General features: G+C 32.1%; 6 protein-coding genes across 12 annotated transcripts; 3 read left to right on the top strand and 3 right to left on the bottom strand.

Annotated features, from left to right (window-relative positions):
* Positions 1-14,626: 14,626 nt before the first annotated feature.
* On the top strand, positions 14,627-16,463 carry LOC129294286 (VQ motif-containing protein 9-like). The gene has a single exon (XM_054932524.1). It carries the CDS (start codon positions 15,073-15,075, stop codon positions 16,150-16,152), a length of 1,080 nt encoding a protein of 359 aa, XP_054788499.1. The 5' UTR covers positions 14,627-15,072; the 3' UTR covers positions 16,153-16,463.
* Positions 16,464-19,973: 3,510 nt separating this feature from the next.
* On the bottom strand, positions 19,974-22,262 carry LOC129294287 (14-3-3-like protein). Its single transcript, XM_054932526.1, has 4 exons — positions 21,645-22,262; positions 20,956-21,078; positions 20,360-20,476; positions 19,974-20,267 (listed from the first exon to the last, which is right to left on the bottom strand). Exons 1-4 carry the CDS (start codon positions 22,128-22,130, stop codon positions 20,208-20,210), a joined length of 786 nt encoding a protein of 261 aa, XP_054788501.1. The 5' UTR covers positions 22,131-22,262; the 3' UTR covers positions 19,974-20,207.
* Positions 22,263-27,377: 5,115 nt separating this feature from the next.
* Positions 27,378-29,325, top strand: LOC129294783 (plant cysteine oxidase 4-like). The gene is made up of 5 exons (XM_054933274.1): positions 27,378-27,542; positions 27,646-27,800; positions 27,893-28,037; positions 28,426-28,629; positions 28,715-29,325. The coding sequence occupies exons 1-5, from the start codon at positions 27,437-27,439 to the stop codon at positions 28,831-28,833; spliced, it is 729 nt and encodes a 242-aa protein (XP_054789249.1). The 5' UTR covers positions 27,378-27,436; the 3' UTR covers positions 28,834-29,325.
* A 4,448-nt stretch (positions 29,326-33,773) lies between these two features.
* On the top strand, positions 33,774-36,532 carry LOC129294433 (serine/threonine-protein kinase SAPK2). Of its 3 annotated transcripts, none has more exons than XM_054932809.1 (9): positions 33,788-34,117; positions 34,265-34,339; positions 34,738-34,839; positions 35,068-35,121; positions 35,207-35,299; positions 35,386-35,478; positions 35,619-35,723; positions 35,863-35,961; positions 36,093-36,532. In XM_054932809.1, the coding sequence occupies exons 1-9, from the start codon at positions 33,998-34,000 to the stop codon at positions 36,369-36,371; spliced, it is 1,020 nt and encodes a 339-aa protein (XP_054788784.1). In that variant the 5' UTR covers positions 33,788-33,997; the 3' UTR covers positions 36,372-36,532. The 3 variants fall into 3 exon arrangements, with proteins under 3 accessions (XP_054788785.1, XP_054788784.1, XP_054788786.1); XM_054932811.1 differs by having other exon boundaries at positions 33,991-34,117; positions 34,240-34,339; XM_054932810.1 differs by lacking the exon at positions 35,207-35,299 and having other exon boundaries at positions 33,774-34,117.
* A 992-nt stretch (positions 36,533-37,524) lies between these two features.
* On the bottom strand, positions 37,525-46,399 carry LOC129294420 (lysine-specific demethylase JMJ21). Of its 5 annotated transcripts, none has more exons than XM_054932785.1 (17): positions 46,275-46,399; positions 46,071-46,201; positions 45,434-45,544; positions 45,282-45,337; positions 45,005-45,144; positions 44,075-44,272; positions 43,753-43,952; positions 42,698-42,797; positions 42,027-42,602; positions 41,819-41,941; positions 40,892-40,972; positions 40,488-40,819; positions 40,122-40,379; positions 39,680-39,764; positions 39,361-39,574; positions 38,743-38,911; positions 37,525-37,859 (listed from the first exon to the last, which is right to left on the bottom strand). In XM_054932785.1, the coding sequence occupies exons 2-17, from the start codon at positions 46,199-46,201 to the stop codon at positions 37,721-37,723; spliced, it is 2,913 nt and encodes a 970-aa protein (XP_054788760.1). In that variant the 5' UTR covers positions 46,275-46,399; the 3' UTR covers positions 37,525-37,720. The 5 variants fall into 5 exon arrangements, with proteins under 5 accessions (XP_054788760.1, XP_054788761.1, XP_054788758.1 ...); XM_054932786.1 differs by having other exon boundaries at positions 46,355-46,373; XM_054932783.1 differs by having other exon boundaries at positions 46,071-46,348.
* Positions 46,400-54,882: 8,483 nt separating this feature from the next.
* LOC129294491 (phospho-2-dehydro-3-deoxyheptonate aldolase 1, chloroplastic-like) lies at positions 54,883-58,805 on the bottom strand. The gene is made up of 5 exons (XM_054932917.1): positions 58,074-58,805; positions 57,690-57,967; positions 56,647-56,923; positions 56,243-56,488; positions 54,883-55,448 (listed from the first exon to the last, which is right to left on the bottom strand). The coding sequence occupies exons 1-5, from the start codon at positions 58,626-58,628 to the stop codon at positions 55,188-55,190; spliced, it is 1,617 nt and encodes a 538-aa protein (XP_054788892.1). The 5' UTR covers positions 58,629-58,805; the 3' UTR covers positions 54,883-55,187.
* Between the last annotated feature and the right edge of the window lie 12,581 nt (positions 58,806-71,386).

Here is a 71,386-nt window from a genome sequence, read left to right as displayed (position 1 = left end):
TTTTATTGTGCAATATATGTATTGCCCATTTTTTCCTTTTCTACCTCTACTTCCCATAGTTTGAAACTCTCTCTCCCACTACCGACGAACCATAAAAGGTAAAAGCGAATAGAGTTGCTCCTTCATCTTTGTCCAAACACTCCTTAAAATTATATTTTAGAACCAACATCTCTCTCTCTAAACACCATGGCATTTTATTCCATGAAGAGAAAGGAGCAACGTGTTGACAAACTAACCACCATTGACCTCCTTGTAGCCAATCTCTTGCGTCATTGCCACCTCCATCGCCTTCTCATTTATGCCATCTCTGCTTGCTTCTCGGTGCTCTTTGTCATCTTCTCCCTACTCACTCTCTCTCCTGTGCACCACCTTTCTCCAGTAACTCCTTTTCCTTTCTCATGTAGAAAGCTTGTTCCAGTTTCAATGATAAGGTAATCCTCCATAGTTGGTCACCCTCCCGAGCAAAGTTGTGAGTAGAGAAGATGATACATGCAATGAGGATGGGTAAGGAGCTTGATTGAGCTTTATAACGTCCCAAAAATTCTAACTAGGGATTAATTAAGGTCAGCGGGGAAGGAGCTGGCAAATTGTGTTTAACCTAGGGGATTCAAGGTTAGCCTACAAGGTTGAAGCCCATTAAACCCTAATGGAAACTTCACATCTAAGAATATAGGATCTTTTCAGCCAAGTTAAGCCTAGTTTGGATAATTGAGTATGGGCTTCACCCATTGTACCATCTGTCGTAATGGAGGATGCGTGCTATAACGAATAATCATGAATTATATTTTAAAATTACCCTATATAATAGTAACTGAGGGAGGTGAGAATGAGAGAGCTCATAGGTAAAAGCCTTTCCTCTACTAGGGTTTATGAGTTTCAGCCTTTTCAATGCCTTTAGGAGGTATACAACTCTTGGATAAGCTCCCACACCTTTTTTGCTACTCTCCTCCTATTCTTCTTCTTTTTCTTTGGGTGTTAGTGCCAATATCCAAAAACGATAAGGGAAGCATGCTAAGTTTTTTTTATGTTTATGATTAATGGGAGCTTAGTTGAGTACCCTAAGCTCAGGTTAAGTCACTAACAAAGGTCAAGAATGAATGGTTGAGGGTTAAGTGAAGCCCTAATATGGATTAGCTAATAAATGGTGTTTTGCATGTATTTAGGCTCATTGTTGGCTATTAGAGTCTAACTAAATTGCTAGAGCTTTAATAATGGGATAAACAAGGGATATGAGTTTAATAGAGGTTTTAAAAATTTTAGACTATGGTTAAGGAAATTAACTTGATTAGTCATATTTAGTCCCTTATGGTAATTAATACACTTGAATGTTGATTTTGGCTACCTTTTGATGCTTTGGCTTGTTGAAGGCACCTTGGGTCATCAAAGTACACTCCTGGTTTGGTAATTTCCTATATATGTATTTTTTATTTGTAAGTAAAATTTTATTATGGGATTAAATCTGGTATAATAATGCATGAAATTAATGAAGAATTATGCAAGAAGTATAAGAATTGAGTACGATGCTTGATTATAAGACTAAGTTTTATATAGGCTACTGGCTAATATTATGGCACGAGTATTTAAAGAGATATGTTATTGGTGTATTCACAAGGTGGCTCCTCCGTTGTGTTTAAACGTAGTGGTTGGTGTATCTATTAAATATATATACTTTGTATTATCATTAACCTATAAATATGGCATGGGTTGGGCACGATGCTCAGCATCACCAGTTTCTATGAGAAACAGTATGGGTCAAGAAATTATGACACCCTATAATTCAAGAAGGGGGAATCGATAATCCAAGAGTAAATGTGAGTACCTTGGTTAGGTAACCTCTCATAGTTGGAAAATGGGGCTAACTCAATTGCATGGGTTGGCTCTATAATTCAATAGCTTTGGTCAAAAGATATGAGAAGGGTAATAAGGTAGAATACACTATCATGCTTGTTGTATAGAGTTCAAACACCTGCCTTAGAAATATATGATTTGAAGGTTGAAAGTATATGATATTATCTCATATACGTGCCTTAATATTTATACACTAGTCATTATAATGTCATGTCTCGTCTCCTTTTTACATATTGAATTTTTAGGGGATGGCTGCAAGAAGGGCTTGGGAGGAAAGGGAACCATGCTAAAGACATCCTGTAACATCTTACATAATTGCTAATTAGAGGTACCATTGCACATTAAGTCATTAGTGCATATGAGATGTAATGAAGTTGTGCATGTTTATGCTTGTGGTTGATATTTATGTGTTGGTTTGGTCTTGCTAGTAGATTAATATCTGGAAGGGAGACACTTTGTGTTTGTGATGAAAGTATCAAATACATGTTTTGAGACCAAGTGTTTCAAGATCCTTGTTTACTACCAGATTAAGTTAAAACTAAGGTCATTAGATAGATTATTTAATTATCTATGTCTAGGTACTTGGATCACTTTAATTGGAGGTTTGAACTAAAAATTAAATACTCCAAAAGATTGAATTTAATTGCACTTTGACAAATTAAGTAGTTGGTCATCATGAATTTTTCCTTAGGTTGGCCATAGTTGATTATGCCATTAGTTGTGACTAGTGGCCTTTGTGCTATAAGTTATGGCAAACATGCGTTTGGCTGCAGCAGATTTGCCTAAAATGCTATAATGTCAGTCTTGTTCCTTTTTAACCTATTTTAATGCTCAACTCTTTTTCCATATTTTTACAATCTTTTATACTCTGATTTTAATTGTTTTACAAAGGCCTTAACTTGTAATCTCCACCTTTAATTATTTTAGGATTTCATTTACTTAAAGGTATTTTACAAGAATATTTTAGCCAAGGTTGATTATTCAACCTTTGTTTAGTCTCTTAATTATTGATTTGGCTATTTGATTGGGTGAGAGTATGGATAATGTCAGAGGTTATTACAAGCTTTATTGAAGCGATATGGAATAAGCGATGATGCCAGCAATGAAAGTAAATCCGAGGGATCCAATTCACTGTTCAAACTTAAGATCGCCTTCTCTCTTCTTCCTCAGTTGACCTCTCCCCAACCTTGCAAAACTTGAGCAATCTGATTCACATCACATTTTGTCGTTTCACTTCTTTGCTAGATTGTTCCCTTCTCGCCTCCAAGTCTCGTCGTTTCTCAATGGATCTCCTCACCTCTCTCACTAAAGAGTCTTTGTTCATTAAAGCACAAAAGAATATTATTCTTAACATGGACCCACCAAAAAATCCTCCTATGTTTATGGCTCGTCCTAAGTGTTAGATTTATTATATTCTACCAAAATAACTTAAGGATAGTATGCTCTACCAAAATAGTTTAAGTCATTTGATTAAATACTTCTTAAACTTTATATATCATAATTCATTTTCTAATCTTTTAGATGTGAGACTTCTTTGTACACTCTAATATTCTCTCTACTACTTTTTTTGTCTCTCGGTTTTTTTTTTTCATTTTTTTCTTCTTGCTTGGGCTTGTACTTTTTTAATCTCAGAGGCCTTAGGTCTATTCAATTTCTTCTCCTTTTTTCTCCTTCTTCTCTCTTTTCTTTTCTTTTTTTTTTTAACTTTTTGTTGTATTTTTTTCATCTTTCATTTTTTTCTTTTTTTTTTCTAATCAAATGGCTCATAATACCATATTAAATTTATTATATTAAGTATATTTAAAAATAGTATACTCTACCAAAATAACTTAAGCTATTTGAATAGATACTTCCTAAGCTTTATATATCATGATTCATTTTCTAATATTTTAAATACAGGACTTTTTTTTACACTCTAATACTAAGTTAGTTGAAGCCGTCATACACGAGAAGAAAACAATGGGGAGGATGGGGTTTTTTTTTTTAAGTTTGTGCAGATTAGAGGTGATTTTTTTTTCTTTTTTAATAAGAGTACTTTGGTCAAATCACCAAAAACTTATTTACAACTAAATCTCTTAAGACTTTAGATTTATTCATTTAGTGGGACCTTTAGATATTTAGAATTATTAGGAGTTACTCTATAGTGATTTTCCCTTCTTAATATTCCCTTTAATAAAAAATATAAGTCATTTTTTCAATTAGTTTTGATGTTAAATACAAGCAACCTAGTATTTTTTCATTTTACTTATTATATTCATTAACCTAAATTTCTGTATTTATTATCAATTTACAATCTTCTTCTCAATCATTTTAAATCAAAACCAAGGATAAAAAATATGTTTTTTATAAAAATAAAATTTTATCAATATACAAATTAGTATTAAAATTTGATTACTCCATCTATTTAAAATATAAAATATTTTTTAAGAACTTAAATGTTCAAAAAATACAAGACATTTTGTAATTATTATTTTTTTTTATAAAAGTGTCTCTATTGATGAATGATTTTATATTTCTTGTAAAATATTTAATAAAATAAATATAAAAATATATATTAATTTAAAAATAAGTAATTATTTTATTAAAGATAAAATTTAATTAAAAATATTTTTATATTTTAAATAAGAAGTATATTTTAGAGTGAAAGGAACACGTGAGGACGGTTGGTGTAATCTCCACGCACATTTCACCACGCCTTTGACAGCTTGCGCGGCTGTCATGTTCAGACATGCACCTATGTTATAGCTTCACTTTTTCTAAATATAAGCTTTAATGTTAAAAAAAAACACTAGGATATCAAAATCAATATATTATTTAAAAATTATTTTTCCTTCTTGGTTTTACTCTCTTTTTTAATGTCATAGTTGCCTATAAACAAATATTTACTCTGGTCTTGTATATACCAAGTCATTTCTAACTATATTAACGAAACCAACAGAAAAAGTTAGATTAGTCATATTGTTTAAAAAAAATTAAAAAAATCTCAATTTATATTTATTAAATGTATTATCATTAAAAATATTCCCTCTCTTATATGTAACATTTTAATCCAGTCCTACAAAATTGTAAAAGAGTGCAATTTGGTAGAAAATAATTAACGATTCATCTTTTCATACAAAATGATTTATAAAAATGGATCACCGTTTCTTCATAGAGCGTGACTTTTATAGGAGGGAAATTATACTTAGAATGGGGTATTTTTGGAAACAAGCGTTAGTTATAGTTGGAAATTTATATTATTGCTTATTTAAAAATAAATATGAAAAATTAATAGTTATATTTAGAGAATTAATGTATAAAAAAAAAAAAGAGGGTAGCTGTCCTTCCAAAACCAAACTTTAAGCATGCTAGTTGGCTGTGATCGAGCGTGATGGCTGGAAAACGAGCAGTGAAGTCATTAAGAATTTAAGAAATAGTTTAAAGGGAAACATGCAGTTACGCAGTGCTTTTCATGATTGAAAGCACTGAATCATAACCCGAGTCTTACTTATCAAAATTAACTAAAAATTTATCTCAACACATCGAATCAAACTCATTCAAAACTCTTTTCCTTTTTAACATTCTTTGAGTAAGCTTGAAATAGAGATTAGGATGGTGATAAAGCAGTTCCACAAGTTAGCAACGCCTGAAATATGACAAGGCATTAAATCTCATGACAACGAGACACTACAAAAAAATATTGTTTAGAGGCACCTAATAATCTATATCCAATTAATAAAAAACCTGTTTCTAAACATGTAAAGTTTATTTTGGAGACAAATATCATTGTGTCTCAAACAGGAAAATCACTGAATAATTAGAGATGAATTTTTTAATCCACCTCTAGACATAGATGAATATATTATATTTCTAAATAAAAAATATTGTCTCTAATATTTATAAGAAATTCATTAATATAAAATAATATAAAAATTAAATGAAATAATAAAGACAAAATACAACAGTGCCAAAATCTGTATGTAAAAAATGCAAACTAAATTGTTAGGCCTTGCTACCACATCATTGCGAAGACATAGTTGCCATGTCATCTTTGGGCTCTACTAACACGTCGCCATCTGTTGGGCTCTTGTACCGTGCCATCATCAAGTCATATATTCATTTTATTTGTACCTATTTCAAGCTCAAACCTACAACTTCATGCTTCTTAATGCATTAGTGTTTACTTTTTTGTCAGCTGAATTTAAATTACTTATAATTATTATCAGTGTATTTATTAAAAAAACATATATTTGATGTTATTTTCACTTATTAACATGATAAATATTTATTTTAAATATATTTATATTATTTTTTATTTAAAAATTATTTTTATCAAGTTTATTTACTGTGGAAAACATTTAAAATTTTAAATATTATCAATATATTTTATACACACATATTATATTAATACTTTATTCTATCTATAATAAAATAAATATTATTTAATCTATATAATTTATGTTATATTATATAGCATTAAAAATAATTATTTTCTATATATTCCCGAAATTATTTTTTCTCCTTCCTATGCTGAAAAGGAACATCATTCATATATATATATATATATATATGTATATGTATATATATATATATGTATATATAAACACACACATATTATAATTAGCATTAAAAATGGTATTTATACTAAAAGAATTAATTATAATCATTTAAATATTTTACAAACAATTTCTATTCATTATTTTAATGTTTAATTTCATAGGTGCTTTGGAGTTTTGATTCTATTTTCTTATTTTAATATATTGTTATAAAATATTTTTAGTGACTTTTTCAAGATAATTTTGTCATTTGGTAAAAAAAATATTAAGCATTATAAAAGCATTCAAAAGAAAACTATGACTAATACAAAAGAAACAAAAACTTCAATCAATTATGAGTAAAGAATACATTAATGAATACTTATCATAAAAAATAATGAATTCTAAATAGAATTTTAGAAAATAAGAATATTTAAATTTATTGAAAGAAGGAGAGGAGGAGAGAGATATTTAAATGATGTACAAAACATTTTTAAATACTCTATAAATTCTAAATATAAATATTTTTGAACATAAACGTCAATTTTTTGTTGTTACGCATCGAGTGTGAAGCTTGTTAAATAACGATGGAATGTTTTCTTCAGTGGTAATGATTAAATGATTCATGCATATCCTTATATCTTTTAAACATGTATCAGAACCATTTATAATCTGATAATTAAACATTAAAAATATGAAACCATTTCTAAATATGTCTAATTCTGTCTCTAAATTAATAAAAATAAAATTATGAAATCTTTGAAAAAAAATATAGAAAAGAAATTAGATATGGTTAAATTGTTCTCTCTAAATTCATAGAAAAACTTTAGAAATGAAATTTATTTATATATAAACTTGTCTCTAACATTTTTATCTTTTAAAAATTAATTTCTTAATGAATTAAGACAGAATTTGGGACGGATTTGGCGACAATTTTTTTTAGAGATGTACGTAATCAGTCTTTATATTTTAAAATATTTTTTAAAATTAAATCCATTTATAAAAATATAATTAGTCTATGATTTTATTTCTGTTAGGTATGATAATTAGACCTTGTTTAATTTCCATATCTCCTTTCATAATTTTTTGCAGTGCAGAAGGAAATACGGGGTGGATATATGTCTTGCTCATGGTGAGGAACTGAGCTGTTCTGATAGACTTGCCCAACATGGACACGATGTGTCTGATATTCAAGATCCTTGCTGGTAAAGCTTGCATAGCTAGTTCCCACCTGACCTGAACTCTTTTGTTCTTTTACTCAGGCTTTTTCTTGTCGCTTGATCCCAATACAATCTCAATGCTTATACCTGAGAATTGCAACTGTTACGCAAAGGATTAGGTGGAGTCGTTCACGTACTTACGTGTTTGGATATAATCTTAAATACCGGACAAAACTGGGAAATAGATTTAAGAGGCTCGAAAATAGGGGGATTTATTTAATTACAGGAGCCTATGTGTCCAATAAGCGATATGCTCCTCTCTGATCCCTCACTAAGCCTTTTATTGATTATTACTATTTTATAATTTAATACTCTCTCCATTCAAAAATGTAAAATATTTTTTAAAAAGTTAGATATTAAAAAATATAAAGTATTTTAAATTTTTTAAAGTGTAATCATTAGTTTTTTTAAAACGTCCTATCAATGATAACTTTATATTTATTATAGGATATTTAATAGGGATAAATATAAAAAAAAATAAGGTTAATTTAAAAATAAATAATTATTTTATTGATAAATGAAATTTAATTAAAAATATTTTATATGTTTAAATTGAGAGAATATGCATATACCTATCTTCCCAGGACAGAAACAAAACGAGCCCCTTGCGCAGCAATATGAAAAGCAGCGTCATGCGTGTACTGGAGTTAACGCATTGTCATATAGTAAGTGGAGTATGTGGTATATGCCATGCGAATATGAAATACTCCTCTTGTCATTTTTATAAATTTTTTTATCAATGTCATTAATATTAATATAAAAAAATATAAAAATATATATAAAATTTTAAATATATTTATATATAATGAATTCAAAAAGTAATACAATATTATTTTTTATAAAAAATAATTTTAAAAATATTTTTTAAATATTACTTAAAAAAATAAGGTCAAATAAATTTTTTAAAATATATTTTATAAATAAGGCTGGAGGAAGTACGCTCCAGCAGCCTAGCCAGTTCTCGGCCGCGAATGACAAGAATCAGGTTGTTATCAACTTGATTGATTAGAATGCGACTGGCTAGCTTCCCGTCACTGTCCACAGGTTCAAGCAACTCGTCGAAGCAAAAGCCTTATACCTAAATCTAATCACTCCCTCCAAACTATTTGATCACATTCTGACGCTCTTGCCCCTTCCACGCGTTATTGTTAAAACAAAGCTTTCTTTGGTCACAGTCACAAGTTACGTCGATTATGAGTCTTGATAAACACTTTCTCTCGTGGCTGCAAAATTCACCATCCCCAATTTTAGGTTTGCTCTCTCTCTGCATCTATATGAGCACGCTACGCAGTTGGAATTTTTAATATGCCTTTTCTTAATTTTTTTTATAATGCTTTGACCTTTTCATTTCCATTTTCTTTTTCTTTAACTCATTGATTTCTTCTATATTAAAATAAAAAATATTTTTTGAAATGGTACAATTTTGTATTTTTTAATAATTGTTTAAAGAAAAATATTAAAATTACATTCTTTTATTTTTAAAAAATTATAAAAAATATAAAATTTCATTGTCTGATGATTTTAAAATATTAAAATGTTTCTTATTTTATATGCTAGTCAATAATAAAAAAAACGAAAGAAAAAAGTTAGGATATTACAAAGGTTATTATCATTAGATGAAGGTACTCCTAATCCTTTGTACTCTACATTATTGGATTATTGGTCTAGAATTAGTTAATAAAATGGTCTGCTGGAAAAAAAAAAAATAGAATGGTGGAGATTAATTGGGAGAGGGAAAGTGGGATTGGGTTTGAATCTTAAAAGCATCCCACATGCATGAGCAATAATTGCTTCTGGTTTTATTTCTTCCCGAATTTGTAACATCTCTTTGATCAACGGCGTTAACATCGACAGTGGCATCAGCCGATAATGAGAATCCTTGAAATCTATTCCTCCCTCTCCCTCTCTCCTTTGTTGGCTGAGGTGAATGAGTCGTTATATATTTATTTTAAACTATATTTAATTAAAGAAGAGAGAAGGGGAGGAGAATTTCTCCCCTCCAAATTTGGGAGGATCCATCCCTCTCCTCACCTTCTCCTCTCCTCTCCTCTCCTCCAACCAAACAACTTTTTAAATTTCCTTACTTCAAAACGTAAAGTATTGGGTGTTAGGGGAAAAAAAAAAAAACCTTTCACCCATTAAGATATAAATTAAAAAAGACAAAGTAAATTTCATGTTGTTCTTTTTCTTTAAATTTTAATATTTTTAGCGTATTTCACGTCAGTGATGGTTTTTATTATTACTGGAAAAAAAAAATCATATTTCACGTCTGCGCGATGTGGCGACCTGGTTTGACAAAAACAGCCAAACACGTTTTTAGATATCATGGCTTTAGAGTGAGTGCATATTTGGATAACCACATTAATCAATTCTAAAGACTAAAACCATAATTTTATGAAAATATGTCCAAAAACCTCTCTTACATATCAAAATCAAGTGTAAACTAAAAACCATGGTTTTTTTAAAAAATATACAAACATTTATTATGCATGAAAAAATTAATTATAAATTTAAAATTATTTCATTTTTTAAAAAATCCAGATATCTCTATACATATCAAAATCAATTATAAATTCAAAAACATAATATGTAAAATAGTTTATATGATTTTTAGATAATTTTTTAGAAAAATACAATTAAAAATATGAATTGAAAAACAAGTAACAATAACTTATGAAATAATAGTGATTTTGAAAATTCATAATTAATTCTAACATGACTTGTGGGTATTTGAATGTTTTTAATTAGGAAAACACGATTTTGAATTTATCATTAATTTTAACATACAATAAGAGTGCTTGGATATATTTTTAACAAACCATGATTTTATCTTATTTTCAATTCTACTTTTCAGCTCCGATTAAAGTTAATTTTAGTAATCAATTTTACAAGTCAATTATATACCACTTAATATAATCAATTATACTTAGGATCAGTCGTACTAATCAAAATTTTTCATAATTAATTGTTTCTAACGGATATCCAAATGAGCCCTAAGCAAATGGGAAATTTGTTTCTTAGCATGATTTTTGGTGCGAGATAATTAATCAAATCAAAAATCACGAGCCGTGACTTTTGAAACACAAAAAATGAGGATGAACTCCCGTGGAGAAGAGATAGTGACGAGTAACGGATTTTATTGGAATTTTCTGGCACCTTTAGGTAATTATTCGTGTATTTCCCCCGTACTCTAATCTTGGAAGGCAGAACAAGAAGCTGTGGTCAAAGGGAGAAAACAGTGTAATAAATGGTGATTGAAATGAGGGTGAGGCCCAGGGCACCTGACATTTAGAGTTTGAGTCTGTAATGACACAACGCTTCTTCTAAATTACATTTTGGCCCGATAATGTTTTTCCGTCAAGAATAACGAACGAGAATGTATTCATAAGTTGTTTTAAACATTTTATTCATGCGAGCAGTCTTTTTTAACACCCATACTATAATTTCCTTAGATATTTAATACTGCCTTTTCTCTTGACAAGTTAATTTGGTCAATATACATGCATACGTACATATCAGTGTACCCTGCTGCATGTCATACTATATGGCGTTCCATATACAAACTTATGCGGGTGGTACACGACACATTTTTTCATGTCAGCCATTTTTTTCATAAATAACAACTGACTAGATTAGATTCAAGCAATGCTGAACATATTAGGAAGTTGTTATTTGGGGAAAAAAATATTTTCTGCTTTTACAAGAACTTGAGACTTTGTATTAAACAGTAATAATTATTTACGCGGTGACCAACATCTTGTGTGATCAACCGTTATTTTATTTTATTTTTACTAGTACAAATAAATTGCCTTTTCATGACTTGTCACAATATAATCATTAACTCAACTTTTGAAAAATGGGTCAAAGCATCATGCCCCTTAAAAATGAGTCAAGCGTGTTATAAAAATGTGTTCTTAAAAGTGTAAGTTAGATCAGTTGATCATATGAATTCTCAAGATCTTTTACCTTAATTTTTTTGGAGTGCCAAGTGAATGTGAAAAACTACAAATATGTCGGGTGGTGCATGAAACTTGATTGTATTACTAGTGTGTTAATACAACAAGTACTTTGTGGAGACAAAAGAAAAAAGAGGAATACAAACTAATTTAAGAAGTTGAGCTTGCATAGGTGAAGTGATTCGCACTGAGCGAAGTTGGTAGGCGTAAGGTCAGAGTTTGTGTATTTGGGCTTGGCAAGTATTGGTAAGTTTTAGCGAAATATCGAGACACCTTTTGTCACACGCTCATTGCTTATTTATTAAGAAAATGGCAACGGTATGCTATTTTGAATTTGGGTTTCAGCGTTAGAAGGAGCAAATAACTGCCTGCGCCATTAAATCATCATGGGCGTCTCTCGTCGTGCAAAGTGGTGAGGGTGAGTTCGTCAGGAAACTCAAGCACTAGGCAGAGTGGGCAAGGCTCCGTCATTAGCTTCCAAAACACAACATTTCATTTACAGTTATGAGGCCAATTTGCTGTTGGGTTAAGTTCATCATCAGATCGAATTGGGCTTCAACCAATTACCCTTTTTGGCCCCAGCAAACCACTTTTTGTCCAAGCATATCATAAACTAAAAGCTAAAATCTATCGACTGCGATGCTGGTAATCAAATATTAATATATCGCCTCTTGTCTCATTTATATAGCACAAGGGGAGTTTTTTTCCCTATTTATGAGCTATATTATTAAATTTTTATTATAGATTTTCTTTTACCTTTCTTCCTCCATTAAATACTAGTAAGATAAAATATATTATTAAAGTATATATATATATATGAAAAAAGTTAAGAATTTATTAAATTTATAGATGAAGTTAATGAATGTTTAAGAATTTTTTTATTTATAGTACAATATGTTAGAAGTTATTTATAAAGAAAACTATAAGAATGCGTGTTTTTATTGTATTTTTTTACCAAGAATTGACATGCCAGATGTTAATACATCGGTTTTGGTTCAAGGCATAAAATTAAACTCTCAGGACAAATATGCTTTACCAATATTGGGAGATTTGGACTGGGGTCAGGGAAAACCTTACGCCATCAATTGCATGAAAAATGCTTGACATGTCGTTAATATATACTCATTTTATTTAAAAATATAAAATATTTTTAAAAGAGTTGAATATTAAAAAATATTAATACATTTTTAGCTTTTTAAGGTGTAATTATTACCTTTTTTTTAAGTGCCTCTATTGATAAATAATTTTATATTTAATAGGGGTAAATATAAAATGATAGAATTAATTTAAAAATAAATAACTATTTTAGTAGGGGATAAAATTTAATTAAAAATATCTTATATTTTTTAATAGAAGTAGTATATATATATTCATTTTTAGTCACCCTGTGTGATTTTGGGAGAATTGCATTCAAGAATCAAATAAGAAAAATTAATCATTTCTTCTATTTACAAGTTAAATTTGTACATTTACATGCATATTTCTAGTACTTACAAGTAGATGAAACTTATAAATGATTAATTTCTTACTTGAGAGCTATATATGACAGCAAAAATTGGCCAAATGATAACTACAGAAAAGTTTCAAATTTTTTTGTGGATCAGAAATGTCAAGTTCACTGTCGACGGAGAAGAAGAGTGAATGGATGGATAGTAAAATGTACATATTATCGAGAGAGAGAGAGAGAGAGAGAGAGAGAGAGAGAGAGAGAGAGAGAGAGAGAGAGAGTTAGGAGATTTGCGTTTCTCCTCTCTAAAACGTCTTTTTCTCTTTTGTAGGTGCCGCTTGTTTTCTATTTTTTTTAATTTAAATATCTTGAAAATAGGAAATTAGGATTGGTAAATTTAAATATAATTAATTGTATCACAACATAATTGTATTTAGATATTATTTTTATAAAATTAATTTTGATATAATTAAAAATATTTAGGTGATTAGTTAAGATCAATTTTAAGCATGTAAATTATTATACAGGACATTACTTTTACAAGTGTAAATATTAATAAAGTTGTTTTTATATATAATGTTATTAAATTTGTTGAACTTTATTTAACAAGTAAAATATATTATTTAACTTCTATAATTTAAATCATATTATAAATTATAATATTAATAATTTAATCAATTAAAAAATAAATTAATGTGTATGAGTTAAAATAATTAATAAAAGATAAAAATATAATTCAACAAGAATGGGAAAAGAAGGGTTTATCTTTGTTTTCTTTCTCTAATACTCATTTCGAAATGGAACTATTACTTTTGATAGGAAGAGGATGACATGCGCGTCAATTCAATACATATCCAAGGAGAGGAGCTCGTAGCAAGAGAATGGGTGAGGGAGAAGACTATAAAGAAGAGACAATAAGAGGCTTTTGCAAAAAACGAATAAGAGCATACCAAAATAAACAAGAAGACATCGCAACTTAAGGAGGAGGATGTTGGAAATTACAAACAGTAGCCACGGCAAATTGGAGAGTGAGGTCAAACTTGGACACTCGCTGTTGAAGGAAAGATCTGCAACTATTCAGAGTTCGAGGTTTAAAGGAAGAAGATGATGGAGGATTGGAGGTTTTGAATCTGCAAGCTACACAGTTAAGGGTATATTTGAGAAGTTAAAATCAAGAGAAATAATAATGGGTTCAATCGGGATAATCAATAATGAAAAGCTGGTAAAATGAGCTTATTTCAGAAAAAGCATTGTAGGTGCAGAAACGATTTCTTCAAAAATAAAATTAAAAAAAAATGTTTGGATATATATATATATATATATATTTAAATCTTGTTTTAAGGGGCAGAAGCGATTGATCTAGCGTATTCAAACAGGCACGTACAAAAATTTATCTATTCCAATTTTGAGGGTAATGGAGAGAACGAGAGTCTCCGGGCGGCAATCATTTTCGGGTTGAAGGGACATGATTTAAGATTCCGCGGCCAAGCCAATAACAGCCAAGGCATCTCGTCTCGTGCTTCAAGTTTGACCAGTCATCGCCGAGTTTTTAACTCGACGCGTGAATCGGCCCCACCAAAGTTTCTCTTTCCTCATCCTAAAAGAACCCAATCCCACCGACCCTTGCACACTGCGGGAACTGACGAACGTCTAATTAATGGAGCAGTGAAGTAGTAAAACCCTATTATAATTTATAAGCTCCATTCATGATGGACACGGAGTCTGAAGAAGCCTCAGAGAGATGATCTATGTATAGATCTCTTACGGCCTCCCTTCTTTTGCGCTTCGTGTCCCTCAGCCTTCTTTTAAGCCCCAAAACATTATAAGATATTAAAAGCAGTGAAAGGGAAAGACAACCAGAGGCAGAGCACAAGCAGCATAAAGAAACAGACATGTGCCCCTTTTGTTTTTCTTTTCTTTTTTTCTTTCTTTTTTTTCCCCCCACCATCATCGCACCCTCCTGAGGTAGACCTCGGGAATACTTGAGGAAAAAACATGTTAGTCTTGGAACTTGACCATATGTCCTTGAACATAAAAAGCTAAGTAATTTTCTATGTAGTCATCTCTGTCCCTACTCACAGTTTGCGATGAGGGGAAGGCCACCACATCAAACCCACCTGCATAGCTCTGCCATGCCCGGGGAGAGATTAGAGATTTTAGATCCAGAGAGAGAAAAAAGAGTGTTTTTGTTTAGTGTAGTGATGGACAAAAGCTGCCAATCTTCTACGACTACCACGGCCAGTAGTAGCGACGGCACCATCACCTCTAATAATCTCAGGCAGCTCAGCAAGCTGTCTCACAAGATCTCCAAGCCCTCTCTTAGAAAACCCTCCTTCGATTCTTCTTCGACAGAGCCCCAAGCCCGCAGGGTCGATCACTGTCAGCCCCAACCGGTGGCTCAGGCGCAAGCGCCACAGCAAAATTTGCAGCACCAGCCTCCCGTCTACAACATCAACAAGAACGATTTCAGAGATGTAGTCCAGAAGCTCACGGGATCACCTGCTCACGAACACATCTCCACTCCGCCTCCTATTCACCAACCCAAGCCCGCTAGCTCTCGCCTCCAGCGGATACGCCCTCCTCCCCTCTCGCAGATTAGCAATCGCCCGCCTCCGTTGCTAAGCGGCGGTATTCCCCGGCCGGTTAACGCCGCTTCGGCTGCTACTAGCAACCCCGTTAATACTTGTTCTGCCACTAGTTTCTCTGACTTTGTGAGACCGCTCCCGCCTTCATCTCCTCTGCCACCTTTTCCGTCCGTCCACGCAGAATCTCCTGTATCCGCGTATATGCGCTATCTCCAGAATTCCACGTCCACCACGGATTGGAATTCCAAGCACCTCTCGGGTTTTCCTCCCTTAGCTCCTTTAGTCTCACCTCGCTGGAACAATTTGGCTCCGCAACAGCCTCGGCCAGAGCCTCAATCGCAGGACACGCCGATGCAGCAAGGCGTGATTCCTTCACAAACATCATCAAATGCACAGGCGCAACCGCAGTTTCAGATACTGTCTGCTCCACCTCCTCTTGGATGCTTGAATTCGCCGAGGTCGCCGTACCCTTCACTTTCCCCAAGTTTTCTGGTTTCGCCTTCCTCGGGTCAACTGGTGTTTCCTCAGCTGCCCCTCTCGCCAACAATGCCCGTTCCAAGCCCAAGGTGGAGAGGTCTTTGAACTGGTTCAGGTAAATCTGAGTCGAATGTTGTTTGTTCCACGCTTAGGACTTGGTTTGCAGGTTTTGTACATTGTTTTAGGCAGAGGGAATCAGGTTCATTTTAATTTGCGGTGGTTGGACTGATGACGATGCTAGTCCCTTCACTACTTATTAGTTTTATTCTGTAAATGGATATCCAAGACAAGAGATGGGAACATTTTTTGCATTTGTTTTTGCTGCTTTGGTCTACCGGACTACCGGGCCATGAGAAATATTCGAAGCTATAGCAATTGCGATTATAATGGGATGCTGCTGCTCTCAGTTTGAAGATTTTTCTGGCCGTAATGTTCTTTTCTTATTCTGATATCGCTCCTATTACGTGTAAATGTTGTTGTGCTCTTTGGTTGTGAGGGGCGATACAACTAAACGTGTGAAAATATGCAAAGCCAAATGATATTTAGCAATAGAACTGGTTTAAACTTGTGAAATTTAGTCAATTTGAAAAAAAAAAATTGGCGTATCCAATTGATTCTGGTGGGCAATTATTGTTAATAAGAGCAGCTTTTAGATCGGTGATCATGGAACACTCTCACAGAGGATTCTGTTTTTATCGCAATCAAGTTCTCTTTTGGAAGGCAGCGAACCGGACTAGAAATGACGACGATATGACTGCAGGGAGATTCTGGCAAAATGTTGCTTGATGTTTTTCTGTTTATGGAATGCCTCTCAATTCAGTGCCCTTCCGATCCTACAAAGATGGTGTTCACATGCCAACCGGTACCCAGTTACGAAATAATGAAATATTCTTATGATTGGATATGGATTTAAGTTTGAATTAAATTTATTATTTAGTTTGGGTATTTAAAAATTTGTAGTTTTGTATTTGATCCAAATCTTAATCTTACCTTTAGATTCTTTATAATTTAAAATCTTTTTTAAATTTTTATTATTTCAATTTTCTATTTAAGTTTCTCTCATTCTTCATGTTCGATCACCCAGTCTTGATTGAGTTTGCCATTCAATCTTGATAAAAGGTGGCCATTTGGTTCGGATTGCATTGGCGATTTAGTCTTGATTAGTGTCTTTGGTTTAGTCTTAGTGAAAGTTGATCATTCTATCTTAATCAACATCTATGATTTGATTTGGTTGAAGTTGACAGTCTAATTTTGATCAGTGTAGGTGGCCTTGTCCCATTTGGCACCAACTGTCCTGTCCCAAATGGCACCAATGTCTGGTTGAGATTGAATCGCTGACATCCAAGTTGCATTTAAATTCAGATCAAACGTAAATTTAAAACTTAAAATTTAAAATTTTACTTAAAATTCAAACAAAATATTTTAACATTATAATTCAAATTTTTTAGAAAAAATGACAATAATTTTTTTTTAAAATATATAAATGATAATTTGATTCTTCAAAATGCAATAATTTTCTTAAAGCTCTTCAAAACTTTTATGCCAATTTATATAAATTATTAAAATATCCTTGTTAAAAATAAATAATTCACAAATTTTATTTAAATATTTATAATTTTTTTATATTCACAATAATACAATAGTAAATTGTAATTTGTTGTTGTTTTGTTACCAATATAAGAAAAAAATTTGTAAATATTTCAATAAAACTTATGAATTGTTTATTTATAACAAGGATAATTTAATAATTTATATAAATTTATTAATAATGAAAAAGTTTCTAAAAACTTTAGGAGAATTATAACATTTCGAGAATCAAATTATCATCTATATATTTTAAAAAAATTTTATTGTCATTTTTTTAATTTTTTATATCATCCTAAAAAAATTAGAATCTATAAAATTCTGATGTGAGATTTTAAATTTAAATTTTTAATCAAATTCATCCATTCAAATGCAACTTTACAAGTATTTTATAAATCACTTACAATTACCTAATCCAAAATAAAAGGAAAATTATTGATATTGTTGAAAAAGAAATTTATTTTTCAATTTATTTCTATTAATTGTTATCTTTAAAAATACTTTATTACAAGTTGAATTATTCATAAATTATATACAATCAGGTATCATTGCTTAAACTGTATATAATTTATGAATAATTCAACTTGTAATAAAGTATTTTTTGTGCAAAGTTAAAAAAAAAAAGTCTAATTATAATGGATACTGATTGACAAGAATACAAGTAAGAACCCGACATTTTGTTAGTATGTGTTTGAATTTTAGAGAAAATTGATTAATAAAACAGGATAATATTTAGACAATATTTTTAAAATTGATTTTGCAAAGTGGACTTATCCAATTGAAGAAAAATTAGTGCATGCAAAATGGAGTTTCAGGAATCAATTAGAATTTGAGAAAATTGGAAATACTTAGTTAGCTTCTACAAAGTGAAATTTCAGGATCCAAATATAATTTGAAAAAGTTTGGGATGGTTGGATAAATTTTTTCAAAAATTATAATTTTGAACAATAGGCCATTAGCTTGAGGTGTGGTTCCCTCGGTAATTTTCAGCTTGCAGAACTCACCGATGACGGTCTCTTATTGACTTTTTGCCATTTCTGCGTTGGCAGCACAAGAAAATTATTCACATTCTTTCTTGATGCCCAGTGCTGTTGTTGCCTCCTCGCAGTCTAGCACTGGTTGGAGATAGCAGTTCTCCATTTTCTGGAAAACCACGACTTCTTTTCTTGGACACTACAGACACAAGGACGAGCTGTTTGACTATGCAACTTGATTGGTTAAAATATATATTATATACTTAATAAGCATAATGATTCTAAACCATTCTAATATCTCATCAAATGGAGCCACAATGAGACCGTAAAATGGAACCTTTTTTTATGCTTTTCGGAATGCAGTAGTAGTAAATTTGAGGCATCCACCTTGCTGCCAAACATGGAAGAATCTCCAGTCGATATATTCCATTCGGCAAGGTTGTCGTTTCCCATGACAATTCAAATCGGCTCGCGAATGTGAAACAACTCTCGGAGCTCAAGACCGATGCTATAAGTGGAAGAAGCCAATCTGTTGAGCATGAGGATGCAGAGTGTCACGCAGCGTGTCAATCGTAGACGGAGTACAAAGTACAAAAAGAGAAGAAAGAGGAACCGAGTTTGAGAATTTTTTGCCGCCGATCCTCCCAAAAGAAAGTTCGTGGAGAGAAGAATTCTTTTGTCCTAAAAGAAACGAACTTTCTCAACATTTGTGTGGATTCAAGGGATTGGAAAGCACACGACTACCCGTTAATTTGAATCTTAAAACCAATGTCAAACAAAATGGGTAAGAATCTAGAAACGATTTCATCAGAAATTTTCCTCCCATAAAGAAAACAAAATAGTTCCGTTTCGAAGAGACAACCGTTCAATCGGTGGATTACTAAGTCTTAAATCCTGTAATTAAACACATGCAATTACGAAAACGGCCATTGAAAAACAACAACAACAACAACAACAACAAGCCTTTATCCCACTAGGTGGGGTCGGCTACATGGATTGCAAGACGCCATTGTGCTCTATCATTTATTAAGCTTTTAGAAATATTATTAATTAAGAGATCACGTTCAACAACTTCCAAGAGTGTTCTCTTAGGCCTTCCTCTACCTCTCTTAATCGGACTCAAAGTTATATGTTCCACTCTTCTCACTGGTGCCTCCCTTGGTCTTCTTTGTACATGCCCAAACCATCTCAACCGATTTTCTAAAAGCTTGAAAATGGCCATTGAAAATGGTAATAAAAAATAGCCGAGGTGCCGGGGAGAGAGAGAGAGATGCAACACAAGCGCTGAGAATATAATGAGACAGCATACAGATCCAAATAACAGTCTTGGCTGAAAAATCTAAGATAAATAGTACACTAGAGAGAATATAATCTTAAAATTCCAATTGCATATACGAAAAACTTCCATGTCCTCAATAGAATAGGCAAATTCAGAAACACGTAAAAATGGAAGGACAAACTAAAAGGGCCCAGTACATCCATAATTCATAACAAAGACATGAATGCCTAAAATCTCAGTAGCATCGAGATTAGAAACAAGCATCTTCTCCCTTTTAAAACATATAGAGGAGAAGTTCAATCCTAATTAAAAGTAAAATAAGTTCACTTAGCTTCTTCATCTTGTTTAGGTGCTGCTTCTTTAATTTCATCAGCACCATCATCCTGAAAGCATAGCAAAGTACAAAGATCAATAAAAATTAAGCTAATGAAGCCACGCTGAGACACGACTGTCAGGCAAGTCCCTTAGTCGATACCTGCATGTCGGAGGTCCACAGGGTAAGGTTGTCACGAAGAAGTTGCATGATCAAAGTGCTATCCTTGTATGACTCCTCTCCCAAAGTATCCAATTCAGCAATGGCTTCGTCAAAAGCCTGGTGATTATCCATGTGACGAAGATTCATAAGTATCAGATGTAGCATAAGAACAGAAGAACTCATACCATAATGAATCACTCGCAGCTTTCTATAAGAGCACTTCACAATCCCAGAGAAGAATGAAGCTATTTTTTTTTTTTTTTTTTGGTTGGGGGGGATAAAAGAAAAGGTGAAAGAAAAACAAAGTTCCCTATTTAGTTACCAGAACCTGAAAGCAACATTACTTCAACATTTACTAGTTACTACAATGAAAGGTCTTCCAATTTCAAATTCATCATATGTTTAAAAAAATGTAATGTAATATGGTGTGATAATGAAGGTCTTCCAAATTCAAATTCATGATATGTTCCATCATTTTAGCATGCAGCTTATTACGTTGCTTTTCCCTCTGGCAAACATCAGAGAATCCAATTCAAATGGCAGAACACTTCAAGACATAAAAACACAAGGGGATGTTTAGTGTCTCTATCTTCAACCTGTTTGGCAAGATTGCAAGCCCGATCTGGGGAGTTCAAAATCTCGTAGTAGAACACAGAAAAGTTCAGCGCAAGGCCAAGCCTAATTGGATGGGTGGGAGGCAGTTCGGCATTTGCAATGTCCTGCATATTGCATAAAACTATATATCTCAGACAACACGCATGGGGAATTTACATGTGAAAGAGACGCATGCTTCAAAGAAGGAAGTCGCAGTCACAATATTTCCCAAGAAAAAGAGAATTGCACAGATCAATTCTTATAATTAAAGGCAAACGACCCTATTTCTCAATAAGGTTTGATAACAACTCTATAATACACGCTGGGTATAAGCAAAAAATAAATTGGTAAAATTTAAGGAAAAACTGACCAAATGATGCGAATCTGAAAGTCTAAAAACCCGTAAAAAAAACAAAATAACCATTACGAACATAACAAACATGCACAGATGCCAGTATCCTATATCACGTTCAAAAGAAGCGGTCCGTGCAGATATTCGAACATAATTCAGCTTTCCGAAAGGACTGACGTAGTGAAATGAGACGAGATGCATGACAGTACAGGAACAAAGCAAATCTCGTCATTGCCCTGAGAGATCTGAACAGCACGATAACAGAATTACAGGAAATGGATAGGCCAGCCAACAAAACTAAAGTGATGCTTATGGCTAGAGAATAAATTAAGACGAAACCTGAGCAGATTTGTATGCAGTGAGCGTGCTCTCAGCAGCATCCTTGCGCTGGGATCCAGTCTTGAACTCAGCAAGGTACCTGTGATAATCACCCTTCATCTTGAGGTAAAAGACCTTGGAATCACCGGAAGAAGCGGAGGGGATAAGACGGGAATCAAGAAGCTTGAGGATCCCATCACAGATGTTGGAGAGCTCAGTCTCGATCTTAGATCGGTAATCACGGATCATGGAGACATGATCCTCGTTTCCGCGGCTCTCCTCCTTTTGCTCGATGGAGGAAATGATACGCCAGGAGGCACGGCGGGCGCCGATGACGTTTTTGTAGGCAACGGAGAGGAGATTCCTCTCTTCGACGGTAAGTTCTTCGTTGTCGACGGCGGCGGAGACTTTCTCCATGAACTCGACCATCTCTTCATAGCGCTCCGCCTGCTCGGCAAGCTTGGCCATGTAGACGTTCTCTTCGCGAGGCGAGGTAGTGGCCGCCATGGTCAGATCACAGAGAGGATGAGATCTGATCTGGTTAGGGATAGAGAGTTGAACTTGAGAGGGGTAGAGAGAGAAAGAGGGAGGAGAGAAGAAGAAAGAGTGGTTTTTGAGGGCCAAATGGTGCGTTAATTGCGTCCGGGGCCAGGAAGAGGGGGATTTTGGAACAGGCAACTTGGGCCGTTGGATCCCAGGGAAAAAGCAAGTCTTGTATTTATTTTGAGGGGCTGAGATATGTTGTGTCACTGAATTGATTAACTGATAACTAATAATTTGGGACAGCTGTCAAACACAGTTTTTTGATTGTGTGTCCCAGGGTGTTGTGAATTCGGATCTCACATGCAACCTCTCTCGTGGGCCTGCCAGAGTGACTGGCGGTTGGGCACTTTTTGGTTTAGGATTCTCCATACTCCTTTGACCGTGTTGATTGTTCCTGGTTCCACCTTTAAAATTCGCAACTAGGCTTGCTTAGCCCGTACTCCCTCCCCTTTTTTATTTATAAAAAAAATTATTATTTTTAATTTATTTTTTATACAAATAAAATTATATTTTTTTAATAAACATCTATTATAAATTTTTTAAATTATTTTTTATAATTTTATATAAAATTATAAAAAATAATTTATGAAAATTTAATTAACATAATTAGTAAAAGGTATTATAATTTATTTAAATTGTATGATATAATTTTTTTATAAATAAAAATGAAAGAAGTGTATTCAATCTACAAATATTTAAAAAGATCAGTCATTATATTTAAAAATTTATAATAATTTTGAATCAAAATTTTGTGCATATCATGATAATTTTGTTGAGATAAGTGCAATTTCATTATAGCAATGAATCAACATATACAACTAGACTCAAATCCTGTTACCCGAGTACTAAACAAAACAGATTGAAACATCATTTGTAATTAACCGCTTCCTTTGTTCTAAATTATAAATTTTTTTTGAAGAAGATTCAATATTTTAAAATATAAAATATTTTAAAAAAATTAATATTTTATTAAATAATTTTATTTCAATATTGTTATTTATTTCTATTTAATTTCTATCCCCTGTTTCTTTTTAATATATTAAATTAATAGTATTTTTAAAAATTTATATTTATAATTTTAAAAAAATAAAATTATTAAATATATTTGATGAGATTTATTAACATGTAAAATTTTATTTAAAAATATCTTATAATTTAAAATAAAAGAAATACATGTGAAAAATAAAGGTTACATCCAGGAATAAAAATGCAAGATTTGAGAAAATAATAATAATAATAATTTTAAATGTGGTAAAACTTTATTTCATTAACAGTTCATTCAATCAAAATTTGAGTTTACAATTAACACACAACATGTCGTGTATCATCATTTTTAGTTAAAAATTATTCTCTCTGTGTAAAAATATAAAGCATTTTGTGAGGAGTTAGATGTTAAAAAATATAAGGTATTTTTAATCTTTTAAAGTGTAATCATTGCCTTTTTTCAAAAGTACTCCTATTGATAATTACTTTATATTTATTGTAAGGTATTTAATAAAAATAAATATGAAAAAATAAGGTTAGTTGAAAGGTAAGTGACTATTTTATTGAGGGTAAAATTTAATTAAAAATATCTTATATTTTTTAACAAAAGAAGTATAAGGCTGGATAGTTAACACTTGAATAATTAACTAACACTCCCTATAGTCTTATTTGTGAAACACCTTTTAAAAATAATTCTTAATTCACAACATGTTGGCTTCAGTGCATCATATCTTGCTCACGGTGGACAACCCTATTTATTAACAATTTGACTTATAATCCTATTTTTAGGTATTTCTACTTGTAATTTGTATCTTATACTTTTAAATATTTGCAAACTTTAGATAGTGGATATTTAGTATGTATTTTGTTTAGAAGAATGAATTTCTAAACTTGAGATTCCATATTTTTACTCACTTTTGCTAAAAGATTTTACTCTGAATATTTTCTCGCTATAGCTTCTTCTAAAATATTGATTTAATTCTTTATACTGTGGTAGTGATTGTGAATTTTGATTTTAATGTTATAAATTAAATCTTATCAATCACCATAGCCTCTGGAAACTAAGACTTTTTTTTTTTTTACTATGATCAGTTATTCTCAATTATAATTGAGTCATTTCTATTGTGATATGGTATCTGGGATTAATTATTTTTAAATTATTATGGTAGAGTCTGATAATGATGGTTTCATATGTGGCTGGATTTGGTGATTTTACAATGAACATATTGCACGTTTATAGGCACATGAAGTTAACGAATCCCACACAAATTGCTATTCTAAACCACGTCCAGGCGGATAGAGAGGTTTATTCACAACTTCCCGAGAAAAACAATCCTTAATTCCATTTATTTCACGGTACTTCAATGTACTTACTCAGCCTTCGATATTTATGCATGAATGGCTGATTACTTCACCATCTGTTTGGACAGGAATTAGTTGACGACAAATCGAAGGAAAAATGACAATTAAAAACTTCTAAGATCATTAATTATATAATTAGAGATTTTAAATTATTAAAATTTTAATAATAAATCATGATCTTCACTTAAAATTTTGAAAAGAATAGTCTAAAATGCCCCATAAGTGGTCTACTTATACGTTAGTAAGTATAAAAAATTATAAGTGACTTGGTTCATATTTAGATGTGATTTTAGTAAATTTTCTCAAGCTACTATTGTATATTTACAAGTGTCCTTAATAAATTTTAAAAATAATTTTTAGTTTCATATTAAAAAATAAATCATATTATCCATCATTCTTTAGTATTCCAATCGAGATTAACATTACCCTTATTTTATGATAGTAATTTCAACAATGTTATTTCTTTAATTTTTAAGCAGGGGACAATTTTGTAAATCGCGAATTTGCTCACCTCTTCCATTTATCACGACATCAAGCAGAATCTATAGATTTAGGAATTTCAGACAATTAGTAAAGACACCCACCTAAACTTTTGCAAATCAGCCCCCTCACCCTTTTTTGCTTCGATTCTGATCACTTCAAGCCACTTTCGCTTTGCCTCCCTACGATTTCATCGTCCCCCTTCCAATAAAAAAGGCAGAATTAATTCTACCATTATTACCATTTTTTTAATAAAAATGGTAGAATTAAATCTAACCTCCATATCTTATGTGATTTGAAATTTCCATGCATATAAAACTCTTGATGTGTCCTCGCTAAGCCTTATAGATTGGTTTTTTTATTATTATTTTTCTCAAAAAAAAAAAAAGCAGGTGGTATAGATTGGTCGTTCTTCACCGTTTTCTCAATCTAGGCACTATGCGCGTCCATTTTTTCATCCTTTTTTTTTGGGGCACTGAAAATATGACTTCTAATATTTTTTCCGTTTTTTTATTCCACTAAAAAATTCCATAAAAAATTCCATCCGACTCCAATTGACCTTCTCTTTTATTTTTGGATCATTATTTCCATCCGCTGGGGTCTATTTAAAAAGGAATACGATATATATATTCCTAGACCAAAAAAGTAACATATAGTCCGTAATTTTTTACAGGCCATATTTAATCTCTGACACGACAACATGGTGTAAATTGTTTTTATTTAAACTTTTCAACTCTGTTTCTTTTCCTCATGTCGAAAGTAATTTCATTGTTTATTTTGCCGGTTGGTTTAAAAATGGGCGACTCTCTCTATAAATACAGTAGATGTTTTTTTCTAATCAATTTATAGATGATAAGTATATATGACAAAATCAATAATATATTGCATTCTTCGTGTGTCATGGACAATATAATGATTTTATTATATTCATGTGATATATGAAAGGAAGTGCTTAATTCTTCTGCAAAAAGAAGAGCAATGGATTTTTTAGGCTAGATAATTTAGATTCACATATTTTTGAACATAAACAAAACATAGTACTTCAATGTGACGAGACAAATTCATTAAGGCCCTTTTTCGGAGCCAAAAAAAAAAAATTGCGGCAGGTACTTGTAAAAATCCAACTGTATCCATCCATACAAGAGGTTAGACGTTGGTGGCATAATCCTTAATTTTCGTGGAACGAAACACCCTCTATCCTCTGTCCCTCCAAGGCCCCAGCGAAGCTGAAAAGTGTTCACTGCTTCGAGCTCTTGTGACTCACGATACTCATGGATGGGGGTCAACTTTTTGATCGATTTGGAATAAAAGCTTCTTTCGAGGCCACGGTTTAACTAAATTTCACTGTGTTGCCTCTTTAGTGGCTTCCTTACTGCCTAGGGTCCCGCCTTTTAACGCACACGGTAATGCCGTTTTCTTTTTACTCGATAGATTTAAAAATAGAATCGAACAGTTATTTTCTTCCCCCGGGGGGAATCAGATGCCCTAGCCCTTTCCTCTCTGGCATTTAACAATAATTAGTTTACGTACATGGTCTCTTCTGTGTTTCTAAGCATAAACAATAATAAGAGGAGATAGTTGCGGAACGATATTGCTTCCTTGGATCCGTATAACATTGAAAAGAAACCATTTCTCTAGATCATACCAAAAGAAGCAATATTGTATGATTAGGAAAATGTTACGAATATCAGTCCCCTTAGAGTTAAAAGAAACCATTTATTTGATAATTCATAAATACCAGACCCGTTACTGTTTAGAGTTGGAATAATATTCCAGCAAGACGTAAACTGAGATCAACATGCTGTGGTTAGAACCAGGGGACCGACTATCTTGCGTCTGCCCCCTGGCAATTTAAATCTGTTAATATTGCTGTAGGATAATTACGCTGATATCGTCATGAACACGGAATATGAACTTACACGTGTTCTCCTTTTAGGAGTTTATTAGTATCTTAATGCTTGCAGTTTTTCCCAAATAAATCTGGTTCCATGCCACAGTTATCCGTTACTTATCATTATTAGTATATTTTAATGAATACCTATGGAATATTCTGCACTCCGCAGTCACAGTCCCTCCCGGCCCATTTTTATTTATAAACAGAGGGCATAAACTGTTAAAAAATTTGTTTGACTGTTTCTAGCAGTCGCCCCCGGCTTATCCATATACTGAGAAATATTGAAACAAGCGCTCAAAAAAAAAAAAGAAAAGAAAAAAGAAAGAAAGAAAGAAAGAAATTTTGAAACGATAATTTCTCCAAAAAGGGGGAAAAGCCCACTGTAATATAATAATAGTCAGATGAGGCCCCAGGTTTGATTCGTCTATTCCTTTCGCTCACAATTCCAAGTTTTCCGTTGTCCATTCTCTTTCCATTTAAAGTCACGAGTCATGCCTCTGAATCTTCTAACCTTCGGTCTCACTGCTTATTCCTAAGTCAGACACGGACAATGGACAGGGGCAAAGTTCAAGTGCTTTATGATGCTTGCAGCGCTATATTTTCTCAGGAAGGACTTACAACTTATCAGCAAATCCAGTATCTGAAAAATCTCCTTGGTGGGTTTTTTTTTTTTTTACCCTTTTCGGTCAAGTGCTTTTGTTTCTGTTTTTCCCGGGTTCATACGTAGATAATTTGAGATGAATGAATTTCAATTTGCAGACAGAATTGAAGCTATTGATGTGGGAATTGATGAGTTTGGGATGGGCGATTCTCCGATCTCAAGCCCAGACAGTGGCAGCAGCAGGGGATTGCTTTGTGCGCAAGCTTTCTCGGAAATAACATACATTCACATCCATGAATGCGACCATTTCTCTGTGAGTACTGACTAGAGGCCAGTGTATATATCTGCGAATGATAGTAATTGAGAACTAGAAGCAGCGATTTACTTAGTTTGATGAACGTGCAGATGGGGGCGTTCTGTTTTCCAGCAGGAAAGGTATTCCCGCTTCACGATCATCCAGGAATGACAGTGTTGAGCAAAGTCCTCTATGGTTCCGTCCACGTCAAAGCCTATGACTGGATCAAGTTAGATGCCAGCGGCTGCCCAACATGTGAGTTCAATTTTAATGTGCTGGATGTTTTACTCTGAATTCTGTGGGTCCTGACGGATCCTAATGAACCAGCTTGTTCTCTACTCAAGCAAGCTTTGCGTCTCATCTCATTTGTCAACTTCATGACGTTTCCCCTGTCCCTTGTGTGGTTCATATAGGCCGTCCAGTAAGTAAACATAATCCATTAATGACAACACGTGTCATGAATTGCAATCATTAATCAGGGATTTAAGAAAAACAGAAAAAAATGCAATAAGAGTGGCCAAGTTGTAGTGATGAGTAAAAAATTTGAAGATAAGAAGAATGAAGCGGGGTGTTTGTTCGAAAATTAGTATGAAAGCGTGACATTTGAAGAATGTGACTGAGGAATAGAGCTGGGTGGGTGCAGGGGGATTGGCAAGCAAGGTGGTGGACGGAATAATGGAAGCAGCAGAAGAGCCATCCGTACTGTTTCCGAGAAGTGGAGGCAACATTCACTGTTTCACAGCGTTGACGCCTTGTGCCATCCTGGACGTGCTGTCTCCCCCGTACTCTCAGGACCTGGGAAGGCCTTCCACTTACTTCTCAGACTTCCCCATCCCTTCCCTCCCTGGTACTACCTCTTCTACTCTTATTCATCATTTCTTTAAACGAAAACCAATTTCTGCCATATATGTGATATGCATATGTACATACAGGTTATGCTTGGCTGGAGGAAAAGCCACTGCCGGATGACCTCATTGTGAAAGGAGCGCCATATCTGGGACCTCCCGTTGCAGCCGAATGCGATATTTGTCTCTGCGGTTTCACAAATTAGGTGTGACTTGTTTAGTTAGTCTTCTCAGGCTCAGGCATGTGTAGATCCCAAGTGCAGAAGCCCAACACCACCAGATAGGTGATTTGGTCAATAGCTACTGTCTGTCTGTGCGTTTGACCCTAGTAATGACGGAGCCCAAAAGTTTCACCTCCAGAGCAAGGCAATGTTTAGTGTTTTGCTGTCTCTGCTCACTGAGAAGCTTTACATCTTAATCAAGGGGCTCCTACCACGGTAAAGATTATTCAAATATAGCTGCTGCCTGCCGCCTTAGGATTTCTTGTACCCCCGCTTTAAAACTTTGTATTATATACTAACATTTCCAACTCCAACGTGTAAATGTTTTTTTTTTTTTGGGAATTAGATAGATAAGTATATTGGTTCGAGGTTATAAGTAGAATTGAATCCATAACTCTTCACTTATAAGAGAATTTATACAACACTTAGATATAATGTCATTATCTGCTGGTCCCAGCTCTTCACTTTTTTCGTTCACTGCTAATGTTCTACGCCTCCTATCTCATTATATTTGTCATTTTAAATGAACATATTGCATGCAATTATAGACTTTTAAAATGGTATCTAATAATATTTTTTTATAATATTCTCTTATTTACTTCGATAATTTCATAATGTAGCTAATATTTACATTTCTATGCATTAATTTTATTTTTTTAAATGCATGTGAAAATTATAAAAGATAAATATTTTGAAGCAAATGAAGTATGTGTTTAATTTTTAATTTACATTTAACAAAAATTTATTTAAAAATTTAACTATTTGTTAAATTTGAAAAAAAGTATATTTCAAATACAACGCAATTCTTGTGCGTAAAACGCTAAGATCGGTCGCACCACTGCCACGCGTTCATCATCCAACGGGAGTTATATTTGAGAATCTTTTCTATTTGAATCCTTCATGGGATTGGTCCACTATTTATATGCTCTGTCTATTCGATCAGAGGAAAGTTATCTTCTTTAATTAATTTTCATCTACCCTACCTATTAAAAAATATAAAAATATAAAATATTTTAATCAAATATTATCTTTTAATAAAATAATTATTTATTTTTAAATTAATCATATCTTTTCATATTTACTTTTATTAAACATTTTGTAATAAACATAAAGTCATTATCAGTAGAGACATTTAAAAAAAATATAATAATTATATTTTAAAAAATTAAAAATGTCTTACATATTTTTAATACATCACTCTTTTAAAAATGCTTTACACTTTTTAACGAGAAAGTATCTTTTTTCATTTGCAAGTTTTTAATCTTACAGCAACTCAATCCCAATCCAACAATCCCCAATTATATTTCATCCATTTTTTGAACAAGCTTGATTGTGGAGACGTTTGTTTAATACTTTCTTTATTTTAAATTATAAGTTACTTTTGAAAGAGTTTTTCTGTCTCAAAATATAGGACAGTTTGGATAGATTAAAGTTTTATTAAATATACTAATTTTAATATTACCCTTTCTCTCTCTATAATTAATTTATATCCATTCTCTTTTCAATATATTAAATGATGAGTATTTTTAAAAGTTTATATTTTTATTTTAAAAAAATAAGATTGTTAAGTGCATTTAATAAAGTTTATTAGTATGTGAGATTTTGTCTAAAATATCTTATAATTTGAAAAGGAGAGTGTGTTAAAAAAAATAAATAATTTTTAGATGATTTAAAGACTTTATAAAAAAATTATTTTGTAAAAATTTTATAAAAATAAGATATTATTTTATGTTTGATTACAAACTTTTAATGATAAAAAAGTGATAACTAGTTGATTATATTTACATTGGATATATTTTTTATTTTTTATTCTTAAAAATAATTTCTTATTTAATTATTTTAAAATTTTATAATATCTTCACATATCACATCTTCTTAAAATATTTTTTCCATCTACCATATCAAATTATGTTTATAAATTATTTAAAGTAGCTTCTTAAAATAATTAAAAATTTATTTTTTATATTTTTAATTATTTTTAAAATTTTAAATAAACATAATAAAAAATCAGACCTTTTTTTAAAAAAATAAGTTATTTTTTATAAAATAAACTAAAATGAAGGAACCTTAAATTTTGAAGTCTATCGAAGCATAAAATTAAATGGTGCTCGCTCTGGTAATCTTATCAACAGGGGTACATGAGTGATGAGATTTAACAATGAGTCTGCGACGTTAGTATAAATTTGCCTGGCCAACAACAACACCACTTCTACAGATAATCTCACGGCCATCATGTGTAGACTCCATTTTTTCTATTTTTATTTATAAATTATTTTTAATATTTTTTTTACTAAAATCAATAAAAAATTTAAATCTTATTAACTTCATCATAAAATTTAATAAGTTTTCACCTTTACTCTTAATAAATATCTTAAATATCATTATTAATATTTTTATTTAAAGCATTTAATAAGGACAGTAACGTAAAGAGAAACATTAAAAATTGATAAATGCTCTATAAATAGAAATAAATTTTTTTCTTTCTCTGCCTTATAAATAGGACCAAAAGGATATTTATAATTTTTTTAGAAAATGTCTGTGAAATTAATTTAACATCAATCATATTATTTATAATTTAAAAATTTTAATTATTTAAATTTTTTATGCTGAGAGCAATGAAGTTAAATGGTAACAAGTGTCCCGTTTTTTTTTTTCAAAAAATGATAACAAGTGTCCCAAAAAAAAAATTACCACATCCGTTGCGAATTATAACATGGGAAACTTTTAGATAAACTTACATATATTAATAAAATTTATTAAATACATTTTACAACTTTAATTTCTTCAAAACAAAAATATCTTTCATTTAATATTTTATTTATAAAAAATATTAAAAATAAAATATAATGAGACATGTAATACTCTTTCTATATCAAACCACAAGATACATTTGAGAGAATATTTTTAACAAAATACAAGATATTTTGAGAGAATGTTTTTAACAAAATACAAGATATTTTGAGAGAATAAAAATTTCATTAGACACAATTACTTCAATACTGCCATTTGTCTTTTTATTTAAATTTTTGTTTATCTCTTTTTTGATATGTTAAATGAATGATACTTTTATAAGTTCATATCTTTATTTTTAAAAAATAAATTTGTTAAGCATATTTAATTAAATTTATTGATATATAATATTTTATTTAAAAATATTTTATAATTGAAATGGGAAAAGTTTTGAAAAAGCAATATTAAAAATTTTATTTATGTGAGAGTGACTTGTATTTTGGATAGGTCTGTTTCAAAAATTCACTATTGCTCACCATGTGATACTTGTAAGGCTTGTTTAGTATGAAGGATTGAAAGGATGGGACTAGGCTTAGTAGTGGTCAATATCAATTTTTTGTGTTTAGCATGGAGCATTAGGAAATTTAATCTCAATTCCAATACCATCTATATGAGATTATCCAATACCGCCATCCCTTGATATTGGGAAATTAATTATAGGATTGATTTTCTTTTAGACCAAATTACCCCCATTCTTATCAACCACCACCTACTTCTATTATTTCTTGGCCTTAGGTTCCATTGTTGCCTGCCTCTCTCTTGTTCTTGTTTCTTTGCCACTGCTTGGCCCTTGCACACTCGATCACATAGTATGAGCATCATTCATCCTCTGAATCCCATCCTCCTCTTAGAAATACCTAAGAATGTTAAAAATTATAAATTTTGCACCGTACAAACACAATTCTCTTTATATCAGAACCCATCAAATCTAAAATGCACAAAACTGATAGAAATCTAATGAACCATTGAAGACAAAAGTTCATACCAGACCATAAATTTGGGTGAAAATTGCAACAAAAAATGTAGGTAAAACAAATCAAAGTAACTAACACGATTAAAAACCCAAATTACGATGCTATCTTCCCAAATATCTAGAACTTCACGAATCCTTGAGTAGTTGATCGTCGAACTCGAATTAAGGTTTGGAAAGAAATTGAACACTGTAGAAGAGAAGTGATTAACGTGGGGGAGAGAGTGGCAAAGTGCTAGTGTAGTTTGTCCGAGTCTTCTCCCTTTGTATTCCACCCTTCTCCTTTCGTCTACCTCTATCATCCTCTACCACTACATCTCCTTATGTCTACTTACTTTCTTGCCTTTGAATTTGATCGTCTTCTGTAATACCTCTAACATTTAAACACATAACTAAAATATAAATTAACCTTAAGGTAAAGTTTTTATAATAATTTCAACTAATTTAATCAATAATAATAATTAAATTTTGGCTGCGTCCAATAAATCTTTAGCTGAAATTTTAGATTTTGAATACTATCAATCTAATTGAACCCAAATATGATCCAATATCACATAGGGTCCAATTATGAACCCTAATTAGGATTTGACATATCCATTAACCATTCATACATTACTATTATTATTATTTTTTTGTTCAAGCTAACTCTCAATTATCTAATTTATTTTTAATTATTTAATAATCTTTAAGTTAAATTTTCTAAGATGTTACACCTTCAAATTAAATTTAGGGAGGATGAATGATGGGTTTTAGGGAAATTATATTTTATTAATTATAAAGGGTATAATGGTCTTTTTATAATTTATGTTTAATTATAAAATAAAATAAAAAATATTTCCTATAACTATTACACTATACTAAATATAAATTTAAAATCTCACTTCTACTCCCAATCTTACTCCAAGGCCAATCTCAATTTCAATTCTTTTAAATTCAAGTCAGGGCCTTAATCCTACGGCGTTTGATATTCTCTCACTTAACCGTAGGAATCTCGAATTCTATACATGGCTAAATCATAGTTTTTTTTTTTTTTGGGGTACAATTTTGCCGTGGTCTCGTAATAATAATAGTAAGAATAAGAATAACGATAAAGTCCACTCTCGCCCTCTCCAACCGCGAACGGTTGGTTCTCCCGACATTTCTATCCACCGTGTGGCTTATTTAACACGTGTCAATATGATCACAGCAGTGCAAGTGTCAAAGACCGGCTTCAGTCAATGTGAACTGCGAAAAGACTCTGCAGAAATGCCAAAACTCCTTGTCTAATTTCTGGTCTCTTCTCTTCATTATCGGAAGTGGAAAAGAATTAATATTATCTGTTGAACACGGAAGTCTTCAGAATTGGAGTGATCGAAGGAAGATTTTGTTGGCTTGCGTTTCAGGCGAAACATGGAGCGTTACGAGATTGTCAGAGATATTGGGTCTGGGAATTTCGCTGTAGCTAAGCTCGTTAGGGATAAGGGGACGAAGGAGTACTTTGCTGTCAAGTTTATTGAGAGAGGTCACAAGGTCTGTTTCTTCTTCTTCTTCACCCGTTTAATTTCTATCTGGATTTTTCATCTTCCAGACTTTTCAATCTTCATCTCACCGGGTGTTTCTCTTTGTTTATGATTCTGATATCTGGTTAGTAGGATCATGTCATTTTTGGTGACGCAGATTGATGAAAATGTGCAAAGGGAAATCATGAACCATAGATCATTGAAGCATCCCAATATTGTTAGATTCAAAGAGGTTAGTGACCTCAGAGTTGTGGAACGAAAGCCTCGGAATTGGAAATATTTGCTTATCCTAACCCTTTTTAGCTGTAGTTCATCTTCATTGCCTATCTCTTTCATTTAACATATCCAATGCCAGTTTTTCTTGAGCAGAACTCTTTTTGGTGCTATATGAGCATGAGATACATAGGCTACTTTCCTATTTAGTTCCCTATTTCCTTATTCTAACGATTGGTAAAGTCGCGATTCGGATGTTAAAATTATATTTCCCCTTTCTTCTGTTTCGTGGTCATAGTCGTCGTCTTGGTTTTTTTCCCCTTTGGGTAATGGTGCAAACATGCCTCCTAAATGTTTCACTCCCTCTGATTTCAAAACTAGGATCATTTATCTGAGCTTTGATTACTCTTCTTGCAGGTCCTCCTAACGCCAACTCATCTTGCCATAGTGATGGAGTATGCAGCCGGAGGGGAACTCTTTGAGAGGATATGTAGCGCTGGTAGATTTAGCGAGGATGAGGTAATGTGAAAGGGAACAACATTATTTGATAACTTTATGTGGGACCTTGTGAGGACATTTACGTAATTGGATTTTATCTTGTATGAAAAGTGTCCATTTCCAACGTAGGTGAACAAAACCCTTCTATGCTGAATTGTTTCTGTTAATCCTATATATATATATATATACATGCACATTGACAAATATTATAGCTTTAATTCTTAAGGTGGACTTGTTTCTTTTTATCAGGCAAGGTTTTTCTTTCAGCAATTGATATCTGGAGTCAGTTATTGTCATTCCATGGTAAGAACTAAAGCATTCCTTTATAACGAGTCAAGTTAGTTTTCAGTGCATAAATATTTAGTTAAAGGAATGATTACTGCTGCAGCAAATCTGTCATAGAGATCTTAAGCTTGAAAATACTCTCTTAGATGGCAGTACTGCACCGCGTGTCAAAATTTGTGACTTTGGATACTCAAAGGTAGAAAAGTTAAGAACGATTACGAACTTTAGATGTTTCCACCTTCATCAAACGATGTGTTAACGTGTTTTTACCTTATCTTTCAGTCATCTGTATTCCATTCACAACCTAAGTCTACCGTAGGCACTCCAGCCTACATTGCACCTGAGGTCCTATCAAAAAAAGAGTATGACGGAAAGGTGAAGTCCTTCTCTTTCTTATTGCTTATCCTTGATCTTTGCTTCTTCCTATTTCGAGGGAATTTTAGGGCGATCCATATAGCTGCATTCTGTTCTTTCTTTTCTGAGCTAACCATAAGTGTAATCATTGACAACTGCAGATAGCAGATGTTTGGTCCTGTGGAGTCACCTTATATGTGATGTTAGTTGGCGCTTATCCCTTTGAAGACCCGGAGGATCCAAGAAACTTTAGAAAAACCATTGGGGTGAGTGATAAATGATAAATTGCAAACTTCATAAATCCTTTTCATAAATTCCAGCTACATAGAAATGAGATTGAATTTATGTTTGGTTATGCTTTCTGTATAATGGTTATTCAATTATGCATAATGCGGCATTTTACAGAGGATACTCAGTGTCCAATACTCAATCCCAGATCATGTACGAGTTTCCATGGAATGTAAACATCTTCTATCACGAATATTTGTGGCCACTCCTGAAAAGGTACTGAGCACACCACTTACATATAAACTAAATGCATGTTCTAGGGTTAGTTACTTATCACTCTGCTGGCTCCAAGACGTTGCCTCAAAAGCATTGAGTCATTTCTGGCCTCTTTTGTTTTTTTTCGGCAGAGAATAAGTATAATAGAGATAAAAAATCACCCGTGGTTTCTGAGGAACTTGCCTATTGAACTGACGGAAGGAGGAAGTTGGCAGAGCAATGATGTAAATAATCCATCACAGAGTGTGGAGGAAGTTTTGTCCATAATACAAGAGGCAAAAACACCTCCCATTGCCCCCATGGTTGGTGGCCTTCTGGCTGGAGGCAGCAGCGTGGACCTAGATGACTTAGATGCTGATGCAGATCTTGATGATATAGAAACAAGTGGCGAATTTGTAGGCCGTATTTAAGCATGCATGTAAATAACATGCTGCGCTATTGTTTCCTGTAAATGGAATTTTTGTTTTTGTTTTTGTTTTTTTCCCCCTTGAAATTGTTTTACAATCGGATTCTTTGCTCAGAAGGAGTGAATATGTCATGCTTTCCTTTCCTTTTCTGTTTGGCCAAACCATACTAATTGTTTCTAAGACATCTATGTTTGATGGTCAGCCTGGTCAAGTGGAAAACTCATTTCAAACAAGCAGCGACTGATGATACTTCCCGTGCCAGTATTACTTAAAACATGCATTCTACTCAAACACTCACGTGCGCATGTATCTCTGTAAATCAAATGATATTAAGGTAGTAGGTTTGTGATTGTGAACGAAAAATAAAATAAAATAAATATTTTGAAAATAGGAAAATGTTACCATGTAAATTTAAGAAGGCTTTCAGGTATTTACAATGTGTCATTTCTTCATATTTTATTTTGATCCTTAAGTTTAATTTTATTTCAATTGAGACTTTTCATATTAATTCAAAGTCTTGAAAATCTTTCTATGTTGAAAGACAGCCACCAAAGTTATGACCAGTTTCATTTTAGGTTTGAAATGTTTGCATAATATGGGCTCTCAAGTTTCGAGAAAAACTTAAATTTGATACCATTTGTTAGGTAAGAGTGACTGCTCAAAGAGAGAGAGATAGCAAGTGCGCAGTAATAATAAAAAACATATTATATCTTAACTTAAAATCATAAGATTCATTCATCATAAAGAAATCTTAAGACTCAATTTTTTTATATTTTTTTTGTTTTATATTAGTTAAATTTAATTTTATCTTACGTGAAGCTCCTTATGTAAATTTAAATCCGCTCATGCTTCTAAACATCCTAGCAAAAAGGATACCTAATTTGCAGTAATTTTCTTCTATTGAAAATTACTTTTTTTTTTTGAATTGCAAGAAGACTAAATTAATCCTGCAGAGTATTGAACCAACCACTTCCCCTATACAAGATCACTGTTACTGGGGCAATGCACAAAGTGCATTTTTTCCCTGCAATATTTTTTTCCCAAAAAGAAAGATTGAGCTCTTCACTTTCAATGTTTATCGGTAGAAAGCAAGTCCCGTTCTTCATCAATATAATGTCACTCCAGCAGCAAAGGGACATCATGATAACACTCAAACTGCACCAGCTATGAACAGGGGGGCACTTTATTATGAATTATCAAATAAAATATTCAAAGAACATAAAATCCTATGGACAACAATAGCTGTGAATCATACACCTCTCTCGTGAGATGCCAGAAATATTAAACATGTGCTTTTATAAAGAGGGCTCCTCCAATGTCTATTTAGGCACCATTATTACATTCCCCAAATGTCAAGGAAAGCCTTTGTAATTGTTCAACGCCCCCCACACCGTCAATTCAACCTCTTCCCATGAATTTGCTGATCTAAGTTCATCCCATATACTAAATATAGCTCCCAAGACATTATCATCATGCAATATACAGTAGCACCTGCAATAATGAATGAAAGAAAAAGTCAAACTTCTCCGCACAAAGATTATTTGCATTTGCACGTCAAAATAGCCAACTTGGTACTTCACATCTACCAATTTATCCATAGGACATTATGCTTCACCAACATGCATGAGTTTGAATTATCTAAACATTTTTTCTTGGATATTGCAAAGGCCAAAAGCCAAGATGGAAAATAAGCAAGTGTTGATCAAGTATTCAAAAACTAGATCTTTATGCCCTGTGCATTGCACGGGAAGTTGAGGTTGGCAACATCATCGATGATAATATTTTAATTCTTACAATTAGTATCTAGACTAAATGTGAGCGAATATTTATCCATAAAAAGGTCGGAAGATCGTGTTTAGGAGTATTGAATGAAATGAACACGTTTAAAAACGCTTCATTTAGAAGATGCAGGTGTTTAGGAGACCTTGAAAAGAACTTGAATTAGTTGGGAAGAAAAAATGGGGGTGGATGAAAGAAAATAACTAATATTCATGAATGTTACTCACAAGAATTCTGGTACATATTGATAGCAAAAGAATTTGAAAGAATTAGTTGATTTAGGATTGTTGTGGTAAAGCTCACAAGCAGCGGGTATAATCAACATTTTGAAAGATCTCTCTATAAACAACAACTGTTGTTGTCACGACTGGGGAAACATCTTTTAGTGCTTTACTTAGCAACCTTTAAGGAGTGCCTGAACTGAGAGCAAGTGGCTATTATTGGTACATGAATTCATATTTTAAAATATTGTACAGATAACTTGACACACAGAAATTAAGAAAAATGTGATTAATTCATCAATGGCAGGAGATATAGCATGAGAGTTGATAAATAGTAGACAATATACAGCAGAACTTTGGAGACATGTACTCACATGGCAAGATATGAAAGCCGGCAACATTTATCATCATTCTCTGCTGATTCATGCTTTGAGATATTAATTGCAAGAGGAAGCTTGTAGCTTTCTAAAAATAGCTTGAGGAGATAAGAATCACCTCTAAATACATCTAAATAAATTGGTATCAAATCCAAAATAGGATCACCTGCAATAGAAAAGAGAAGAGAAAAAGATCAACTTGAATTCCCAAGGAGCGGGACATTGAAATGCATTTATGGTCAAGTTTTTTTTTTTTTTTCCTTCAAATTTATAAATTTCAAATCCCAGTTTTTATATAAATATGGAAAATCAGGAAAGCATATTTATCGATTTAAATATGAAGCTACATATTGTGGAGAAACGCAACATTCACAAAGGAAAGCTCAGCATACTAAAAGGCAAGTGACTCAACTTATTAATTCACTTAATTGCAAAAGAATGAAACCAAAAATAATTTAACAACAGAGGTGCTCAAAACACGTATCTTCAACAATAAATAAACTATTAATACCTAGCTGAAGGTCAATTATCACTCTAGAAAATGAATTGAGTGAATTCTTCTTAGGGACCATATTGAAATTATGACATAATTCTTAGCCAAGGAGAGATGCCAACCAATTGAAAGATCACTGAAATCAAGGATGTAGCTAGGGCGCCATGACTTCACATCTCTATTTACACTGGAACCACATAAAGATCTATTGTCTGCCAGCGCACCCTGTCTAGAGGTTTCACTTGCGGTAGAAACACATGATGGTTCCATGTAAATGTTATCATCCATAATGTCAGAGTGTATCCAGGAGCATGGTTTACGAGCATTGTCCTGGGACTTGCAAAGTGAAATGAGAAAAAAAAAAAATTATAGAAATCCCATGATACTCTGCTATAGCTATTTAGTCTTAAAATGTAAAACAAAGGCAAGTTAAGAAGAAACCTCGGTTATGTTCAACAAATTTTCGAATTGATGAGGAAGATATTTATTGACCTTCTCTATCAGTTTCCTAGGGATCGGGTCCCCCCTACAAAGTTGTAGTAACAAGCATCAGAAACCATTTTTCAAAAAGAAGAGGCAATGGCCTATTTTTATGATAAATATCAGCTCTATATAACAATGAATCTGAAAAAAACTCAGTTGCACAGAACCACAAATGCAGAGCAATCATACTTAAGCACAACTATCGTGCATGGAAAAAGTACATTTTAAGCAAGTAGACTAGATATGAAACCGAAAACAACATACAAAGTACTCGAGATCATTACATAGTATACAAACAATGAGTAAGCAGCAAAATGTTAAATAGATGCGTTTCCTATGTATCTTCAAACTTTTCTTTCCAACAAAAATGTCACCAAGGGACTAAAGGAACAAATTATACCACTTAGCCAAGCGACTCAAGACATCCTTCCTCTTTCTCGTTAAAGTTCTGATAAAGATTTCCCACTCTGCTCTCATGTTTAATTTATTATTAAAACTTGCAGCATAACCATTAATCTCAGGCAAGCCTGAATCCTGTTCAATGACAGAGAAAGCTGAAACATTCAATGGTGGATGTGGTAAAAGGTGAATATGCCGCAACTGCTCTCCCAAGAAGGAAGCTAAGTTTGTTACGTCTTCCTTTGATAGTATATCTCTTCTGCAAGCAAATCAAAATGAAGACCAAAGAACTATGTTACTTTAAGAAATCAGAAAATAAGATTGATACGCTGCAATATTATTGATGAAGCACATAGCTAAGACTTACAACTCAGCAAATATTTTACCCTCGCAACGTTTTGTTATAATATAAGGCCATATATTTGAGTGCCCAGCTGAACTAACTGATTCATGTTTTGGCATCTCAGCATTCCTATATTCAAACTGCTTCTTGCCCCACACACCAAATAGGAAATCATCAACTCCACCTTTTTGCCCGGTTAGATTATTCTTGATAACAATATCTGGAACTCCCTTTCCGTCCCAAGGCAGATTGGTGTAAGTTCCGTTATCAAGATAAAGAATTCCAGTGCCCAAGCCCTCGGGAATACAATTCCTAAGAGGGGAGTTAACTTCATGCAATATATTGTAAAACTCGAGCTGTAACATGGACATGTGAAAGTTAGATTTGTGAAGCTGATGCAATTAAGAAACAAATTGCTTAAGAAGTACCTCTGTGCCTAAACCATAAAGTGCAACTTCTAGCCCTCCTTCAACAAAGATTTTGACAACTGTGTTTCCCACGAGAAAAACCTGTTGAGAAAGGGAGAGATAATAGTCATAGAAGGGAGCAAAACTTTTCTCATGAGAAAATATATTTTCCTAAAATCTGTAGAAAAAAAATTAGAAGTCAACAAGAGAATTGTCTTGGAAAATAGAAGAGGTTCTGCCAGAGGAAGCTAATGAAAGTTCAAATTCTACGTGTTATGAAGTTCCTAAAGGAAAGTCTTTTCCAGCAAATAAAAGTGAAATCTATAACTCATTTTGGATTTCACATTTAACTTCTACTATAATCAGGAGTCTGTCATTTCTTCTGTACAGAACACACAGACACAGATTAAACCATACTTCAGTAACTAGAAGAATGTGGGGTTACTCTCAATATTTAAAGATCAGTTATATCAACTTACCTTTAAATTCACAAAATGCAGCAAACTCCTTTGTCCATAGATAATAAAAATGCACAAGAAGACACTGATTAGGTTTCCATCAAAGCATTTTTCTACAAGGTACACTCATCTTTCACCATTCTGTTCTGTAGGCCTAGATCCCAAGATTACAGAAGCCATTCCCTTGATAATGCCCCAAAATGTTGATAGTGTACAGCAAGGGATGCTAGTTTCAGAATGTGAGCTCATACTTACAAGGATAAGACTCATACAGTCAAGCACCGGCACTTTGACTGAACCAAGAAGTCTTGGTAAATAACTAAATAATTCCACTAAGATTTGTTACAGTTCTGAAGCAATAGCAAGTCATAATCACTATTGTTGGGATGTTAAAGACTAAGCATTTTCACCAAAGCCTAAAAATTGGAGTAGTCCAGTCTTCTATAAAACAAAATAGTCAAAATTAACAGATGCTTAAACAATAACTTACAGGATTGCTACCCGTACCAACAGGAAGCCTTTCATCATCAAGGGGAGAGGGAATATTGTGGAAGGAACAAATTTCAGATAGGCATTCTGACCACTTGCCAGCATTTAGTGAAATACATGCTCCCTAAACATAGATAAAAAAAAGGTCATTCCATCTCATAAGTTGACTTTGTGAGCCTAAAGAGTGTGTCCAAAGAACAAAAGTATACCTTCCATATTAGCGCTCTCATTTCTGGTTTTCCAATCCAGAGTTTGGATAACCATTCTCTTAATTCTCGCTGGCCAATGCTGTTGCCTGAACTCCATGGGGACCTGTAGTGGTCCCTGTCTTTATCCAAAAACATGGATAAGAACTTAATATCATAAGAAAATCCATCTTTCCATGCATTATAGGCCCTAGATACACCATTTTTTGTTCTTTCATTATTCAAATCATCTCCATTTTCATGATTTCTGGCTCTTTTTTCTCTCTTTGGCGGAATGGAATAACTCAAATTCTGTTCATCACAGAAAACATTCTTTTTCACATGTTCGTAACTATCATCATCAAGAGCTAGCAATCCAGCACGGCAAACTCCTTTATGACGATAACCAGGGGCCATATCCAAACATACAAATTCAAAGTTACTGGAATTCACAAAATTCTGCGTGACAGCGATAGTTGTTTCCAAGTTTAGAACACAGTGCCACCATCCACTGGGAACATAAATTGTCTCTCCAGGTAGTTGTGTACACTCAATTGGCTTGTCTTCATCAGCAAGAAGTGGATAGAAGTCCAGCCACCACTGTGAACATAGCAACCAATGAATTATATGCTGCCTGCAAGATAGTTAAAGATAACTAGAAAATGCTTGTAGATTATAATGCAGCATTAGAGAACCTGCAGTGATGATGGTGTCTCGATGTTAACATCACCATCCTCTTCATTGACATGCACTGTGACTCCCAAAGGCACCTTTCCTGGAGGATATAATGCCCACCTATCACACGCAAGTGAAAAAATTCCCTTAGGCCTTCAGCATGAGTTATTTGAAGCATAGTCAAGCATTAACATGGGGAAGATCTAAGCAATAAATAACATTGAACATATGTTTGTAGTTGCATCATCAAGAAAAAATCCAGTAGATGATTGAACCAAGTGGCGATGCCTTCTCTCTCTCTCTCACACACACACACACTTCCCCCCCTTCTAACTCTCACTCATACACCCCCACTATCTTCATACTGTTCTATGATGTTGACTTAGTTATCCATTGACATTCAGACAAAGAAAGATGTCTAGATGTAACGTTAGCATTCCTGTACAATAAGAATGCTTGAAAGTGTGGAAGTGTCTTTTGAAAAATATCCTCTTCCCCCGGCACACAGAAAGGAAAAAAGAAAAGGGAAAAAGAACTTGATTCATTTCATTTATTTATATCCAAAATATTTTGGCATGCCATCAATAAGAATCCAAAAGGTTGAAAGAACTCTCAAATGCTTATAAGGAATTCAGGTGTCATTGTTATTAGGATTTTCCTAGATCTTCAGTCCGTGTGAACTTCAAAAAACACATCATGTTCTAGATATTAGGTTACATAGGGATAATAACCATGTTTGAAACGGCTCCAATTACATTCATTTACAGCTTCCACAAATTAAGCTAACATATTTTATGAATTCTAGAGAGGAGGTTCTACCCCATAGCTTATATTCAAAGTCAATTGTGCTTAAGTAGCATAGGGGGTCTCAACCAAATAAGAATTCCCAATGAAGTAAATGTTCACAAGATATTAATAGCATTAATATGAAAATTCCAAATCATTGATTTCAAATAATAAATTCAAAACATGCAATGCAAACAGTTTCACCGGTTGCCATGCTCAAAGTCATGATCTATGCCATGAAACCAAAAGATAGAAAAAACTTCCATGTCAAGCAGCTCAATGTTTTCACCTTTTGCGACCAGAAAGAAGAGTGTTCCATGCGCTAGTGAGAGCAGGATCAACATGCCAAGAGGCACCAGATCTCTCTGGCCCAATTATGAGCCACCTGTAGGGTGGCCGTTTATCTTCATCTAAAATATCAAAGAAGTCTTCTTGAAACAAATGAGGCACACAGTAATCCTTCAGCAAGCCCGGTGCAGTTTCACCAAACTGTAAGAGAAATTAGTGTTAAAATAACTCCCCAAAATTATCAAATGAAAACTAGAAAAGAGGAATTCAGGTTGGCTGGGGAAGGGGTGCTAGCTATATAGAAACATAAATCATAGACACGCCTTTTCATCAAAAATGTACAATGGATCTTCATCATGCTGAAGTTTGATGTAGGAAACATAATCCTTAAACTTCATCAAGATCTTCCGAGAACTCCTTTGAGAAATCTTAAATGCTACATCTCCATAGCTTAGCAACAGCTGATCAGTTGTCCATTTATGCCTTGCAGGCCATGCATCAGCCAATCCAGTAAGCATTACCTGGGAAGCAATTAATCAAAATTACACATCATTAAAAAGTGAGCCATTAAGTATCGATAAATCACAATTTGAGTTCTGAGATATCCAAAATTCCATTACACAAAGGGAGGGAGGGAAAGTTAAGCTATCAACCATACCAACATCCCTTCATAGAAGACAACGATATATAATTCTTGTTTCCTATCTTTTAGATGGTGGGGGTTGGGTTTTTTTTTTTTTTTTTCAGGGGGGGGGACACCCTATTGCTTCTGAGAAAATCAGCAAATATGCAAGCAATTTTTTTAATTTATGAAAAAAATTGAAAACAAATAAAGCCAAGGAAAGATAGAGATGAACAATAGGCACTGGCACAGAAAATTTTGGAGAAAATAAATTATAAAACACAGAGTAAACTACACGGATCTCCCATTAATTTTATTGAAATTGCATAAATGTTCTCTATTTTCAAGATATAAATTTTAGTCCAGTTTTATATTTTTGGACTAAAACATCCTCTATAAAGATGTTTTAGTCTTTTAGATAATATTATTGTTAATATATATGTAAATATTTGGAAAAATAGAATGTGTTATAATAAAAAAATTAAAATTGGACTAGAATGTAGAATAACTTACGTTTCAAAATTACACGTACATTTTGAAAATAGAAAAAAGACATGACTTCAGCAAATCTTAGTGATCTTTGTAATTTACTCTAAAATTTATTTACTATCTAATTATTTTAGCACTGTACCGGTTTCTTCCCATCATATTCATCACGGAAGTCTTCTAGAGAGACATCTTTTCTTCTTACATTTCCATTATCCACATAAAATGTATCCAACTTGGTGTGACACCTGTATAATCTTCTATACAAATATAACGAGTTAAATCCTGCAGAATGGAAGATAAGTAAAGCATTGTATCAATATCTGTTCTAGAGAAAATTCTCATCTAAGATTGCTTCAAGGCCATATAATATAAAAATGCCTAGAAAATAGAAGATAAGCAAGAGCTATCAGAACCATCACCATCAAAATGAAGAAATCCTCTATTACACTCAATATATTTGTCTGGCAAATTCTCGCTGCAACCAAAATACCCAATTCCATATGTGTTACAAATTGCATGAAACGGAAAGTAAAATCAAGCATCACAGCTCGCAGATTCATAGGATACATACTGATGCAGCGCAGTTTTCTTCCAAGAGCTTTTGTACTGAAGTAAACCAGAAGCTCCCTTAAGGCATAAAATCATCCATAGTGGTTCTTCATTGCACAGTAAGTACATTACGCTGTATCAAGTCATGAGAAATGCAACAGAAAATTCTGTCTTATTTCCATCAATATTCTCATCAAAAATTAGAACGCAGCCAAATAGACTACAAATGATAGGGACAACATGGATGGAACGCCAAATTTCCCCTGATACATAAAATTTTATTTATTTATGGTTCAAATTGCGGTTGGTAAAGCTTGTCGAAGTTAAGTCGTATAAATACAAAAGCATTTGCTTTACACCTAAATATGTTTCGCTCAAGTCATGAGCATTACTTATAATAAGTAAAGGCATGTTATTAAAATTATCCTAAAGAATATATAAACGGGAGAAGATCGCCAACGGAGTCATAGCATGATCTTTAATCCCAAACCGTGATTACCTGATTGGCCATTGGTAAGGAAATATGAACATTAATGCAAATTAAGTCGACACAAAACAAGAGATTCGGACAGCTGCGGCAAGAAAACAGCAAATGTAGAGATAGCTGAACCCGAACTTCTTATACACTGAATGATGAGGGAGACTTGCGTATACTATACCTGCTAACGCAAGCGAGGCGAGCAACATCTCGAGGAGTGAGTTCCTCTAAAATTGAACAGATGATTTCATCGGGTAGGACTCGAAGGTCCCCAAGAGCATCAGCTCTGCGATCTCGGGGTCCTCCCGCCATCTGCGCTGTAGAAGGTTCCATCAATGTCGTTTGCAAATAATAAAGGCAAATGAAAAGTCTAATCCATAATCACCCGCTCTCTTGTCTATAATTCAAAAGTCTCTGCGAAAGAGCAAGGTGCAGGAACAAGGTCATGGATACGCGGAAGAATACCGTGTGCGCGGCATTCGTACGCCATCTCTGCCTAAGCAGCTAACCTCGATGTTTTCGAATCTCCTCTAGCATTTCCCTTTTTTTTTTTTGAGAAAATAATATTTAAGGGCTTTTTACAAATATTAATTACAGCTAAAAATAAAAAATTATGAAATTTTTTCAAAAAAAAAAAGAACCATGATCTTTAACTTAAACTAGATTTATTTCAAAATATTTTAATATTAAAAAATAAAAATAAAACAAAATAAAATATATTGATTAAAAAAAAATTTATGCTATGTACTCAAAATATCATATTTAGTATATTTAAATAAATTAAAATTTAAATAATAATTTATTTTATATTAAAAATAAAAAAATATTTAATTAGATTGGATGCATCATATTATTTATAATTTTTTTAATTAAAATGCTCTGAATAATCTAAACAAAATTTTGTGTGACACTTTTAAATTGATTTTATTTTTAATACAGAATGTATATTTGATTTTTTACATTTTCTCTTTTTATTGTTATTAATATTATAATCAATTTATATTTAATGTCATTTATACGTCATGTTTTTATTGGACAAGTCACAAATGATGTGGTGCATCCGATCTACTTAAATATTTATATAAAAATATTTTTGCTCATATATATCAAAGATAAAATAATTATCTTAACGCATGTAATCCCCTAAAACATTTGACTTCTTCTTCTAATTAATATGTAGGACAATTTTGAAATTAAGTTAAAAAAATATACTCTTTACTAAGTTTTTTCTCATAATTAATCAAAGAAAAACATTTTCCCACAAAAAAAATTTCATTCATTGATTGTCCACTGTACGTTAAAATTTCAGTAGTAATTTCTGTTTTGTGCAATGTGTTATCCTTATCATGGGGGTAACTATTTAAAGGCCTTGTGTATATTAAAAAATAATTCCTGAATCTAGAATTTGTTGACCCATGCATCATCCTAAATGCACAGTAATTTATGTCATCATTGTATTTATAAATTATAATTATAGCACAAATAAAAATTATGTATATATTAAATAATAAATTTAAATTCAGCAAATAGCATAGCTAATATTATAGTATTTTTTCTTGTTTTATATATAAATCACTTTTAATTTAATCACCTCACTATACTAAAGAAGAAGAGTTAAATCATTAGTTTTGTCTAAATTTTTTTTTTAATTTATCCTCACTAAATGCATCATATTTAAAAGATAATTTCTCTCTCATAGATGACTTTTTTCTATATTCATAAAAAATATAATTTTTTTGTTTAGTTTTGTATTTTATCTTGCTATTTATTATCATTGTTGCATATCAATCCTCACGTTTTTTTATTATAACTCTCATATTTATTATTTATTTTTTTATTTTTAAACTTACTCTTATTATTTTAACTAAGAAATTAACACCACGATTCATGGGTCCTTATGAAGTATTGGAGCGATTTGGACTGGTTGCCCACCATGTAGCCTTGCCACCACAACTTTATGGAGTTCATGATATCTTTCATATGTCTCAATTAAGGAAGTATTTACCCAAACCCATCTTATATTATTGAACCAGAGGAGGTTGAGTCAAGGGAGAACATGACCTATAGGGCAGAGCTGGAGCAAATAGTGGATATTAAAGATAAACAATTAATGAACAAGACCATCAAATTGGTTAAGGTGGTGTGAAAGGGTATAACACTCGGTGATGCAACTTGAGAGACAGAAGAAAAAATGAAACAAGACTATCCTTACTTATTTAGATAGGTAGGTTGACCTATGACTAACGTTTGTAATGTACCTATATTTATAGGTAGATTAAATTTTGGGATAAATTTTTTTAAAGGAGAGAAAAATTGTAACATTTTATTTTAATTTTTAAAGTTAATTAAAATTAATGAAAAATAGAAAGAATGTTTGAAGATAAAAAAATTAATTAGAAGATTTTTTTTAGTTTAACATAGAATATAATTTTATGTTAAAATGTGTTTTTTAAAAAATAAAATTTAAAAAAGGGTTTAAGGCTTGTTAACTTAAGTGTTAAGTAATAATAATAATAATAATAATAATAATAAATGAGAAGGAGGGGCGGTGGTATAAGGAGAACAAAAACATATATATGTGTGTGTGTGTGCGTGTGTGTTATAATAATAATATTAGAAGAGAGACAGTGGAAAGAGGGGAGCATATAAATTGTTAGATTTGCTATCCCTTGCTCGCTTGTACACGAGAGAAAGAGAGAGATATATAGAGAAAAGAGAAGGACAAGGGCTTGAAAGATTTTGATGTAAGATTTTATACTTAAAATTATTTTAATTCCTAAAACTTCTTTTATAAATATTTTCCTGCACATCTAGAGCTTTCTAATAATAGTAAAATTTTGATGAGTAAAGCAAATTTTAAAGTTTAAACTTATAGTAAGTATTGACTTTTAACAACGAAAATTATTAATTAGTAAAGATAAATAAATACTTAAATTATATCAATTTAGATTTGTTCTATTAAATGATTTGAGAGTTTAAAATTAAGTTTTAACTATAAAATTTGTGATTTTTGATGTATAAGATATTTATATTGATTAAATTATGTTTTTAGGATTTAGTAAGTTAATTTAATTTAATTTTGAGTTTTTATTGGAGGAATTTAGATTGGAAGGATATGATTGTAAATTTGAGAAGTTTAGTTGAATTTTATATTTAATTGATAAATTACAACATATATATATATATATAATGGTATTTATATCATTCGATGTCGTAGATTAATCTATTATTATGGTTAAGAAGTTTCCTATACGTCTAAGTTAGTTATAGCTTGGAAAAGAGGTAACATTGGAATATCCTTTTATATATTAAGATACTGATTTTTAGTATTATGTGTATATATATATATATATATATTAATACTTGTGTGATCTTATTGTGCAATGTGCATTTGTTTTATGTGATGCAAAAGATGTAATAAGGATGGCTAGTAATATAATTATTTGTTTGGGATTGATGATTGAATATTATGCCGTATGGTTTGCCTCTACTACGTGCGTAGTGGTTGGCATTTTTCTTGTAGTTCCTAATGTCTTTGACATTTTAGGACAATGGGCACCTTCTTTTTAAAGAGGAGAGTCCTATTTTGATGACAATGTACCTTTAGCTAGGTATAACCTCAATTTAGGCTCCAACTAGCGGTAATAAAGGAGTTGGGAGCCATAAGGATGAGGTTGAAAAATGTATTAATGTTGTTTTAATTTGACATTAATTTAGAAATTATTATAAAATTGTGAATATTGCATTTCTTGTTTTGTGTATTGATTGTGAAATGTATATGTATATCTATGGATATGTTTACAAATTGATTTCAAGAAATATATTGGTATATGTTAAAATAACCAATTGTTACTAAGATTTTAATCTCACATGTTACTTCTTATTATTTTTAAGTGAGCAGTCAAGTGAAGCTACAAGGAAGGCACCGAAAAAGTGAGCTTAGGCTCCCTTCTCTCGGCTTGGCATGTAATTTTCTGTTTATTTTGTAATTATAGTTGTCATGACCTAGGGACCTTTATAAATTTTATTTTAGATAATTGTTATAGGTTATTCGATTATAGCTACTCAATCTTTTTGTTTGAGCTGGATAACTTTTAAACACATCAATTTGGACCATGGTTTTCTATTGGGCCAAGCATTTTAATGGTATAAGAAAAATGTGTGTTTAGTAGTGTTAATTATATCTATAAACTATTGTTGAACCCTGGACTTGCTGCAAATTATTTATTGGGCCTCATGTGCCCTAAGTCCTGTGGTGATTGTTAATCTTAATATCGCTTTGTTTGGATAAGTACATTCTAAAAAATGTTTATTTATAAGGATAAATAGGGGGAGGTTTTCTTTAGTAAAAAAAATTATGGTAAAAAAAATCTGGTCTGTTACAGATGCTATCACCACAATATAACAACAACTCAACACTCTCAATACCTCATTAGAAGGCAAAGGGAGGAATCCATTATTGGATGGAAATAGTAGGATAATAAAAGTGAGGAATCTTCCTAAACCAAAGGCATTTAAAGGTTTGTGGGATGCCAAGGAAGTAGAGAACTTCTTATGATAGATGGAATAATATGCTGACATCTTGGGGACAACAGATGATCAAATAAAAGTACGTACCACTGCTTACTTCCTTATCAACGATGCCATGCTATGGTGGTAAGGAAGCATGCAGATATAGACAAGCGGTTTTGTACCATCAATACTTGGGAGGATTTCAAGAAGAAGTTAAAGAGGTACTTATATATGGAGAATATGGTCTATGTAGCTTGTAAGAGGTTGAGAGGGCTTAAACATAAGACCACTACTTCAGACTATGTGCAGGAATTCACATATTTAACTCTTTAAATTCCAAATTTGATAGTAAAGAAGGTTTCTTTCACTTCATTGATGATTTTCAAAATTGGGTCAAGCATAAATTGTAGCGGTGATGTGTTAAGACCATCGATGAAGCCATAGTAGTAATTGAGGGTCTCTCAAAGCTTTAGAGGGCAAGAGGTAAGTCTCTTGAGAATAAATTTCCTGACCCTAATCTTGAGAATGCTGGGGGAGAAAATGGTAAAAGGACAAACCTTGAAGGGAAAGCAATTAACAAGGGAGACACAGGGAAAGGATCCCAGACAAAGTAGAAGGAGAAGAGGGAACTACGCTACTTTGTATGTCAAGGCCCTCATAGAATGGAGGATTGTCCAAAGGTAGGGTCATTGTTTGCTTTGGTGTAAAGACAAGAAGTGCAGGAGGAGGAGACAAATCCCAAGATAGGACCAATTCAACTTCTCAATACTTTTAAAGCCCTACCCTCACGAGGTAATGGGTTGATACGTGTAAGGGCCAAGTTAAGTGAAAGCCTGTTAGCATCATAGTGGATATTGAGACAAACCACAACTTTATTTCTCCATAAGAGGCCTGAGGGAGGTCTCAAAGTTGAAAGAAGGGGAGGTTTATTAAAAGTTGCCAATTCTCCTCTTCAGCTCTTAATTTGTATTGCTTGAGGGGTCAAGTTATGTCTTAAGGATTGGCATAGAAAGATAGATTTCTCAATTGCACATATCGATGACAACAATATGGTTCTTGCTTTGGAGCTCCTATGTAAGATAAAAGCTTTTATCATGCCATGTCATAATGTATTCTACATCCTCGAGGGAAAAGTTACTTGCACGATACCCTCTTCAAGGGATGGTTTTGCTTGGTTATCAACAATGTAAGTATTAAAGGAAGATAAGATGGAAAGAAAATAATAAATGATCCCATCCTGTAAGGAGATAGATCATGAGGAAACTAAAAAGAAGGAGGATTATTGCAAGAGGAATCCTTAATATGCGAATCGAGTCAGTGACGAGGGTGTCATTGGATTAGTTGGGGAGAATGTCTCAACCGATCTTTAAAAAGAGAACCTGTAAGGTTGAAAAATTTTTAGAGACTTTTAAGATGATAAAGAGAATTTCAAAATGTTCAAGAAGAATCTAAAATATTTTGAAAGATTCTAAAAGTATTTAGAAATATCTAAAGAAATCTAGGAGGTTCTCCAAGTTTCTATAAAGTTTTAAAAACTTATGGAAAAACATGGAGATATCTCAAATATCATAAAATATTTTAGAATATTTCACATATATTTTGAAGTTGGTCTTTAAAAATATCTTTGTAAATAATTAGATATTTGTTTTAGATATTTCTAATTTTCTATAGAACACTTTAGAGAATAAATGTAAACTGTAAGATTTGATTGATCTCCACCGTACATTAAGGAAGCGAGAAAACTCTAGAATAAGAAGTAAATTTATAAATACCTTATCACCCTTCATTTGTAATCAACAAGCAAATTAATAAAGCTAAGCTCTCTCCCAAGCTCTCTTCTCCCTCTGTGTGTCAAACTTTTTAGTTTCTTTATCTACATTCTAATAGCCCGATTGACTTGGTCAAAATTAATAGATCGATCATGCTAAAACTGACACAACTTAAAAATAGAGGAATTCCAAGACTGTGTGATAGCTAAGGGTGTTCAAAACCGATCCAAACCGAAAGGACTGATCCAAACCAATCCAAACCGACAAAAACCGATCAAAACCGAACAACAATCAGGTCCGCTTCGGTTTTTATGATATAAAAAACGATTGGTTCGGTTCAAGTTCGGTTTTGAGTACAAGAAATCGAACCAAACCGAACCAAATTTGATTAAAAAAATTCTATTTATTTATTTGTAAAATATATAACCATTTATCTATAAGAAGCATTTTGTTTTGAATTTTTTATAGTAATAAATAAATATTTTTAAAATACTTGAATGAAAATGCATAATATTAAGTGATTATAATAATCATACTATGATCATCATTTAATTATTTACAACCTAAAAGCCTCAGCATTCAATTTATCTACAAGAAACATTTTGTTTTGAATTTTGTATAATAAGTTTTTCATTATTTATTAAAATATAGATACATAGATAAACATTTTCAAAGGATTTTAATGAAAATACATAATATTAAATAATTTTAATCTTAAAAACTTATATCAATTTTTATGATTAATTATTGTTATCACATTGAAATTTTATTATATTTTTATACCTCTATTTATGAAAAAAAGGAGTCACAAAGAATTAAATTTAATTTTAGTACATAGCACCATTATGAAGATGGAGAAAAGGAAAAAAAATTAAACAAGTGCATTAAAACTTGATCAAGACCTTAACCAAACCGAAAATAAAACCGAACCAAACCGAACTTCATAAAAACCGATCAGGTCTCAATTATCAGTAAACCGAATGATTCAGTTCGGTTTGGTTTCTGCCCAAAATCAAACCAAACCGAACCTATGAACACCCCTAGTGATAGCTACGCCATCAGCAGAGTTGTGGGCGCGACGGTCCTTTGCCAACAAACTGGCAAGGTCCTGACGCTTGCGGCACCTGATTAATTGAGCGTGCAATATAATCTGCAGCTAGCGCCATTCGCACCCCTTCGGACATCTTCTTCTTCTTCTTTTCTCTTCCCGTGCACTGTTTCTTTTTCCAGCGCACAAAACTGAAAGATATATCAAATGGAAATGCCCTCATGTATTCAGGCCCGGGGGAAAAAAAAGGAAATGCCCTCGTGTATTGAAGCCACTCCCTTATTACTGTTTATTTATCTTATTTGCTTTTTATTTTCTTTCTAAATATTTGTCACCTTTTAAATTTGTAAACATTACAATGACTTGTTTTTAATAATATCTTTTTTTTAAATAAAAGTTCTTACCTCATCTTTTAATTCCCTCTTATGGAGGATGAAGATGAAAAACAAAAAAATAATGTCCGAATTTGAGCTGCCATGGTATTTAAATTTTAAAAAGAGCATTGCAATGCTTTTTGAATACTGTATAAACTTATTTAGACGTAATTACAATACATAACCACAAAACCAATTTCTTGTAATTTACAAAAAGTAGAGGGCCAAATCTGGTTTTAGAGCTTGTTTGTTTTCAGTTTTTAAAAACTATTTTTAGTTTTTGAAAATAAAAAAAATTTAAAAATTATTTAAATAAGTGTTTTGATTTGATTGTTTTCAAAATTATTTTTAAAAATATTTATTTTTTGTTTTCAAAATACACTACACTTGATTATTAGAAATTACAGTTACCTTCATTAATTTTTATCATAAATAACCATCACTATTAATTTATTTTTATTCTAAAATTATTTTTAAACTAATATAATCGAACAAATATTTATTTTATTTTATTTTAAAAAATAATTCTGAAAACAATACCATAAAAAATGTATTGTTTAGTGCATTACTCATGCAATAAATCCCTGACAACGAACTCGAATTCCTTCCCTATACTTGCAGTAACAGAAATAGCAGCAGGTTCATTCATGGTGAAGTTTTTTCTTGCTTGAGCCGTGTGTAGTGACGGACATCTATATTCACATAATGTCAAGTTAGGAGCTCATTATAATCAGTCAAGTTTGTTGGCTCAAGTTGCAATCTCACATTGATAACAACTAACAAGATTTAAACCCACCTTTAAAAAAAAAAAAAAACTATAGGCCAAACTTTGCACGAATTAGACCCATTTTTTGATTTGCCACGCGGCGAACATTTTCTCTCGGCCGCACTCCTAGTTAAAAGTTTTTCCAGCATAAATTTCTTTAGGAAAAAAACATTATACTCTACGTATTTTTATATGCAGTCCAATAGAAAAAAACATTCTTGTTTGTTTGCTCACAAACAAATATAAATATAAAATATATACATATATAGTTTTAATCGTTCTCCTTGGCATTTCACCCCCACAGAGAACAAAAAGTGTTATTGCATGCTAGACTATAGTGAACTCGTGTTCTCGCAGGAAATCGGGATGACGTGACTTGGGGACATGGCCTTGCCAGCCAGCCAACCAGCCGGAGTATTACGATGGATCCATTACTCGCCAGCACAAGGGTGGAGTAAGAAAGAAAAAGACAAAGAGGGTTGTCAAAACAGAAGTTAATAAAAATAGAATAGACAAACAAGAAATTCTGAGTTGATGGTGCATATCACATTTCAGAACCTGTTGTTCTTGCAACTGGGAATTCTTCCCAACTCGAGTATCCAAAACCAGTAAAATGTCTCAAGCAACCCACGGATAATAGACAGAACAGAGGAGTGCTGTCTTCATAGGGCGGCTCGCGCATTACTCGCAGTATACACATAAATACAAAACACAACCGAAGCTAATTAGCCAGGAGGTTACATGTCCCTGTCCCTCAACAATACTTGTTACAAGCGTCATTGAATTGAATTAAATATGACGGAAGGAAAAAGAACAGAGGCAAACAACCCTACTGGGAACCAATAGGCTTCTGCGATCTCATCCTGCTTTTTCTAAGCCGTTCGGCGATGATGAAGGCAAGCTCAAGAGACTGAGAAGCATTCAGCCTAGGGTCGCAGTGTGTGTGATAACGGGAATTGAGGTCGTCAAAGGTGACCGTCCTCGACCCACCAATGCACTCCGTCACATTCTGACCAGTCATCTCTAGATGAACTCCTCCTGCGTGGCTTCCTTCTTGTTCGTGCACATCAAAGAATGCTCTCACCTCCGCCTGTCCAATCAAATTGAGGCTATCAGAATACCCGTTGGACATGTCACAATTTAGCGGCCTAGACTAATCTTGTTTCTTTCTACAAGTTGGACATATTCACAAGTCGCAACTAAAAAAGGTCACAAATGTCTAATCCCACCAACTTTGACAAAGAAACACGACCCGACCCCAACAATGACATTCCTTATTTCTTGTTGATAAAATAACATGCTAATGGAGTTGATTACATCACTTCCTTAAAATTACAGGACCAATTCCTACCTACCATGGTTTCTAAATTATATAGCCTTCACAATTGGTAGGTGATCAAGGAGAGAAGTGAATATCAAAACCAAGGAACTCTGTTGAAAAGTTTTTAGCGAAGGATCCTGTTACAACTAAGTCTTCCCAGAGTTGCAAGTAAGTCCTTGCAAAATTAATAATCGCATGCAGAGACCCTGAATGTAATTTTCCCAATAGATAACCTTAAAAAACTATTCAGCCGACCGCATCCTTGTTACGAATCGTACCTATGGCCAAACATTTAAAACCATTTCCATCACAAATACTTCATCAATCACAGTCATTGCACATGCCACATATCCCAATCTTTCTCTATGGATTTTCCTTCATTTATTTATATAGAAAATTTCAAAAGCATACTATTTCTCCAAAGGTTATGGCCAGCAAATGCTCGTATTCTATTTTATTTCAGGGAGACGACAAAACCAGCATCTAATTCTAATCCAACCATTATAATCTGAACTCACATAAATACACTCAAAAGAGCAAGAGAAAAGTTATTAGAATTATACCCTGATGGCATCAAAGGGGCGGGTTTTTAGACCACAAGGAGCCTTAATGGTGTTCCCATGCATTGGATCGGTGATCCATGTGACAATTTGCCCAGCTCTGCGAACTGCCCTGATTAGGTGTGGAAGCTTCACTCTCATATTTTCAGCTCCCATCCTCGTGATCACAGTTATTCTTCCTGCTTTATTTTGGGGATTCAAAATCTCAATGAGTTTAACAAGCTCATTTGGATCCATCTTATCACTTACCTGCAATAGCCAAGTAATAAGTCATACTTGATTTCAATAGTAATTGAGCAAATTCCAAAAGTTACATGCCTTGAAGTGGATAAATGAAAATGAAGTGCAAGAAATAAAGTTATTTCACCACTTGCTCGTTGAAAGCTTTTGAAGAATCATGTCCTAACCTTAATCCCCAGAGGATTAGCAACTCCTCTTAGAAACTCAACATGGGCACCATCCAACTGCCTGGTCCGTTCCCCAACCCAAAGCATATGGGCGGAGCAGTCGTAGTAGAATCCGGAAGTGGAATCCAACCTAGTGAGTGCTTGTTCATATGGCAATAACAAGCATTCATGAGAAGTCCAGAATTCGGTTGTTTTCATTATAGGATGGTCCACAGTCAGCCCAGCTGCAGCCATGAATCCAAGAGCCTCATCAACTCGGTGAGCAAGCTCTCGGTACCTGCCATGCCAAGACCAGAGTTAGCTTTCCTCAAGTTTCCCGTTTCATCATATATCAACAAAGCTAGACTGCATAGAGTATATTGCTGGTAGCCGAAAAATAAAGTTTATCGAGCTATTTAGCTATATCATTTGTCATCGAGGATTTCAATCTGGAACATTCCATAAACCAAAACAGCAACCAGCGATATTGAAAAGTGCCCAAATAACGCCTTCGTTCCTAATGCAGGAAAAAGCAGTCCTATATCTTTGGGCTTAATAAATAACAAGCTCCCAGTGTCACAAAAGCGTGGTTTTGTTCTAATTCTATTTGTAAACTCACAGAAGTAATAAAGCTATATAAATGCAAAATTTCGCTTCTGTACTTTCAAGGGCAAGTTAAATTGCTAGAGTCAACATCCGCCATTTGCCCACTTATCGAATATAACGTGTCACTAAATGCAATCATCGTTCAAGGGGCAAAATGTCCTTTTAGTGTTTCGTTTAATTAATAAGCCAATCTCGATATTTTGCCACCAGAAAAGTTGAGAGTTAGCGAGGATGGTGTGCTGTGGATGGAAAAGATAATAAAACACAAATTTGTCCTCTTTGTAGGCCCGAAGACAGAAGCCTGACAATAATGGATTGTTTTCGCTTTTCATCCAAAAAATGCTCTGTTCTCTCGCGCAAAAAGTTGAAAGTAACAAAAATACTGACTCGAGAAAAAATAATCGTGATACAGAAGTAGCATCAAGATGAAGCCAGGTCAAGTTTGAATTTATATTTACCTGTCTCCCTGCTCGCTATGCTCTGTGAAGTCCAAATTCCACTGAGTGACCCTTTGCATCGCAGCATACCCTCCGGTTGCAAAAGCTCTAAGAAGGTTCAGGGTGGCTGCCGATTGACAGTACGCTCTTATCATCCTTTGTGGATCCGGGATTCTCGACTTTTCATCAAAAGAATCTCCGTTTACGTTATCCCCTCGGTAACTCGGAAGCTTCACGCCGTTTTTCTCCTCGAACGGATCCGATCTGGGTTTTGCAAACTGTCCCGCCATCCTTCCCACCTATCGAAAGATAGGCCAGATTTAGAGCTTGATTGATATTAATTTCACTTAATTTTATCATAAGACAATAGAAATAAGAAGGGAAAATCAAGGGGAAAACAGGGACCTTAATGACGGGCATTTGGCCTCCGAACATCGTGACAACGCTCATCTGAAGAAGAATTCTGAAGGTGTCACGAATATTATTGGCATTGAATTCCTTGAAGCTCTCGGCACAATCTCCACCCTGCAGAAGAAAAGCATTTCCCATGGCAGCCTCAGCGAGTCGTTCCTCCAGGCTCCTGGCCTCTCCAGCAAACACGATAGGAGGGAACGCTTCGATAGTCCGAAGCACCGATTCCAGCTCCTCTTTATTCGGGTATTCAGGCAGCTGAAGAGCCTTCTTAGATTTCCAACTGTCCGGGCTCCATTTTCCCCTACCCACATTAGGGGGTGCAGTGGTCGTTGCAGATGAAGACACAGATGTGCCGGATGTCGCCTGCGGCTTGTCGGAGACAACGGGATTCTTGGCGGGCTCGGCCGCGTGAACGGCTACAATAGAAGGCGAAAACCTGGGCTTATTGGGGAGGGAAGGCAGGTTGAGTTTAATGGAGGGAAGAGGGGAATGAGAAGGAAGAAAGGATTTGTTGGGAATGAGAGAGTTGGTGGTGGCAACCGCCATCGTGGTTGTAGTTGACGCAACAGTGGTAACCCCTGACAGGATCTGCAAAAGGAGAGGTGCGGGAGGTACCTGGAAAGGAACGAGAATGGAAAGGCAAGGATTTTATAAGAAGGGTTCTGGCCTGAAGGGCCCGGTTTCGTTGCGCGTCTGATGTCGGCCAGAGACGACTAGGCGCAGGCGGAGTTGGTGGAGAGACAAAGGGCATCTTCGTAAATTCATCCAGGTGAACGGCACCATGTGGAGTTTTATTTCCAATAAGGCGAGCAACTCAACTTGCTTTGTTTCTTTACACTTCACCTCACCTAATCAATGCTCGCCCCCGCTACTTTTTCAGGTCTTCCAAGTTCCAACCCTCCTAGGACGCTTTTCGCGCCCTGCCCACTTTTCCCCTTGCAATTTTTTTTGTGTTACAACTTACAAACATATTTTTTATACAATTCAAGGAAATAATTAAAATATTAAATAATCTAAATTTTTTGAAATCAATTTAATTATTTTCTAAAAAATCACTTGAGCTCTTTAGCTAAGTTTTTTTCCTGTTTGTGAGTGCATTAATAAATAAAAAACAGGAAACAATTCATTTAATATTTTATTGAAAATTAAAAATGGTGCTCGTTTACAATACGGAGAGGACATTTTCTGTTATGTTTATTATAGTATGGATGGAGTAAAATATAACAAATTATGTCATTTACGAAAAATAATGCACCTGATTTTCTTAAAAAATTATTGCAGCAGTATCTTGTTTTTTTTTCATACAAAGAACACTTCGCCTATGGGAAGCAAATCAACCAAATGATAAAAAAACCAAGCATGTCAAGGATATTAAGTCTCGTATAAAATGAGTTCTTGGATTCTCTTACCTAATTCACCTAGATATAGAGATATAAGTTAAAATAAAATGAAACAAAATTGATTAAATAATGTGCATGAACATGAAATTACAATAAATAAATTGACAAGGTAAATTAAATGAGTAGATAAATTGAGGTAAAAAGTTAACTATTGATAGAACTCCTCAGAATTTTCAAGGTGCTTTTGCATGTCCCCTTTTCTCTGTTGTTATTATTTTATTTATAACGTGCATTGATCATGTTGGCCGCTTGCAACTGCTAGCCCATGTTTCCGAAACATCCATAGGTGAAAGTCTGATAATTTTGAGTTTTAAAGGATTTAAAAATTTGTGCTTACTCAGTTAGTTCATTTTACTATAGTGTGGACTGGACTTATCATTATTGAATCATTATTTATTGAGTCTGACGCTTCATTCACCTAACCTAATTCTTGATATAACTATTGTGACCTCTTAAATATACATCGTTTGAGTGTTAGCCCGAACAAGTATTATGTCATGATGAAGGATTGAAGGGAGGCAACAAAACTATGGGTAAAAAACATATTAAATTATATAACATTTTAATAAGCTTTGAAAAAATAGGAGCAACAAATTAAATTAACATTGGTAATATCAAACACAACCAAATCCCTATTGAAAAAAATTCTTGATGAAGTAACGTGATTGTACATTTGAAAAAATACATAATCTTATATACTCTATAAAATATAAAATATATAAAGACTAAAATAAGTTTGGAATTTTTTTTTACCAACAGTAGTCTTAACCATTGAGATAGGATTCGGAATTACTTCAAAATCATCTTAATTTTTTTAAAAATAATTATTTGTGGTGAACAAAAATGATAATTACGTCAATCAATAATATGTGGATAATAAAGTAACACTGTGATTAACCATGTGAGTGTGGCGTAGTGACTATCTCACTTCATCCAAGCGTGTGGTGGGAGGTTTGATTCTTCACTCTTGCAAATGGAGAGCATTTCATGGCCAGTTGTTTGCCTTCTTATAGGAGACTCCGCAATAAAGGGATTAGTGACTACTACCGGTGGTAGATATCCTAGGCAACCAAACAAAGTAACACTGTGATCATTCCGTAAGGCGCGCGCTATAAATATTCATTTTAAAATTTTTATAAGATTATTCCAAGTTATTTTCTTTCTTTAAATTGCATGTTTTGACTGAAATTCTTTTATAAACTTGAACATGCAGATATTATTTTGTTTTCGTACGTACACATTTAAAATTATAATATATTTTATTATTTTGTTCGGTGAAATGATAGATTTAATTATTAAATGCATGCAAATAAAGGGGAAAAATAGTCTCTCCCTTCAATAATATAAAGCAATTTTTTAAGACATAAATGTTAAAAAATATAAAATATTTTTAGTCTTTCGAAGTGTAATTATTGTATTTTTTTAAAAGTGTCCTGTTGATAGTAATATTATATTTATTATAGGGTGTTTAATAGGGGTAAATATAAAAAATAGAGTTAGTTTGAAAGTAAGTAAATATTTTATTAAACAGTGAGATTCGGTTAAAAATGCCTTATATTTTTTAATAGAAAAAGTACTGAATTTTGTTGTTATAGACAAATTTAACTATAAAGGGGCATTCGATAAAATTGGGGAAAAACATGTATTTATGATATACTTTACTTCCTCCATTTAAAAATATAAGATATTTTTTGAGGAGTTAGATGCTAAAAAATGTAAGGATATTTTATCTTTTAAGATGTAATTATTATCTTTTTTTTTCAAAAGTATTCATATTGATAATAACTTTATATTTATCATAGAGTGTTTAATAAGAATAAATATAAAAAGATAAAATTAATTTAAAATTAAATAATTATTTTATTAAAAATAAAATTTAATTAAAAATATTTTATATTTTTAAATGAAGGTAATGTTTAAAAATGATAGAGTTAAATCGAGAAAAAAGCATAAATTGTTTTTTTTTTTTATAAATACGCGTTATGAAGATGCTGCGTTGACGGGTTTTGTGTAAGTTTATTCCGTGTCATGGCAGGGCGAAATTGATGTGGCAGCTTACTCGCTTGCCAGGTCAACCAACAACCATGCAGTTTGGTGGCTCGCCCCCGGGTTGATAACGCACGGGCTGCAACAGATCATAGCGCAGCTTGCTCCTGTCTTCATGTCAGTTTACACTGCACTGTAGCTTCGCGTGCAATCCTGTTTCCGTTTCAGTTTACGATACACGCGTACGGGCGGATGCTCCCTTCTTGATTGTTTCCGTGTGCCATTAAGGGCTTGTTTGATCGTTCTTTTCATTTTTTATTTTCAAAAGTTGTTTTATAAAATAATTTTAAAAATTATTTTTGAGAATAAAAAAAAACTTGTTTGATAATAGTAATCCAAAAACAGTTTTATAAATTTATGAGATGGATGATTCTTTTTTATCGAGACAAAAATACAATGTTTGTCATTAACGAGAACAATTCTCATTTCTTGCTTCCCATTTTTTCTCTATAAAACTAAAAAAATAGGAATAGAAATAGCTAAAAGTTGTTTTGTTTTCTTGTGTTTAAAAACAAGAAATTAAAAATATTTTGAAAACAAAAATTTAAAAATCATCAACCAAACAAGTTTTTTTTGTTTTAAAAATATTAAAATAAAAAACAGTTTGTAAGAATAATAAACAAACAGGCTCTACTAGTTAGTGTTTTTTCTCCTTTTTTTGAATGGATTTAATATGACACTACGCATGTATTTCTAGGAACTGAAAATCTTATTTTGGCCAAAAAGAACGCCTTGAATTAATTTTACCCTCTTTGTAGCAATAACTGTCAGTGCGACGTTGGCACCGAATACACTGTTTTCTCTTTTTTGTCCCTGCGAATGAAAAGGCTCTTGAGGTGAATATAATATACACGCAAATGGAACTCTTTTAAAATCGTTAATGGTAGCACATTTATTAAAAAAAAAATTATAGTCTGTTATAGTTTAAGTGATCCTGGATTTTTCCCGCTACAAGTGATATTTATGATGAACTTCGCAAGTTTTTTTTTTTTTGGTAAAAATGAACTTCGCAAGTTGAAGGTAATATCTTCTTGCAATCTCTCAAGTCAAATCCAACTCTAAAATCAATAATCTAATTATTTTATTCTGTTCGTTTTTCATTTTAACGATGAACGGTCTAATATAAAACGCATAAACTCTTCTCCTTTTTTCTTTTTGGTCACAATATATAAAACGCATGAACTAATGATGACTACCCGTTTTCGGACGCATAAATTTTAGGGGGAATGAAAATTAAAGACCTTTTAAAAATATTAATCTCAATTACGGATCATAAAATTTTAAAATCTTAATTAAGAATTATGCTCCTTAATTGTAATAAAAAAATGTAATATGTGAAGTGGCATTCACTATTATCACTTGAGAATTCACTAACCCAACTTAAAAAAATTTGTAACGTATATTATGAAAATATGAAACTTCATTTAAAAATTAATTGTTTAACAAAAAGCGCCACTTAAAAATTTACTAACTCAACTTTAAAAAATTTTTAACGTATATTGTAAAAACATGAAACTCCACTTGAGAATCGATTGTTTAATAAAAAATGTCAATTTGGACAAATTATTTTTAATTAAACAATCGATTCTCAAGTGGAGTTTCATGTTTTTACAATATACGTTAGAAATTTTCTAAAGTCGAGTTAGTGAGTTTTCAAGTGGCGTTTTTCGTTAAATATTCGATTCTCAAGTGAAATTTTATATTCTCACAATATACATTATAAATTTTTTTAAGTCGGGTTAGTGAATTTTTAAGTAGAGCTTTTTGTTAAATAATTCATTTTCAAGTGGGGTTTTATATTTTCACAATATACGTTAGCAATTTTCTCAAGTTGAGTTAGTGAATACTCAAGTCGCGTTAGTGAATCCCACCTCATAAATTACATTTTTTTATCATGGTCCTTAATTGAAATTTTAAATTTTATGATTCGTAATTGGGATTAATGTTCTTAGAAGGTCATTAATTGTCATTCTCTCTAAATTTTAATAATTTATATGTGATTTTTAGACAACAATTTTGCACGTGGATTGATATCTTATACTCCCTTCATTTAAAAATATAAGAAATTTTTTAAAAAAATTAAATATTTAAAAATGTATTTTTAAAGTCTTTTAAGGTGTAACTATTGCTCTTTTTTAAAAAGTGCCCCTATTAATTAATGACTTTATATTTATTGTGGAATAGTTTATAGGGATAAATATAAAAAAATAGAGTTAGTTAAACAGTAGATAACTATTTTATTAGAGGGTGAGATTCAATTAAAAATAATTTATATTTTTAAATAAATGAAGTAGTGCATTGCGTGGTGTACAGTGCGGTAACACACAGGAGAATTTGTTCAAATCAATTGTTAGATAGTAAATATGTTAAAAAAATTAAAAAATTAATCATTTAATTTTTACAATTTTAATTTAATTATAACTTAATTTTTAAACATTAACTAATTTTATCTTAGTCATTGTAATTTTAATTCGGATATAACTCAATTCTTTAAATTTAACTTGGTACAACTTAATCTCTATATTTTAATAATTAATCCCTAAATTTCAAAATATTTCACCATTTTTTATGAAAGTAACACATTAATTTGTAATCATTTTTAACCATATATAACATGCTTTGCCAATACTTATAAACAGAGTTATCAGGCGGATAGAAAATAAACTTTTTAAAAAAGTACTATTATGCTAAGCATAAAATTCAGCGGCCTCATGTCAAATGGAATGTTTATGATTTAATACTTTTCTTAAACAATAATCGTTGTATAAATTAATATGCAAAATAATAACACATAATAAACATTTTATCGATCAATTCTTTTTATTTACTATAAATTAAATTCTATTCATCAAATTATTTTTCTCAAACAGACTTGTTCATTAATAATTCTAATATTTATTTTATTTTTTAAAATATAAAAACTAATATTTTAAATTATCAAGAGTATTGAAATTGAGTTATGCTAAATTAAAATTTAAAAATTAAATTACAATAGAGTTAAAATTATAAAAATTAAATTATAATAAATTAAAATTTAAGAATTAAATTATAATTAATTTTAAATTAGAAGAACCATAAAGTTGGTGAGAATTAGACAAGTGAGTGAAAAATAATTTTTTAAAAGAAAAAGTGGGCAGGGGTGACGTGGCGAAATTTTATCAGTACTTAGTATCGAGTAAGAAATGGACCAGAAAAGTTTGGCTTTAAGGGAAAAGGGGAAAAAACCTAGAAAAGGAGGAAGTGAGCTCGAATTTTCACGGCTGCAAGAAATAGATAAAATTTTATCAGCACAGGGGTTCAGAGGATTCGATAAGGACATTGGTGGGTTGCCCAGCTATATTTGTTGTGCTGTGATTTTATTTGGAGCGTTCAATCGTTCATTACAGTTGTAATTTATTAACATTTTCGTGCTTCAATTAATTGTTCGATATTTCAATATTTCCGGTTCAATAACCCCTCACTGGGTCCGAGATCTGAATATTTTGGTCTGTTGGATGTTTCATGTCTGGACGCGCAGCACGCCATGATTAAAAAATAATAATAATAATAATAATATATAAACGCAATCTTTTTTTTGGGGGGGGGGGGGGAAGAGGGGGATGCAAAGTATGGTATCTTGGGTTTTGACACAGCAAGGTGAGAATAGAGGAGGAACTCAACTGCTCGAGTATGCACACAAAGAAGTGATATTATATATATATAATATAAAATATCGATAGCTATTTTAAAATTTAAAAAATTAATTGAAATTTTTTAAAAAAAATTTCAATCTTTTTAATTATATTCTTTTTAAAATTTTATATTTTAATAATCACAATTGAAATCTTAATATATAATTTTTTTAAAAAAAATAATAATAAATAAAGTTAAGGTATAATTAAAAAATCATTATAAAAATTATTTAATATTTTATATTTTGAATAAAATAAAATTTTTAAAAGATGTTTTCTATCGTGGGGGATGGATAAATGATACACCTACCCATGATCAGAAGTTGGGGCAGACGGCAATGTCACGTGGAACAAAAGGGAGGGTAGAATGATTCTGATTGACTGAAATGCCCCTGCCTTAAAGTCCGAGTCATCCGCATCCACCTACCCCCGCACCCGCAGGCTCGCTCCGAACCTCCGTTCTGGTTCGCCTCCAACAACCCTCTCGTCATCATATATCCAAATGGAAATAACAAACTCCGTTTAAACGCCGTTTGCTTACCAAACCCCCCATCTCCTCGGTTTGCCCCTATTCTCTGTTAAACCGACGTTTCAGCTCAGCTCCATCCGCTCAAACCCCATGGGACATGTGGCGCGTGGGCTGCGCTTTACAAACAACCCTTGCGCAAATTACAAACTTCGGCAACAAAGATGATCGACAGTTGAGATTGCTTTCACGCATTAGACATTTAGGCCCAGACTGACATGTAAATTCATATCACCTCTCAAATTTTATTTTTAAATTATTTCTATCAATTTTATCAATATAAATATAATAAAAATATAAAAAATAAAAATAAATAAAATTTTAAATATAATTCTTAAATACAAAATAAAAAATAGATAAATAATATAATATTATCTTTTTGTTTTTTTTTTATTTTTTAAAAATAATTTAAAAATTTTAATTTAAAATAAAACAGTCTCATTATCGGTAACTTATAAAGTGAATCAAATTATAATTTTAAAATGCAATTAATATATAAGATTGGAGGAATAATTTATAACTCATATTAATAAATTTATCAAGTAAGCTAAAAAAAAGATAATTTAATCTTTTAATAGTTAAAATTATTTTTATTTTTATTTTTTTGCATTGAACTGAAATTTAAATTTTTTTAAGACTCACTAATAGTTAATTCTCATCTATGGTTTTTAATTAAAAAATTCTACCTTTAAAGCATAAAAGCAGTAGGTAGGCTTAACAAGACTCGGGTATAGAAGAATTCAGTGTAATGCTAATTGATGCCTAATCTAAATTCAGCTTCAGCATCTGAAGAGGCACGGTCGTGTAATCCGGTCAAGATTGCGTGCAATATTTTACATGCCTATTCAAATAACGCGAGTGATTTTGTTTTTCTCTATCCAATTCAATCACTGAGAAAGTTGAATATATGAAATTCAACACTTGGCAACCTTTCCACGGATTTTTTTCAAATCGACTGTGTCAAGTTTTTTATTTAAACACTTTTAAGCCGTTCAAGGTTACAGGCTTTGGCATTTTTTTGTTAAAATATTAAAAAAATAAAATTTAGGCAAGTCGAATTTCAAAAAACTACTATGGACCAGACATATCTTCACCCTCAAAGATTGCTTATATATGTATTTACATATATTGGTATTAAGATTTAATCCCGATTTTATAAATTGCAGATCAAATTTTTATAAACTCAACTAATTTTTTAGTTAAAATAATTTGTTTGGCCAGCAATCAAACCGCTTGCATGAGTTTCATCCTTTTATTTTTTGTACAAGAGAGGCATAACCCAGAATTAAAAACACTCGGTCCCAGGGAATTTAGATTCCAAAGCCACCTCATTGAAACTTGAACTGAGGTGTTTCACGGCTAAGTCAAAACTGAGGGATCTGGAAAAAAAAAAAAAAAAGCCCAAACAAGCAATCTTACTATGGAGCTCCATACCACCGGGCGATGGGCAGCCCATCTTTACAATCCTGATTTGAATGATTTAAATTTAAATTTTTTATTTTTTAAATAAAAATTTATAAAATATTAAGTAAATATATTAATTATCAATAAGTACCGTTTATATTTTAATAGACTGGTTCAAATTTAATATTAATTTATTTTATAATTTTTATAAATTAATCATATAAATTTACTTTGTTTTGTTCATATTCAAAATTTTTAATTTATTATATTATCAGATTTAAAATAATTCAAAGTAAATTTATATGATCAATTTATAAAAATTATAAAAAAAAATATTAAATTTAAACTAATTTGATTAAATATGAATTGTACATATTAATAATTAATAAATTTATTAAATTTTATAATTTTTTTATTTGAAAAAAAGAAAATTATTAATATGAATAATCTAAAGTGAATCTAAACGGTCATTTCAGCATTTAATGTGCTCCTCTCACTAGCGTGACAAAGGCGATCTCGTTGATCTGATAGTAAAATACTGAATCTCTTGTACTAGGAAATAGAGGCCTTCTTTGCCTTTTTATTTACTTACTTATTTATTTATTTCCGATGCAGCAGCGGAAAAAAAAAAACAAGAACAAGAACAAGGAAATAGCGGCCAGGAATGGACAAGTTCAGCATTTATTGAAAAAAAAAAAAATCACAACCGAAAACCACAAGACAGCATTGATTAGTATGCTGGATCAAATAATTCTAGTTTTGTTATGTAAGAATAAAGAAATTAAATATTACTTCCTCTATTTTAAATTATAAAATATTTTTAAACAAAACCTCACATACTAATCACTAAATACACTTAATAACTTTATCTTTTTAAAATAAAAATATAAATTTTTAAAAATACTCATCATTTAATATATTAAAAAGAGAAGGAATAGAAATTAGTCATATAGAGAGAAAAGATAATATTAAAATTATTGTATTTAATGAAACCTTAATTTATTAAAAGTGTTTTATATTTTGAAACGAAAAAACTTATTTAAAAATGCTATATAATTTGGGACGAGGGAATATTAAAATTTATTGTGAAAAACAACATTATCCCTCACGTATATTTGTTATGATTGGATAATTAATTGTTGTTAAAATAAAAATATGAGTTATTTTTTTAAGTAGAGGCTTGTTCATTAGATTATGTTTTTTTTTCTACTATCAAGTTAATATCTTAGAGCTATTAACGAAGAAATTGATTGTTGATAAAATAAAAATAAAACTTACTTTTTTTTTCCAAACAAAAACTTGTTATTGAAATTTAATTAGTCAAATAATTCCTCTTGTTCCTTTCTTCATGTTTTCATTTTCCATCTTCTTCTTTTTATATTGTATTTGAATTTGAAATATTTTATCCAAATAAGGGATACTAAATAGGGAAATGGACACTACAGGCCTTAAAAATACAAATAATTATAGTTGAGTTTAAAAAAGTCTGATATTGCATTGCAGGTTTTGGGGCCTTTATTATAATTTTTCTTCACACCAAAAATATAATTTTACCTTTTATGAAAGGAAACAAAAATGAACGAACAGAAAGCAGTGAAACTGATGACAAACGCGAAAAGGCTACTCAGTTAAAAGATGTTAAGGTTTCTCAACTCTAGTGGCAAGGAGTAGCTTTCAAAGTACGTAGATTTTAAAATTTCTCCATCTCAAGTAATGCTTGAGTGAAAAATTTGTCTATTGAGCTTTGATTAAGGATGCTATCCACCCTTTTCATGCTGAGACAGGAAAGAGCTGATAGTTGAACCATAAGCAGAGAGTGATGTAACATTTTCTTAGCTTTCAGTATCTATTGCTATTGACTGCTTCTTACTTGGCCATGTTTTCTTCATTGAACCACAAGAAAATAATGATAGAATGGGGTTGTTGGTTTTTTAGCCCCATATCAATTGATGAGAGGATTATTCAAAATAGTTGAATTTCAACCAAATATTCAATTAAATGGAAAAACCTTGAGTTGGAATTTTAGTTATGATTTTACTGCTGATATATGCTAAAGGTTACTGAATCATTAAGTTAGCAATGAAAGTTTTAAATTAAATTGGTTGTTGTACAATAATGATGGTTGGCTTGTCTATATTAGACTTTAACGTGTGAATTGAATAAAATATAACCTAATATGAAAATATATGCTATTAGAAATTTTAAAATATCTGTTGTTCAAAAATTAACTTTGAATTGTGCATTTTATTAAACCTAACCTAATGATAAACTGGAATCGCATGAAATTTCAATTAAAAATACATAAACCTTGTGTTATACATAGTAGATATTATGTTATATATTATTTGCCTAAATTGAGTATTTTATTAAGTCTAACATATTAATAAACTAGAATCGTATACTTTCAATTGAAAATGAACCTTGTGCTGTGCATAGTAAATATTGTATTGTACATTATTTGTCTAAATTGAGAATTTTGTTAAGCATGACCTACTAATAAACTGAAATCACATGGACTTTCAGTTGAGAATATATGAACCTTATGTTGTGAATAGTGAATTTTATGTTGTATATTGTTTGCCTAACTTGACCATTTTATTAAGCCTAGCCTGCTGATAAATTATAATTGTATGGATTTTTAGTTGAAAATATAAAAACCTTGTGTTGTGCATAATTAATATTGTATTATACATTATTTGCGTACTTGTGCATTTTGTTAAATTTAGCCTATTGATACAGCAACATTGATAGATAACTCATCACAAACTTTTTTGCAACCTTCTTTAACCAACCTTCCTCTTGGAAGGCCACGAAGAAGGAGGATATAGTCTCTATTTTAAGATAAAAAGATTTATCATTATTTAAGACGTAGGAGCGCAAGACATGTAAAAATCCTAACCCAGTATGAGAAGTAATCGCATTGTACTTTTTTTGTGTACATAAGCAACTATAATTACGTATATGAAAGCATTCTCAAGTAATATTTTTTGAATAATTGAGAATCCAGATTTTTTTATATAGAAAAATAATTGTTAGATGTTTTGGATATAGTTGCTAATTTTTTGTATATATTAGGCTTGAAATATCATGTCAAATTTCATGTTGACACTTGTTTTAGTAGCTAGGCTAATATCAACATGAGATAATGCATATATGATATAATTATATTTTTTCAATACTAGAAAAACATAGATTTTGAGTTGAGCATACATAAGCATTGTCTTATGCATAATGGATATTGTATTGTGCATAGTCTGCCTAAATTATCCATTTTGTTGAGTGTAGACCACTAAAATACTGAAAAGGCATGGACTTTGAGTTAAGTATGCAAGAGCATTGTCTTGTGCATAATAAATGTTGTGTTGTACATGATATGCTTAAGTTGTCCTTTTGTTGAGCTTAGGCTATTGAAATACTAAAAAAGTATCGACTTTGAGTTGAGCATACACGAGTATTGTCTTATGCATAGTGAATATTGTATTGTGCATAATCTGTCTAAGTTATCCATTTTATTGAGTCTAGGCTACTGAAATACTTAAAATGTATAAACTTTTAATTGAGCATATATGAGCATTATCTTGTATATAGTAGATGTTATGCTATATATGGTTTTGCACAAGTTTTCTATATTCAAATCAAACAAAGGGTAAAAATATACTTTTAATCTCAATAAAAGTTGTAATAAGAGCCTCAAAGCCTGTAGCACAATATCAAACTTTTTCAAGATCAAACTACAATTATGCATGTTTTTAATGTCTTTAGTGTCATTCCTGCTATTAAATATATCCAAATATTACAACTTTCTATTGACAATTGATCATGAAATCAAACTATTTAATTTTCGTCATACGCCCAGATTTCCTTTTCCACACTTTATTTCGTTTCCCTATACACCATCCCATTGTGTTGCGCATTTTATTTTACAGTGATGCATTTCTTATTATGACTTAAATGTTTTTTTTAATGTGACAATACTTATTTTAACTAAATAAATATAAATAAGATCTTTAATAAATATTGTAGAGCAATATCGAAATTATTTAGTCTTGCACAATAATAAATATTGTTCAATGATCCTTGATTGCGATTTTCTCTTTATTGTATATGTAACCAAGTTGAGTAAACCTGATTTTTTCCTTTGGAAGATGTAGGAGTATAGGTGAACTATATTCATAAAATATAAAGGTAATTTAATTCATAGAATTATAAGTTGTGATTCATGGGGTTTCTAGAAAATGTGATGGTTGTCACATTTAT

Source organism: Prosopis cineraria, unplaced genomic scaffold (genome assembly GCF_029017545.1).
Source record: "Prosopis cineraria cultivar Desert tree isolate PC_DT_omini unplaced genomic scaffold, ASM2901754v1 PC15, whole genome shotgun sequence".
Taxonomy (NCBI): Eukaryota; Viridiplantae; Streptophyta; class Magnoliopsida; order Fabales; family Fabaceae; genus Prosopis; species Prosopis cineraria.
Note: the sequence above shows the minus strand (reverse complement) of the source record. Positions and strands in the feature narration are given on the sequence as shown.

Bases quoted from the DNA above. Each gene is read 5' to 3' on its own strand.
- LOC129294287 (XM_054932526.1), bottom strand. From the start codon at position 22,130: ATGGCGGCCACTACCTCGCCTCGCGAAGAGAACGTCTACATGGCCAAG. The intron at 21,079-21,644 runs GTTTCGTCTTAA...TGCAATATGCAG, and splicing joins CTGCATACAAATCTGCTCAG to GACATTGCAAATGCCGAACT. The intron at 20,477-20,955 runs GTTGAAGATAGA...GATAATCACCAG, and splicing joins CTTGCAATCTTGCCAAACAG to GCTTTTGACGAAGCCATTGC.
- LOC129294420 (XM_054932783.1), bottom strand. From the start codon at position 46,222: ATGGAACCTTCTACAGCGCAGATGGCGGGAGGACCCCGAGATCGCAGA. The intron at 45,145-45,281 runs GTGATGGTTCTG...TCCATTCTGCAG, and splicing joins AGGATTTCTTCATTTTGATG to GATTTAACTCGTTATATTTG. The intron at 40,973-41,818 runs GTAAGTTATTGT...CTTTCTCAACAG, and splicing joins TTGGTACGGGTAGCAATCCT to GTTTTTCTCGTGGGAAACAC.
- LOC129294286 (XM_054932524.1), top strand. From the start codon at position 15,073: ATGAGGGGAAGGCCACCACATCAAACCCACCTGCATAGCTCTGCCATG.
- LOC129294783 (XM_054933274.1), top strand. From the start codon at position 27,437: ATGGACAGGGGCAAAGTTCAAGTGCTTTATGATGCTTGCAGCGCTATA. The intron at 28,038-28,425 runs GTGAGTTCAATT...GGGTGGGTGCAG, and splicing joins TGCCAGCGGCTGCCCAACAT to GGGGATTGGCAAGCAAGGTG. The intron at 28,630-28,714 runs GTACTACCTCTT...ATGTACATACAG, and splicing joins CCCCATCCCTTCCCTCCCTG to GTTATGCTTGGCTGGAGGAA.
- LOC129294491 (XM_054932917.1), bottom strand. From the start codon at position 58,628: ATGGCGGTTGCCACCACCAACTCTCTCATTCCCAACAAATCCTTTCTT. The intron at 56,489-56,646 runs GTTAGGACATGA...TGGCTATTGCAG, and splicing joins CTAATCCTCTGGGGATTAAG to GTAAGTGATAAGATGGATCC. The intron at 55,449-56,242 runs GTATAATTCTAA...TTGATTGGACAG, and splicing joins GCCCCTTTGATGCCATCAGG to GCGGAGGTGAGAGCATTCTT.
- LOC129294433 (XM_054932809.1), top strand. From the start codon at position 33,998: ATGGAGCGTTACGAGATTGTCAGAGATATTGGGTCTGGGAATTTCGCT. The intron at 34,340-34,737 runs GTTAGTGACCTC...CTCTTCTTGCAG, and splicing joins ATATTGTTAGATTCAAAGAG to GTCCTCCTAACGCCAACTCA. The intron at 35,479-35,618 runs GTGAAGTCCTTC...TGACAACTGCAG, and splicing joins AAAAAGAGTATGACGGAAAG to ATAGCAGATGTTTGGTCCTG.